Raw genomic sequence first — 60,976 nt, 5'->3', positions numbered from 1 at the left:
GCTTTGTTAGAGGTTCCATTATTATAATTTTATGGGCAAAATAATCGATAATGATTCAGACCAAAAGCTGTATTATTATTAAGAACTAGAAAGATACTAGATACATCCATCACAACAACCAAATCCCCATTTGTCGACTCTTCACAAAATCATTGGATTTTGTTTTGAAAATATTGAGTGAGGTACGACGACAAGCAACAATAAAATTGCATGATTAAGGACTAAAATATCTTAGTTTATCAACCTTAACAACCAAATCTTTTCCCTTGTTTCTGTCAATATAGTACACTATTATCCAAGTCCAACGCCGTACAATGATTATGAAGTTTAGTACAATGCACGAGGGAGGCGGGGGGGGGGGGGGGGGGAGAGAAGATGGGTTTGATGTGAAATTAAAGAAGGTAGAAGGGAAGTTCGTGAGAGGGGGATGTGTTAGGTTTGCCATCCAGATCAACCATTTATAGCTCTCTCTAATTTTAGGTCCTCTTTTTCCCTTTTGATTCAATTTCAATTTCAATTTCAATGCATAACAAGAAAACCTTTCAAAAATTGCTAGGCCAATTGTCATTAGGGGACCTCTCCTTCCATTCGTCTAACATACACTATCTATCCCTTTCACTTTCCCTTTCTGTGTAGGTCAGTTGGGGTGGGGGGGCTCTCCCTCTCCCTCCCACGCCCCTTTCTGTCAATAACTTGGAAGGAGCTGATAGAGTGATCCCAGAGTCTCACCTTCACCTTCAAGTTGCTTTTATGGACCAATGGCATGGCATAGGCATTTGCTCCCACAATTGCGCCAAGCCTAAGACCGATGTATTTCATGCTGTCCCTTGATCCCCATTTTGATGTTGCCACGTCTGCACATGATAAGCTGTTATTCCTTTCTTTTTCTTTCTTTCGGCATTCATATTGACAAAACATCTTGCAAAGGGGCCATTGGGCGCTTGGTTTGGTAGTCTATAATATTAGGCCCAGGCCCAACAGAATTGAAGTTCCAACTTCCAACTGCACGTACAAGCACAATTACAGCGCCGATTTTTAATCATATATGCTTTGCTACCTCAGCACCCACCTCAATCAGCTTTTACAAAGCATTAAAGCCACATAGAGAATGCATGAATGAATCATCCAAGAAAAAAAAGAGAGATTTGCTTTAATTAAAATTTTTGGGGTTTTTCCTTTATGATTTCTTAAATCCATAGAATAGAACAGTTTTGCTAAAACTAGCATCTACCTTCTAGCCACTTCTAGCAAACCGAATTTCTTTTCACCGAAACTTTCTAATAGACATACAAAATTCAAATAATTAAATCCAACAAAAATAAATTGTCTATATCAAATACCCTTTCAATGCAGTGGACTGAGCAGTAAGAAAATTTCGACATAGTAGCAACGCTGGGGAAAACCTGATTGAATGAACCCTCCTTGACAGTGCTCAAACCGCGAAACACAACTCTCAACATGCAAACATGACTGACATGACTCAGGGTTTGACCAAACCTCGACAAACACTCAAACCTAAGGACACAACGGACCTCGACCCTTCCAGACCCTTCTAGTATCATCCGCAGGAATATGCAAGACATAGGTTGGGAGGTGAGATCAGGTGACTAATCTCATCATATTCGCCAAAAGCATATGGCATGGAAAACAAACCCAACCCCTTTTTAAGTTGAAGAAGCTGGCTCCTCATCTTTCTTCTCTGTATCGTTCTTTGTTTCCTTTGCTGCAACAGCCTCATCCTCTCCAGCTTTATCCTCAGTTTTCTTTTCCTCAACACTCAACTTCTCAAGTTGAGTGGCAGTAGCAGATGCATCTTTATTTTCCTCTTTTGGTTTTTGTGATTCAGCAACTTCTTGGAAAATTTCCATAAAGGTTTTGCAATCTAAATTTAAGAGAGAAAAATCAGTAAAAACAGAAGGCTTTGTTCCCCTATTGTCGTCAACAAAAGAAATCATAAAGGCACAAAAAAACTTCAATGAAACATTCACATTTATCACTGCATATCAAGATCTCAGAAAAAGTTAATAAATTAAAGAGCCCAAATCACACAAGTAACTATTTCTATTACATCTGTCTAAAAAAATTATAAATTCAGCTCAAAGATACAATTACACATGATTCCACCAAGTATTGAGGAATTAAAAAATAAAACATTCAATAATTCAAAGCATATTGCTAGTACACTAGCAGCAACACAATTTTTAATTCTCAATAAAAAAACTCTAGTGTACCTATCTTATTTAAATGACATTTTGTCATCAATATGAAATTACATTTAAGATTTAACCTTATTCCATCTTATTAGTTTTCCAAGAAAAGAAATATCAAACCCAAGGAAAACACTAGTGTTAACAGCAAAGATATTTCAAATTGCCATCATAGAAATGCCTAAAGCTTAGGTATTAAAGTTATTCTTACTAATGTTTCTTATTTCTTTACATATTCTGCAATTTGCAGTATTTTCACTAACCACTAAAGGAGGAGAATGGCCCATAAAGAAACAAAAGGTAGATTTCGATAAACCATCGCAGACATATATAACCACACAAAAAAAAAAAATCTACAATAACTATTCTCCTAACATAGGCAGTTTGCAGTTAATCCAATCTGTCATCTTTAGGATTCAGAATTTTTGGAGTAGAACTTGTCTTGCCTCAGTGTTATAAATAAGGTTACACAGCTTTGTGCAGCTTAGCTTTGTGATGCTTTCTCTAGGAAGAGCAATAGGAGTAATGCAAAAGGGGAACAGTTGAGTTGGCAGACAAATTTCCATCCCAAGTCTGATGGCTCACCTGGAATCAAGGATGCATTCTTCAAAACCTCTGGATGGTGTTCACAAAGGCTGGTTCTGTTTGGGTGGCATGGATTCAGGCTTATGTACATAAAAGGTAGGAGTTGTGATGCAAATTCCTACAATCCAAAGGAATTGGAAAAAGGTTTTTTAACTTGAGAGCATTAGCTCTTCTCTTTATACAGAAAAATGGAGAGAGACTTGGTGAACACTTGGGGCAACATACAAGGCTGCTTATGTTTGGGATGAAATTAAACACAGATAGGAAAAGGTGGGTTGGAATAAAATGGTATGGTTTCAGTTTCATGTTCCTAGACATGCCATTATTTCTAGGACGGCAATTCAGGATAGACTGCTAACTAAAAGCAGAATGAGTTCTTGGGCGACCAGTGCAGTCATTGGGCCGATTTTTGTAACGATGAAATTAAGACAAAGTATTGTATATTCTTTACTTGTGTTTACTACAAGAAGATATAAGCACGCGATCTTAATGATTGTGGCATACATAGGGCTGCAGGAGATTGGCATGCTGAGTTGCCATGTGCAAGGAAGAAACTTAGTGGGAAAGCTCTGATATTAGTTATTTTCAGACTAGCATGTAATGTGCATATATCTACCATCTTTGGAAGGAAAGAAACTGTAGGCACCATGGAGGGATGAGTTCCAAGCAACAAATATTTTGTTCCAATGTGAATCTTGTGAGATTTAGACTTGCGGGTTTTCATAACATTGCTAGTGAAACTGTCAATTTGGAACTTCGTTCTGTTTGGGGCCAGCCTGCTTCCATGTTTGATTAGTGTTTTGTGCTGCTGTTTGCAGCTTGCTTTGCATTGTAGCAACTAATGCTGCTTCTTCGTATAAATGAACGTTATCCCAAAAAATTGGAACGCTAGTCACTATCTACTTAAAGGAAATTTCAACGCTCAACTTTCTGACATTCTGTTGACTTACTATACCCTAATTTGTAGCTCCTGATCTTAGTCTAAATACAGAATAGAAACAACACTGATTCAATTTTATTTAGCAAAGAAGCAAAGTGACATAAGATAATATACTTACTTTCCACTGACGCAAAACGAATGCAGAAAAGTTCATCTTTCAATTCACCGTCTGCAAAGTCAGAAGCATGCCATAGGCACGATTTATCATTCCCTGCGTGCTCCTGCACTGTCATCGTCGGCAACACTGCACAAATATTTTGTACAAAATTATGAAATATTAAAAACTAAGAATAAATGGAATTTAGGAAGAGGAAAAGAAAGAAGAGAACGAACCGAGATGATTGGCGCAGATCTTGAGAGTCTTAGATTGCCTCATAACAAGGCGAACTTTTCCAGTCTCTTTGTGCTTCAACAGCTTCACAGTACCAGCGCCTCTCTCTTTCCATTGATTCCCGTTTTTATCAAATCGGTACAGCTTCGACTTCCTAATAAATAAAATTATATATATAAATTCAGATTATTCGAATATCTAGATAAAGCGAAGAACTTTTGAATCAGAAATATAAACAAGAATACAGACAGATCGAGTATCGGATCTTCATTTTCCTCGCCGGTGCTGACAGCGACTTCCTCGAGCTTGACGATAGGTGCGACTTGAGCTCCAGTGTCTTCATCCTCGGCGGCGGGGGCCTCTTCGTCTTCTCTGTGCTCGTGTACGGGCTCTTTGCTTGCCATAATTGCTTTTCTAGAGTGAGGCGTTTAGGGCTATTTTGATAGATGAAAAATATTTGGGATTTACGGTTTTTATAAAAAGAGGGTATGGAAGTTAGAGCGAGAGGACGAAATGTTGGTTTTTGACTGTTCTAAGGAGGTGAAAGGAGGCGTGAGTTTTACGCAGACTGTAGAAGTGAGGGTTTTTCAACAATGACAAGAGAGGGAGGGTATTTGAGTAGTGGGCCGGGCTTTACTCCAATTGGGAGTAGCGGTTCGCAGACCGAGGAGCTGTTTGGATTATTTCTTGTTCATTGTTACTAGATTTATTTTACACGTTAAACCGGTATTGAATCAAAATCTTTACCCACTTCACATTAATGTTTTTATGGCAAATATATACACAGGCAGCTAGGGCGTTTTCAACTCTACACCACCTCTCAAACATAATTCGTTCTCTACCCGTACGAATGAATGTAACAAAAAAATAGAAATCAGAATGCATATCACAAAAAGCAGTGTCTGAACCGAACCAACTTACAATAAAAATTTTTAAAAGTCCAGAAAAGAATAAGGACTAGAAAAATTCATCTGCGAAAAGAAAGAGGAAAAAATTGGTGAAATTAGAACTATGAAGAATACTCTGTTATACACCGGGGGAGAAAGATGGGTAAGTACAAAATTGAGTCCTAAAACAAAGCAACTACACATCCTAGCAATTAAGAAAACTGAAAAATTTTTACCGGTTGATTAAAGCTAGAATAACCTATACATGTGGCACTTGCCACAATTCCACCGAATTTTTTCGGTCACCACTAAGCTGCATAAAATTTTGTCAAAAACCTTACTGCTAACGTCATCGGGCAGTAAATAACCACAACCCAATATCGGATGCATTACCAAAGAAAGCAAGCTACCACCTCAATATTTTTTTACAACCACTGAAAAGATCAATTTCACATTCAAATGTAAACAGGAAATTGTGGGCACTTAGAGACTCAACCTTGTGGAAGCTGACACATTTCCTGGTTTCATCAGATATCAATAGGAGCCCATTGGTGGCATGCCATATAGGGCCATTGGAGGCATCCCCATCCCACTCATTGGAGGTGGTGGCGGTGGAGCAAAACCTCCACCCATCACTCCACCTCCCATTCCAGGCATTGGTGGCGCAGGTAAAGCAAGAGGCAGCAACTGAGCATACATATTCTGCAGGTGACAGGAAAACAAAGGCACTAGTTCTTAGGAAAGAAGATTAGCATCCAGTAGAGACATCTAATAGCACTCGAGCGATCACACTGATCTGATTTGCTAAATTCTTTACAGGACAGGAAAATAACAAAAGTTTCTTGCCCATTTGCAGCGATGACTAATGAAAGCCTCTTTATTTTTTTTTGCCCTTGCCGAGGGAGGAAAGTCTCATATCAAGGTGGTTTTCACCGTAAGGTGGTTTAATTTAATTTCTAAGACATGATGGATAGCTTCTGTGCGATCAAGCACACGACAATGACAATAGTTAATTAGTTCTTGACCACCAATAAAAGTGAGCAGTGAGAACTAAAAGCACCCAAGGCAAGAGTTGTGTAGTTCTTTCAAAATCTCCTACTTTGTAACATGAAGAAAAGTTATAACTGTTCCACAAGGAGGAAACACGCCACTCTGCTCTACTGCCAACTTTCTCCCAGAAAGAAAAAAAGGTAGGCTAGAAATCAAAGAGATTTTGCAAATATCCGTACCTGCTGAGCAACCATGTCTTTCTCCTCCTCCTGTTTGGCCTTCACCTCATTCATAGCTGCAATTTTATCCTTCATAAGTTCATCCACTTTGCCTGTGTACTCCCGTATAAACTTTATTTGGGAGACAAAAAAAAGCCAGAAAAAGAACCAAACAGAAAGTTTGAGGATAAGAAAATCAAATTTTAACACATAATTGAGAACAAATGGCAGAAGGGGTAAATCACCTGCAACAGATATGGAAAGACAAAATCAATCAAATTATTGATCCAGGCAAGCTCAAGAGCAACGTCTGGCCTGATTACGTCATAACAAACAAAGAGGCATGCTGAAAAACACTCTTTCTTTCCCTACATTAGACGAGATGAAATTTAGATTAGTAAGTGAACCCTAAAATTAGTGATTTCCTAAAAAAAAGCCCACCTAGCACACACCTCCATTAAATAAAACAAAAGAAGAAATACATGCTCAATGAAATAGACAAGCAATTCCTCCACAAGTTCCCGATCACCAGACAGTGAACATGTTTCCATCGCATCTCCGTAATGATTGTCCTTCTTTGACAAGGCGATGGAGTGCTTCCACCTCCCTGATCACCAGACAGTGAACATGTTTCCATCGCATCTCCGTAATGATTGTCCTTCTTTGACAAGGCGATGGAGTGCTTCCACCTCCCTGCCTTCTTATATATATAAGCAGCAACACGCCTCATCTCAAGAAGTTCATGTTTCTCAATCTGCTTATACAAACCATTCCCAATCGTAAAACAATCTCTCTCTTGATAGTTTAAAAAACTGAAGTTTAACACAACACACAAACTAACTAAAGTAGAACCTCTCACCTTCTGAGCAAGGCCTATCTGATCAAAGTTGTCATGGAGATCTATAGATTCACGAAGCCTGTCATAGTCCTCTTCCTCTACATAAATCTCATTCAGAGCTTCATTCACGGCAGCCACATTGTTTCTCTGAACTGCAACCATGTATGGCTTAACAACACGTAAGTGACCAGCCTGAAACTCAATGAATTGCAAGTGTAAATAAAACATAGTAGGCAGAATCCTTTGCTTGCATTATATTTCTCTACAATGAAGAGAAGGGGATTAAAGATGAACAAAGAACAACACGGGGCAACCCCTATGACTCCTAAGAGATGATTATACCTTCCTTATTATATCCACAACACGTGCATGGTCAACACGCAGGGCAAGCACATTAAGAACATCATTGATAAGATCAGGGTGTTCTTGCAAGTAGAAATGCACAGCCTTGTAATAGAGTTCAACATTTGCAACTTTGGCTATAATATCTTTAAATTGCATGTGATCTCATGCTTCTGGAGAGTGGTTCATTATGGTGGTCGCCGCATTGTCAAACTCATCATACTGAACATACAAATAAGTTAGTTCCTTCCAGTGCTGCTGTTCATCACAAGCTCGAATAAGCTTTGGAATGTTGAGACGAGTTGAGAAAAGTTTGATATGCTCCATAAGCTTCTCTGGACGGTATCTTGCATACAGAACTCCCAATTCAGTAAAAATGCCCATATGTGCACATTCCAAACCTAGTCCACTCTCCATTAGAGATATAACCTCATTGAAGCATCCACAGTTCTGATAGTACTCACTAACCTCCTCTAAGTCATCAACCTAGAAAACGAAAGACTTATGCACTTTTAAAGTAAAAACTACGTATGTTTTATTTTGAACCAACAAAAAATATAAAACTAACACTGCCTTATGGAAAAGCATAGCCAAGAAATTGATGACATATAAATGCATGTCACAGTTAACCTAATTATCTAACTTCCATTATTAACTGCTTGAGAACAGACTTAGACACAATTTTACAATGCTTGTCCATCCCCAAGCAGAATAACAAGAGTGTAAATTAAGATAGGGAGCAAGAAAGCCACCTGAATGATGATATTGAGACCACATATCTGAGCCAAGCGAAATTCTTCAGCATCAACACAAGCGACGCAAACCTCCTTCCATGTTTTTGAACTGTTTGCTTTCCAAGCAGCATCGACGGCACCTTGGAACGGCTGTAGCTTAACAAGTGTGATAGCCAGCTTAGCCCAGTTAGAAATAAATGCAAATATGATTTTCGCTGCCTCATAAAGGGCTTCATCATACAAGCGGTCTCCCACATTTTGCAGATTAGCAACATTTGGCATGAGAATGAACTCTTCTATCTCACCCAGCCGATCAATCTTGGCATAAGCATAGATAAGTTCACTGTCCACTTTCGGCTCCTTGGTTTTCTGCCGCACCATTAATAGGTATCTCACCAAGTCTTGGTATACATCTGCATCCTCTGCAGCCTCTATGACATCTAAGAAATCAGTACCATCATCAGCATGAATAAAGGACTCAATTGCTTTACTCACATCCCCTACACGAAGTTGGGCCTTAGCCACTTGACTCCAGACAGCATCTTCTTCAACGCGGAATGCAAACTCCACAGCTCAATCAATGCTATTGAGGTTATCCAACAGAACATTTACGACCTGAACATTCAAATTAAACTTCTTGAATGGCAAATGCTTCTTCATACAATTGAGCTTCTATAGCTACCTTCCCAACTGCAGGTCCATCAAAGTTGTCCAATCTATTAATGTAATCCATAACTCTTGATGGATCAGCCTTGATAGCTATCAATATCAGCAGATTTTGCAAATTGAAGTTCCCACTGAAGGCAGAATTTTGCAGCACTATCTTTTCAAGAAGCTCAATCAGTTCATGAGGGAGATCAGCAGTCATAAAAGCTTTTACAGCTGATGACACTTGCTCAGGACTCTTGCTTTCAGGCAAAGCAGTTGACACAACCTGATCAATAAGTTGCCTTCTATACTCGTTATCAGGATTAAGAACTTTCTCCCAAAGGTCTTCATCCATCCTTTCCACCACATATCTTAAAAAAAAGTAATAGGTCATTAAAGCTGATGTACAAAACAAAAGCATCAGGATTCATGATTACATGTTATTTAAGAATGACAATGTCCATACCTAGCTTGCAACTTAAATAAGGAGTTCTTGTTTGTGACATTGATCAGTTCATCATCACACTGTCCTCTACGATAAGCAACAACAGCAAGTGTTGGATCTCGATTTTCATAATATTTACCCACAACACGTGAATCATAATATGGGTTGGTAGTGAGAAAATGCTCTGGGTTGTTATTACTATCTATAATAATTTTACCCAAAGCATTATGAACATGCACATCTTGACTGCCCTCACTCACTAGATGCTCTAAAAACTGAGTCAGCAACCGGAGACGATTCCTGCAAACAAAAAGTCGAGTGAGGACAAGAAAGAAGAGAAAAAAAGATGCAAGGGACCACGATACAACACACCTCTTCTCACATTCATCCACAAGGGGTTCGACAGGAAGAAGAGAACAAACTGAAAGAATGAGACCCATGATGAAATCCTCAGGGCATTCATCATCTAACAGCTGCCCAACGACTAAAGGTGCATTCCCTGGATTTACCTATAATGCAAGAAATGGAAAACTATAACATGATATTTCCATTTAATTAACCAGGCTGGGAGGGTGAAGAAGCCATCTACATTTTGCTAATGGTATTGATACCATAATTAACTTTACCTTTTGAACATAACCCTCAATATATCGGAGCATGTTGTTTGCATATAGATAATGAGTGAGATCTGGAACAAAACCAAAACAATCACAAACATTAATCAAAGGGCATGCATCTGGAAGCTTAGCTTCCATTAGAAAGTTCTTGGTCTTTTCAGCATCATAAAAATTTTATTCCCGAGTCACACGCTCTACTTCTTTTATTTGTCTGGTTTTTGCTGCTGCTTCAATGTATTTGAAGTGGATATCAGGATCCTCACTAACCCAAAAGGAAAAATAAATTAGAAAGTTATTACAAAGCAGATATATAATGCTAAAATCGTATCTTCTTTTCTATATATATTCAAAAGAAGAAAGAACCTGGAGCTCAAGTATGAACCCAAGAAAAAATATAATCCTTCATAGGACTTGAACTGCTCAAAGAGTTTTGTACATGCATCAACTCCCAGCTGCTCACAGTATTCCTTTGCAGTCTACAAAACAATGTGTCCAACATCATCCAAGGGACAAAATTACCAATGACTGCTGTAACAAACTGATGCTTTACCTGTACAACAATCTGAAGATTTCCCCTAAGATTGACCATTAGAAGATCTTTCATACACTCAAGAGCCCATTCTCTAGAAAGGGTTCCAAAAAACTCAACAAGGGCCTGGGGATCGATGGCATGTGTATTCACAATGACATGTTTGATATCAGGCAACTCTGTATAATGCTGCAAAGAAAATAATTGCCTTTATAGAAAAAGAAATTGATCAACCATGTTAACAAGATAGTAGGCATATGATTGGGAAGGCATTTTACTGGCTCGTATGTGCAGACCAGCTTTTTCACAGAGTTGGCCAATATGTGGACGATCATAATGACTAAACATACCATTTGCTAATATTGCATCAGCAACATTTGGAAAAGTCACTAGATTGATTTCCAAAACCTGAATACAGTAGATAAAAAACTGATAGGGTAAAGACATCAAAGATAACTATAAAAATTACGGCAAGAGAGAGAGGAGAAAGCTCACCTTTGTTTGAAGGAATCCATGTTCTGGTAAATTTGGCTTTAGCACATCCAACAAAAAAGCAGTTGCCTCACGGATCAAGTTCCTCTGAAATTAAAGATATATCTTTCATTTTCCCTTCTAAGAAATTTGAAGATGCTGAGAAGAAAACACTGAAGGTGAAGACTGTCACTCTAGTTTAAAAGCCAGAATTATTTTCATGATTGTGCTTGCTTTAAACCACATACATATACACACTCAAAGTGTAATGCAAGACCAACCAAACCTGAAGGAATAGATCTGTTATTGTGTTATAATCAACTGGGCAACCACCTTCCATTTGAGACATCATCAAAGCAAAATTAACAGCACCCTGGCATCGTAAAAAAGTTACTCAAGCACCAACTTGAACATACAGTTTCTAATAGTATAAAAGGTCACCCACATAAGAAGACCTGAAACATATGAGCAAAAAAGCACACCATTGCCAAAAAATTGTAAATGCAAATGAATTGGCACACCTGTGGATCCGTACTCAAAATTGTTTGCAGAAGGAATAAATAGTCAGGGGTGTATCCAACCTGCATCAATGTCAATGACACAATTAGTAGTGGCAGAAGCTTTTACTTTATAATGATTGATTGTAGAATTGCAAAGTACATACCTGCTTTGAGTAGATTAGAATCTTGTCGAATTCCCTCCTCTCAGCAAAAGCCGCAATAACTTTAGGAGTTGCTCTTGCTTTGATGTATATTTTAAGCACAAGATCATTATCTACTGTCTACAAAAACAAAAGAAATTGACACCTCAGTAAGTGGAAGGCCAAAAGACTTAAAAAAGCCATTGTCCATCCATGTGCTAATGCACACTGACCCACCACCACCCAAGTTAATGCACAAAAAAATCCCCAATAAGTCTTGACACCCTGACCTCTCACTGTACTTTCCTACAATAACATAAAACTACCTAGGAAGAAATATTTTATATAAACCAATAGAAGAATCAAAGCATCAGAAAAAGATCAAAGAGCTTTAAAATAAAACCTTCACAAGATCTCCAAGCTCCTCGCTACACTCAAGCTTGTCCTCTGCCAACCAATTCTCTAAAAGATTCTTTTTATTCTGGTTGACGACAAGGCGTGATAATTCCAATGACTCAAAAGCATTGAGCTTTCCTCTAGTCAACAAGGTTCCAAAATACTGCAATAACGGAGGAGTTTGCCCCAGCTTGAACAGGAACACTCTGCAAAATGTGAACAATATAAGCACAACAGGACCATCACCATCCAAGCTTTAAAAATAAGAATCAGAAAAAATTTGAACTTTTGGAAAGAGCACTCTGCATGAAGATTGAAATGGAAAACTGTCAAGGATTTCCTCAATTGGAAGAACAAAAACTAATCGCAAGAAAATAGAACTTCAACAAAGTACAAAATTCAAAAAATACATTCATCCATGCATACATACCTGGAAGTTGGCAACAGTGTCCGGAGAATTCCCTGAGGTGATTCAGCAGCAAGTTCAGCAGCCTCTTTGTATTTGGTCTGTGAAAACAATTCTTGGAACCGCTGGACCACCTAAGCACAAAGATGCCAAAAATCTTAAATAGATTGTAAAGATACATCATACATGATATGCACAAACAGGTAGCAAGAACTTCATTGTTTAATGATTTGGTTGAGAATCAGACACAAACCCAAAGACATATCATCAAAAAACAAAGGTAACTTATGTAGAATTGAAAAGACACTACCGAATTATATCAAGTTCAAATTTTCCTTTTAAAAGCAACCAGCAGTCAATTTAGTCACCTGCAGTGCTGGATTGCTGGTTGACACAATTAAAAAGATCTCAAAATATGCATTTATGATGGGAAAAATCAATGTCAAGCGGCCTACTTCAGAAAAAGAATTACTGAAGAATTACTAAGTGTGAAAGAAAAGCCAAAACCAACATTCAATTACCAGGTTTTCTGCACCAGGAAGATTCCCCCTTTTGGCAAGATTTACGGCAAGTTCTAGATTGTTCAACTGCAAAACCCCAAATAAAAATTTAATACAGAACTAGCGAACCACACAACAGTTCACATGCAACCACAAAGAAAAACATTTTCCATAGCTACAAATATGTGATTCTCATACCTGACCACTAATAAATGGTATAATTGTAGCTTCATTTACAGTGGCAAGCAAAACCTGGCTTCACCTGTTTATTGCATAAAAGCCACCAATGGATGAAGCCTCTGTTGCCAGGAAAATAGGATCAGGACTGATCCGATTTCTGTAAACTGCAGTAGCTGTTCCCAGGTCATACACAAAAAGAAGGCCTTGCTTTGTTATCACATATATAAGACCATTCTTTTGAGATATCTGCCAGAAAAACCATTAAGCCCCTTTATTTTAGAGAAATAATTGAAGTTGTATATAATTGACTGATCAATAGAAACTCAAAACCAAACCTGCATTGACATGGGAAAGTCATCCGCAAAATCTGGAGGAAAGAATAAATCTGCTTGTTTCTTTGTGAATGAAGGTTTGCCTGATTTGAAGTTCCAAGATCAATACCCAAAAAATGTTCAGCAAAAGCACTGTGGAATAACATAATAGCATAGTTTGATTTATAAAGCATGACATACATGCATCTAACCATGCAATAACCAAATAAAGATAAGCAACAAATTCTATAGGTGCATGTGTCAGCTTATACAGTAAAGAAGATGCCAGTATGGAAAAAAGTGACCTGGCTGAGCACCGAGTTCAATGACATGTAACTTAGATGCTATTTGTCCAGCATTGAATGGCTTTGTTGCAAAGGAGATAAGAGTTGAAGGGTTTTCATTCCCAGGTACCTGTTTAAAAATTGAATTTTAAAAGAATATAGATTTTTAGAAAAAGACAATGAAAGAGAAAATATACTTGGAGGGCAAAACCGCACTTTAAATGTGGCAAATGATGCAGCATGTGCTTCAAGAGCTTGACTACGCTGCTGTTCCACAGAGAATAACTGCATATTCCCTTTGACCAATTGTGGCCGCTGCAACAAAAAATTGGAATTTTAAAAAAAATATCAATGATCACAAATAGCACAACATATTCGTGGCATGAAAATTTGTCATTATCTGGAAAAATAAGAAAAGAAAAAGGAAAAAAATACCACATATCAAGTGAATCTGATTCTTGCTACATTCACCACTAAAAAATATGTAACACACAAGCAAACATAATTCAACAGGCTTAGCAACTATCATAAATAAGAAAACTGAGGCAGGCACTTCAAAACTACATTATATTTTAGTATCCGATACCATTTTTAACAAAGAAAAAGCATTCTAATCCAATCAATAAGACCAAATTTCATAAAAGAAAAAGAGAATAAGAAAGCCATTGCATACCTCAGGCAAACCAGGGGCAATTCCATTCAAGACTAACCACTTTTCATTGGAATCACATTTATAGTTAATGATTTGATTATTTGCTAGATTAGCCGTTCGATCAAACATTTTGACAGGTTGAGATTCACCTGCATGTGAGATGAAACAAAAGGAAATGAAGAATATCACAAATTAGTTGTGGACTCAAATAATAAACATAATGCTAAATTCAAGACAAAATGCATATTTAGCAGAAGAAAGGAAAAAACATACAAAGATAACTTGCCTTCGATGGACCAATGATATGCTGCAGTTTGTGTGACCAGAGCTAGCTTCTGCGGGGAAATCCACTTCCAAAATACAACCTATCCACAGCGTAAAATAGCAAATAACAAAAATCAACGCAATTAATTAAAATCAAAAGCCTCTCAAAAAAATTTTAAGGTTCCTAAAAGAAAAACAATAACCTGCTCAGGCATCTGATACGATTTCACTTTTGCTTTCATTTCAATGTTAAATATCTGCAAATGATCCTGAGTTGTTCCTGGAAGTTGAGCTTCACATTTATAACGGTACAACTAATTAGCTATTGATGTAAAATTCAACCGCTAATAAAGAAAATTCGCGAAAATTAGCGAGACTGATTCATTAAAGAAACAAACATTATCACCAATTAAGAGGCTTATTAAATGTACCTTTTAAAGCGAGAATTTTAGTGTTCGGATTCATCAGAGCGGAATCGGCAGTGATCGGACGTCTCAGAGGTTGCATAGGCATGTTCATGTCGATTATAACGACGTTATTTTGCGAAGCCGTTTCCCTAACGCAAATATACTTATCCGACTCCATAGTTACATGCGTAAAGTTATGAACTACGGATTTATGCCGATACTCGGCAACTGCGAAGAAATTTTTTAAAAAGTACAAAAAGAAAAACAAATTCTGGAAAATGAAAATATAAAAAATATATAGCAGATCAAAGAATGAAATGAAAGAGAGTGAGTGGAGAATATTGATTGTAGTGTTTACCGTTACGGTTTCTTTCATGGTGATGGGAGCGTTGGCAGCCGCCATGGCTGCGGCCTAGATTGGGGTTTCAAGATTTGAAACCCGATCAGTGGAGGAAAACCTGAGAGATGAAATCAAAAACAATGGAAGAGAGAAAAAAAATTAAAGAGTGTAGAACTAAAAGGGGGAAGAAGGGTCTTTCCTTCTCGTCGACGAGTTATTCAATTTTGTTGATTTCGATTTGTAACAAAGCGGGACCGTTATGAGACTTGTACCTTGGTGTACAAAAATCGAATGCGGTTGATATTAGTTCTAGGAATTTGGGCTCAAGAAAATAAGGCCTAACCCTAAAGCAGAAACTGATTTCTACCCAGAAGAACGAGCTTGGGTATCGACTCTGAAGCTGCTTGTGAAGCCTAGATCTGGAGCTTGTATGGACTCTGCCTAGATTTCTAGCCAGACGGACGAGATTGGGCTTCTTATAAGGAGTCAGAATTGCTAAGATGGGTTTGGAGAAAAAGGCTTTTCCAACATTATAGGCGCCAAAGGCTATGCAACCGGCACAATATTATATTAACGGTACTATGAATTTGGCCTGATTAAATATATTGAAAGCTATTCATCAAATTTTATTTGCCATAACACTAAAATAAACATTCAAACTTCCTTGAAAAATAGAAATGAGTACTTGAGTTTTTATTGCATAAAATTATATTATGACTTTTATTTTATTGTAATTAAAATCATGATAATATAGAATATTTGCTTTGTAAATTGTTTAACTAAATGTTTTAATTTTTATAAAGAGATTTACTTAAATTATTTGAATGAGTATTTTTTTTTGTTTACCAATCAAAAGAATTCGCTCAGTTCAATTAACAATAATTATAATGTTTTTCCATCCCGAAACCGAATTTATTTAGATGAATTAAATCACAAATAAGAAATATTATTTTAACAGTTGTATCAATTAAACATTATTCATCTATTTTTAAGATTTAATTGGTATAATAAAATTTTATAACCTTAGGTCAAGTTTAGTACACAAGATTATAATAAGATAAAATAAAATGATATTATAAATAGAATTAAATTAAATAATATCATCTTATTTTGTATTTAATATATATAAGAATTAAATAAGATAATTTATTTATTTATCAAAATTATCTTTTTTTCAAATTTTATATAATTTAAATTATTGATGTAATTTTCAAATATATAATTAAACATGTAAATTTAATCCTATAGATTAAAAATAATCTTCTTCACTTGAGATGATTGAATAATCCTATACCCATAAGAGATTAATTATCCTTATAATCCCCATATTTTTTTTAAATATAAATTAAATACGATATAAGATGATTATTATCTTATCTTATCAAGAATCTTATACATTAAACATGATCTTAATTTTATATAACAAAATAATGAAAGTTTGTTTGAATTTTTTAATAAAGTTTTGCTTAAATGGTAAGCCAATGTTGTTTTAAGAATAAAGTAGACTAAAAGACTAAATATTACATTAGAAAACCAAGGAATTAAAATATTCACATTAAGAACAAATAAATAAAACCTACTAATATGATTCAACCTAGAATTCAACCTGGTAAAGGTCAAGTTGAAGGTAGAGACATTCCAAGAAATAATAATAGTAATTAAATTTATTTCATTTTCAATGTAAATGTGACAAGATATTTCCTTATGATCCTTCGTTAGGTCAAATGTTCATACACTATATATTCCACTTTCCGCGTATTCCTTTTTCTTTTAATTTTTATTTTAAAACAGCATGGAAAACAGTTGTAAATACTTATATCTTTACTTCAGTTTCCAGAGAGTATGCTTCCTTTTTATGAACACGTTGAACCTTCCCAAACTGGACCACGCGGCCAAACAAAAATAATAACACTATTAAATTTCATCCATGTAAGGAACAGAGCAAATTCGCGGGAAGTTTCATATGCCAATGAGAATCCAAACCAACAAAGGAATCTAACATCGTACGATAATCGAGATGAACGAGTAGTTGGCATTTCATATTTGAAATTTTCCATGTTGTTTGTTGACAAAGCATGATAATCCTCCAGGAGAGACGGATGTTTTGAGAGGAAACATCCAAACTTCCAGAAAGTGTTCAAAGACTTGGTAGCGACCATGAACCTGGTTTGGAAAGACTAGGGAATAAGTCTCCCAATCAAATTTCGGTCATGATTTTGTTTGGTTTTTGTTAATCCCTCGTTAGAATTGTTTCCCGTCTACCAAGCATATCTTAAAGGATAAGAATAAGTAAATTGGCAAATTATATTTTAGCAAATTGTGAACTTAAAATAATGGAGTTTGTGCACTTGATGTTGATGATGTGCGTTGAACTGATCCAATGTTGTGTGTGCCTTCTCGATTACCAAACAAGCCGTCAATGAAACAGTACCCCTAATAGCTAATACTAGGAGACATGAGAGATACGATTTTGATGCCCCCTTTCGGTCCATAAGATTTGTTGTCTCCCTCCTCATCCAAATATCCTCAAATTGCTTTATCTTATATTTTTATCTAAAAATCTCTTTAAAGAATTCAAACTTAAGATAATTATATATATATATATATATGATACAATTATTTTTAAAAGATAAAATTAATAAATTTTAATTTTAATTTTAACGTCTATAATATATTTTTAATTATTTTAAATTTTTTTTGTAAAAGAAAATATCACTATAAACCAAAAATATAAAAATGTTGAAATAATAAGTTTATTGAGCTTAAATTACGTTGATATTGACTTTCCAAACATATAATAATTGGAACCAAAATTCCAATGAAAGTGAATAAATCCAAGCCATGCTTTTTGCACGCCCCATTAAACCAACTTGAAAAATTAGCTAGCCACAACCTTTAAATTGTTCAAAAGAAGTGTGCCATTACTGAGATTAGTGGCCTATGACAAAGCCTTAAATTTTGTCTAGTGCCTTTTTTTTCCAGAATGTTTTGGGATAAAAGAAGTGTCATTAAGAAGCGGAGTATATTCTTGTGATGACTGGGAAAGTCTAGAATTACTTTTTCTTCAGGTTTGAACTTGAAAATGAAATGGTCGAATCGCATGACCATTAAATTAGGCTGAGAACCAAAGGTGAAGAATATAGTAACAAAGGAGTAACTAAAAAACACCATTAAAATAGATTTGAATATTCTTAAATCAAACAAAAATAGTTGTAATAAATTACAAAATATGTAGAATCTCAACTCTCCCTTCGCCACCGCTAACTCCACCTTTTGTGACCCATACCGGCAGCTCGAACCCGAGCACTCGCACCGTAGCCCACCACTCAACGACTTTAACCCTCTCACACCCTTGTAATTACTGCACTGCCACTCTATTGAATTACCGCTATCAAAATAATCGTAAAATTCGGAATTCGTCATTTCAATTCCTTGCCTGATTCCCATCGAACTCCAATATACCGAACTTGTCCCCTCCGTTTCCTGCTCTGTCCTCATCAATTCCACATATTCCGCACTTGTCCCTTCGTCACAATTCACACCTGATTCACGAGCGTAACTCCTCACCACCAGCCATCCATCCGATTCCCAAATAACCCCGCCTTCCGTCGCTAAATTACCAATCCTCTCCCTCGCCGAAGCTTCACAATTCTCCGTATTTTCGTCTTCTTCGAAATCGGAGTTGGCGAAATCGAGCACGCAACGTGGAGAAGATTCCCCAGTCATATTCGGAGCTGAAGCCGACGCTACAAATGGATGCTGTAGCAGCTGATCGCAGCTCCACCTTTGGCTCCGATCCCTTCTCAAACACTTCTCCACGAAATCCTTACCAAGTTCAGATAGTTGAGTCGGTAGCTCGGGCAATTCCCCCGAGTTAGCAATTCGACATAGCGAGTTGAAACCTTGATCCTCCCAACCTGGCTTACCGGTGACCATCTCGATGACGGTGCAGCCTAAGGACCAAACATCACTCTCCGGTCCTTGGTACTCACCTCGAATCACCTCCGGCGCCATCCAGAGAGGGGTTCCACGTGGCGTAATTAGGGACCTACAACTGTCACCCGCGCTGACCTTTTTAATCTCAATCGCTGAGCCGAAATCCGCGAGCTTTACGGAGGTGAAATCAGGGCCCACCAAAACATTTTTCCCTTTCACATCACAGTGTACAATGCCTTCGCCGTGCACGTACTCCAAAGCCGAAACTAAGCAACGCGTGTGCCACCGTAAAATCCTGTCGTCCATGTCAGCCAACCGGCGTTTCATAATCTCCTCGTCAGTAGCGGTGCCACCTGGCAAGTACTCCATGTGAAGATTCCGATTAGACGTCGTAGGAGACTCATACCTTGTCACATCATCGCCGAGATACTCAACGACGTAAGGAGAGGAAAGCGAACGGAGGATCCTAATTTCGTTCTCCAAAGACTCCAACTGCTTCGGAAGACACGTCGCTAAATCGACAGACTTAACTGCAAAAACGGCACCGTCTGATTCTTTGATTGCCAAGCTGACAGTACCGAAGGAGCCTTTGCCTAAACACTTCCCTCTGGTCCAAGAAAGTTTCTGGGTATAACTCTGTTTCTCCATCTCTGAAACTCAAAAACTTTTTCTTTCCTTTCTTTTTAGCGTGTGTTTTTCAGGGCCCAAATGGGTATTTAAATACGTGTAAGCTAAACATTTTAATAAATATATTGAGTCTTACGTGGAATTTATAAATGGATTATTCAGAAAACCGTTTGATTATGTCACGAGTGTTTGTTTTGAACTTGGAACAGGGCTTCTGTTTTGACGTAAAAGGGTGAGTGGGTAGAGTGAAGGATGATTCCGGGTTTTATCCTTATCCTGGGGCCATGTGGGGTTGATCTAAGCTGTTGATTTGGTTGCGAAGTTGGGTTTTTTACTTGCAAGATTTGTTCTTGCCATTGATTGGTTGTCATGGTCATAGCTTACACGGTTCGTGGAAAGCAAAATTTATAGAATATTTCCAAAACCAAAATCACTCTTCTAAAACGTGTCCCAAGTATTTCTGTCCCTCCGATTTGTTTACTTCTATAAAATGGAACGAAATGAGAACGTCAATGTTAACTTATAAATTGATGAATATGAATTTACAAAATTTTCATAAGAAACTCTTGATTTGTCTAAAAAACATTGTACACTACTAACGTTGATGATCTCCACCTATGTTGAGTGGTTATGCTAAAAAAACTTGTAGACGATGGATGAAGTTACACGTGGCTCTGAAGTAGGGGATTAGAAGAGAGTGAAATATTTAGAGGTGCCAACTTGGTTGGCCAAAAGGCAAGTCGACTAGGTGCGGTGGGGTCAAAGGGACAGAGTTTTCGGTTCTGAGTCTTGTTTGAAACCAAATAAATGTGGGAGGCATCACTGTCAGCTTACATGGCAGAAAGTGGTAGGTACACGTTGCAACAACAAAAAACTTGGAGGCTGTTGGTTAAGAGAGAGAGAGAAAACCCAGATGTCTAAATCTCCCCCACGATGCTTGTATCTGGTTTTTGCAGTTAGAGTTTGAGTAGAAGTCTACTGACGTGCGCCACCAGCCTCCATCAAATAAATTTAATGTTAAAATAATTTTAAAATTTTTTTATTAATAAAAATTAAAATATAGTTGAAAATTGTTTGTATGACAACTCAATCTCCCAAGGTAAATCCCATTCGAATCTTTTGAAAGATCAATATCTTCGGATTAAGTATGGGAATTCAATCCGATCTCGGTGGGTTTCGACACGATCCGATTTTATAAAGTTGAATTTTTTTTTTTGAATTTTGGATTTTGGATCGAGTCGGATCGAGATCGGGTTTTAGGCATATACGATTTTACCCGACCCGATATTTATTTAAAAACTTATTATTTAATTAATTATTTAATTAATTATTTATATATATATATATATATATTTATATAACAATATTTTTAAATATTTATATTTAAAAAATAATATTTTTATTAATTTCAGTTCGAATCGGGTCGAATCGGGTACGAATTATATAATATCGGATTCGGATCGGATCGGATATGAAAAAAATAAAAAAATTTCGGATTGAGAGTCAGATTTATTGATGATAAAATCGGGTCGGGTTCGGGGCGAGCAAAACCCGCCCCGAACCCAACCCCATGCCAACCTTACTTCGGACAACCTCCATGTACTCAAGAGTACCAATACTTGACAGTCACAAACTTTCTTCAAACCAATTTGGGGCATTGTCAAAAGGGTCCCCAGCTATTGGATGAATTAGGGGTCAAATTGAATAGGATAAGATTTTATGACCAAAGAAACGATACCCTTTGAGGCCTTGCCAATAAGTTTCAAGTATTTGTATTAATATTGCCGAAATTCAGGTCATTTCAAGTAGATAATCACGCTCAGAATTGCGGATACGCGTTGTCTTAGGACTTTATATAGTTTTGTTTTGCCTTCCAGATTGTATTTCCATGCTAATCTGAAAACCATGCATGTGTTGATTTAGCAGGGGAGTTGCTTTTATTTATTTATTTATTCTTTTGATTGGTTTGTCAAAGTCATGGGCCTCACGAAATGCCATGTCTCCCGCTGCTTGTTAAATTAACAGCTTATCTGTCATCAGTCATTACGTACAAAGGGTAGCATAGCAATATTCCACTATAATATGGTTATAACAAGGCCTGAATATTGGATAAGCTAGAACGATTGCCTTACTCAAAGGGAAAGGAAAGGGGAAAGAGAGAAATTGTTGTCCACGTAAACTTGAATGGGCACAAACAAAGGAAATGGAAGAAAGGGTAGCCCTCAATTATCCATCCAATGCTTTAAAAAGAAAAAGAAAAGAACGTTTCCAACTGCGTTTGGTCAATTGAACCTTTTTTTCAAAAGCCACTTGGCTCGTAAATAATAGAGCCTTTGTTGTTCAATATTGGGGGAATCGCCGAATGAGTTTATTCTGTTGTTGTCGTGTTTGCATTGGAAAGCTCCATAAATACTCATAATTAATGAACGAAAGGCAATGTCAAAAGGAATATTATATGGTTCTCATCAGGTAAAAGGACTTTGTTCACTGGATCCAATCTATATCTTGGAAGTTTTGAAATTACATTTCTCTTAGAATGGAAAAGTTAAAATCTCATAAATCTTCCTAAGCTATGACGCTATTCATGTCTATCCATTATCATCCATATGTGATACTTACCAAATCTGATTTCCATTATTACCAAATCCAAATATTTAGAATGAGTATTAACTCAAATAGCATGCGTTCCGATTAAATTATTAAAAATTACAGATTTAAAAGGACTTAAACGCGTTTGGACCACAAATTTTGGTTTTTACCGTTTGTAAGAAGTAAATTAGAACACTTCAAAGCCTGCAGTGTTCTTATAAATCTATAAAAAGAAGTTGAATTTAAAACATTTGGGTAAATTTTACTTCTTATATTAAGGTTAGGGTTAAACCCTTTTCTTTTACCAAACTATATCGTGAGAATCAGGATGGAACAATAGACGAACCTAATTTCAAATTCAATTAATGAAAACCTGTAGTAAGTGCAGCATTACTTCTGAAACAAATAGCCGACTAAGTTTGTTAGGAAGGCAGAAAAACAGCGGGGTTTGTTCCAAGGCTGCCAACCTTTGTCGTAAGACAGCAAGACAAAGAAGAAGCACATTAATCGACTGGTCGACAGTCTAACGTGCATGAACAACAAACCCTTCCATTTTGTGCGGTTGACATGCAAACCTCATTCCCCCCAATTTGATACCCTCTGTTTTCTTGAGATTCATGCACAACCAAAAACAAATAAAATCGCCAGTTGTTACAAAATCACATAAAATTGATTCTTCATTCAAGTTCATATGCTTTCAGTCCAACTCCCTGTAAATTGTATCACGCAATTCCGGAAGTTTGGTTAATTTATGCTGGGTACTGTTGTTCATGTGAGCTTGTTTCTACCTTGTGAATGATTCAAAGTCAAAACAATGATAATGGATTTTGCTGTCCTTTGATCTTCAGAATCCTTTAGATTTTGTTACTTTGCTGGATCATGAGCAGGGTTCTCGGAAGTTTGAAGACAAGAAGAAAAATGTATCAGAACTTGTCATACACATTGCATTTGTTTTGGGCCTTTTGGCTTAGACAGACATTAACAAGTTTGAACACTTAAAACATATAACATGAAACATGATGCAAGCCAACAAACCCATTTTGCTCATTCCACAAAACACTGCGGTATTTTCTAGGAACATGTGATGTAGGATAATAATAAAAACAAAAAACAAAAGCAACTGGACATTTGGTCGTTCTCATGTACTATTTGTGGGTCAAATTTAGTGAAAGGGTAGAGGCCTGAAGGGGTCCTAATTAGACAGCTGATCACTATACATGAAGATATGATTCTTTCTCCGATCCAAGTGCGGGAAATAATTTGCATTCTTTCTGGAATCAGGATATTTTCTTTTCTTTTCTTTTTCCTCGTGAAAAAAGATTTGGTCAATGTGTATTGGTTTTAATGGCATCTTAAGTTTTCTGCTGTTTCATCATTGCCTTATGAATCCACCACATAAAACATACCAAAAGCTGGTTGACACCGTCAATGCGGTCGACGATCATTACCTTGAGCTGACCGACAAAACAATAATTTCAATTCGCATGTTGTATTCCTGGTCAAAAATTGTGTCAAATTCGCTCTCTTATATCAGCATGGTTACATGCATGATGTTAGGCTTAAGATGGTAGGAAAATATCAGAAGAGAAAAGAGTAACGAATTATTCTTACAACCTAACCAAAAATTGGGCATCCACAGTTCCTGAAACTCTTTGAAACAGAAGTAAAGATTATCCAATCTCAATATGCATATATTCCCACAGCATACATATAAATAACATGAAAATACCAGAAAGAGCAGAAAGTAAACGATGGTTCAAACTAGAATGAATATGATGTTTACACACCGTCCACAACTTGGACGTTCGCAAAAGCCTGAAACTCTTCGAAATGATCAAATTCATCGTCAGAGGTGAGACAAAGAGGGAAGTTATAAAAAACTTTAGGTAAAAAGGCATGATCGCAATAAGTTTTTATTCAATGGGTAAAAATTTTGCCGCATAAATAAGGGCGAGAAAAACCATGAAAAACACGAAGTTATTATTTCATACGACAGCCTTTAGAAGTTTCATCAACAGGATCAATTAATCTGTAACTGTAAGATAATATGTAAGACAGTTGAGAACAATGTATACAAAAAAGAATCGCGCCATTGAAAAGAATTATTCAAAAATTGTTTATATAAAGAATATCCTGATGTACAACTCTTAGGTTAGTGAATGTCAAATATAGAAACAAGTTTACAACTGAGTCTCTGTGATCTCTTCTTCAGCCGTGGGTATAAAAATCCCCACAAAGAAATGGTCAATAAAAAGACTAAATCATGGTGCCCGACCAAAATAACCCAACTTCCACCTCTACAGCACCTGTTAACACATCTGAGTCTCAAAACACCTCCAGCAACTAGCTCTAAATGAATCATACTTGTACTGAGATTCTGTCTGTCTTCTCCTCCCATCATAACAGCAATCAGGAAAATATCAGACAGACTCAATCCTATGAGTTAATTGGTTGCCTACATTTTAGAAATTAGACAATCAAATATGGTTCTCCAGCTGAATAAGCATCACGCTAATATCATCAAATGAGCCTCGTGAAACAGAAAGGTCGACAAGCTTTTTACAGGCACCCAATAGATTTGGCTTATTGATGCCAACACATGAAGGACGGGCAATGTCAACTGCTTCCTGATTGCTAACCTGAAAAAAAAAAAAGAATCTATTTAGGTTAATATGAAAAATCATCTATTTTAAAGATAGTAAAGATATGAAGTATTTTAAAGGGAGAAAAAAAAAAAAAAAACTCAACACCCTACCTTATCCCATAAGCCGTCAGAGGCTAATATTAAGAACTCGCATTCGGGTTTGATACTAATGATCTTAGTGTCCGGCTCAGCTATTACCCATTGTTTAAGGTGCTGGTCTCCAATTCCTCTGGAGACAGCTAGAGTACCCTGAATTCTCCAAACACCATTGCATAAGTCCACATAGCCACCCTGCAAAAACAAATTTCACAGTGCATCAGTCTGAGTTCAGATCAAGTTTGTGCCGGATAATCATCATGAATGCAAGTTGTAAAGAAAGCAAAGGTCACAATGATTTATTGAGAATCCACTTACCAAATTCTCAATTCTGTTCCTTTCATCCTCCCTTGAAGGTCGGTGATCAGAGGTGAGAGCTTCAGCAGCACCACCTCTGCTCAAAACAGCACGACAATCACCAACATTAGATACAACAAGGTTTCCATTTTGGATCAAAGCTGTCACACAACATGTTCCACCAGTGACGTCTTCCTTACGAAACTCAGCATCTGTTTTCAAATAACCTTCTTTAACAGCTTTCTTTACCTTAGTCATGTCTCTTCTTCTAACAACTTCATCTACAATGTTCTTCTCCAATTTCTGAGCTGCGAACTCTGCCGCTTTAGGACCTCCATGTCCATCAAACACACCAAAAAATGACTGCAATTATCATATAGAACCATATGAGTCCCTTTCCAAATCAAAATTTTGATGCCAAAGCCTGGACTTATTACAAAATCAATTACACTATCTATCTTTTCATTTTTTCCCATTCTTTCAACATCGTTTTATACTAATGGAACATAAATACTAATTGAGAAGAATTAACAAACATGACAAATTTATTCCTTCCTATAATTCTAATAAATCCATCCAAAGACTAAGCCTTTATGCAAAATTTCTGAATTCTCCCAAAGCCCTTTTTCCCCCCATTTATCATAACTTCAAACAGCTCTAGGATCCTAAATTCCTTAAAATCAATCGAGCAGAACATGATATCAAAAATATAATAAAGAAAAAAAAAACCAGAAACCATAAAATACCTGTTTAGAATCTCCTTGGAGTTTTACAGAAGCTGAGAACCTATCCTCCATAGCCTCCCTCCTCCCTCTTTTACAATAAACAGAATATCCATCTCCCTCACTCTCAACCTCTCTCCTCACTTCACACGGCGTCGCTGGAACCCCAAAACACATAGCCGTCGTTGCCACTGGTATATCCAGCCTCGCCGGCCTCTTCCTCTTCAATATCGTTGACACCGAACCCGGTCCTAAACCTGCAGTTGAATCCGAACCCGAAGAAGAAGTTGACTTTGAGGCAGAAAAAGAAGACGACAACAAAGACCCAGAGGGCGTTTTTTGAAGCCGAAGCCTAAAAGGCGACGAAGGCGAAGAAGGAGACGGAGAAGCAGGAGAAGACGAAGGTTTTAGGTGAGTCAGCGTTAAATTCAAAGCTTCAGATGACGGAGAGATGATCGAAGTTTTGTTACAGAAAAGAGACGACGACGGAGAAAACACAGGAGAGTTTGATACAGCAACCGAACACGACATCGCGTTTTTTCTTTTCAGTTTTCCCTTGTTCTTTTTTTTTTTTTTTAACAACGTTCGAATTTAGGATTTAGATTTTTTTGTTCTTTTTTTTCCCCTGGTTGCGTCAGAGAGAGGGTATATATACAGGGCGGTGGAGGGGGTTTTGGCTTTGCGTGTTAAAGACGGAGTTTTTTTTATGGTTTAGGGATTTTGACCAATGACTTTGATTTGGGCACTCCTTTTATTTTGTGGAAAGTCTTGGTTACCCCTATATCGTTATCTCCCAGGGAAAATTAGAGAATTTTTTTAGATTCTCACTCAAATTTTAGATCCTAAAAGTTTTTGCCAATTTTTTAGCGGTTTGGAATATTCATAAGATTTTTTTAAATTAAATTTAGAATTAGTTTCCATTCATCAAACTAAGACAATCAACTTGCATTTGAATATTTAATTTAATAATTAAAGCATGATTTTTAATTTAATAATAAGATTTATTTTTTTAAATTAAAAAATTTAACTCTTTAAATAATAAGAACGAAAATAAAATACTCAATTTTTATTAATTAATAGATGAATATCAACTATTGTATAAACAAACACAAAATAAAGCTTGTGAATGTAGTTTTTTAACAAACATTAAGAAGATAATAAGAAGGTAGTTAGAAAACGGAGCAATGCTTTAAATTATCTTATTGTTATTTTATTTTTTGTTGTTATATTATGTTTTAATTAAAAAATATACCATATAATTATTGGATTTTATATAAAAGAAAATGGTAATCAATGTCTAGTGCATTGGTTAAAATGAAATTGAAGGATAATAAGTACAATTAATAAATTATTTTTTATTTAATAAAATAGTGTATTAAGAAAATGATTTTCTCAAAATAATAAATTAAATAATTCTTAATAATTGTTTATAGACACTAATTGACTCTGATATGAAATACTAAGAAATTTTATTAAATTTATTAATAATTGAAAGGAAGGTTGGCTTATTTAAATAGAAATAGAAAATTAGAAATCAAGATGGAGGGAGGGTGGGGGTAAAAAAGTAATTGAATATAAGCAAAAAAAAAAAAGAGTGGCCAATTTACAACGGTAGCCGTCCAAAGAGGTGCCCCAATGAAGTAATAATAGGTCAAAGCAAAGACGTTATAGAACGGGTGCGTTTTAAAGAGTGTGTGTGTGTGTGTTGACTTGGCAAGTGAACTCAAAACTTTGAACACTTCATCTCGTTCTTCTCCTTCTTCAAAATTCTTAGGAGAGAAGAATCACGTGGGTCCCACAACCATACAGGTGTCTCTCTCTGCAGTTTCGTTGAAGTTACCGTTGCCAAGACGCATTCCCATCTACGAGCGTTGTGGCGCTGAATGCCTAGTGCTGATGTCAAGAGAAGTCATCCATTTAAAATGACTTGGTTTTATTTTATTTTTCTTTTAGAGCAGTCACAATTAGAAAGGAATAGTTCGATGATGTTTCTATTGATGCTTTTGTTGATCAGCTTTTCTTTCATTTTTTTTAAAAAATAACTTCTCTTACTATTTCATTGAAATTAAATAATTTTTTCCATTATTCAAACTTCAAAGTTTCTTAGGATTATTGTTTGTCATTAATTAAAGTTAGTTTAATATTACTGTTATAGTTAAAAAAATTTTGAATTAAAAAATATGTTTAAAAATGTGATTAAAAATTTTAAAAATTTAGTATTATTATAAAAAGTATTACTAATAATTAAAATACAGAAAATAATATAATGATTTCTTATAAAAGCATTTTATACAGCAAAAGCATCTCTTCAATTATTTCTTGTTTGAATTTTAAATTGAAATTTTGTTATTTTTTTATTGCTTAATAGTCAAATTGATTCAAAAATAATTTTTAAATATAAAAATAATTTTTAACAGTAAGCCAATATTATGATCTGGAAATGTTGAAAGATTGCCAGGGATATCAATTAACAAACTTGAGGATGGCGATTTTTCTTTCCCTTGCTCTCTTTCCGCTTAGGTCAGTTTAGGTACAGTGCCCAACTCTGATCGCTCTATTCGATAAACAAGGCTAAAATTTCTCATCTAGTCCACGCTTTTATTTTCGAACGGCACTGCCAACCCCACGCTTACCCCAATCTTTGGGTTCCACCAGAATTCAACTTAGATCAAAACCCATTGGGCTTGAGATTGCTCAATTTAGATCAAAACCCATTGGGCTTCAGATTGAGGCTAATGCTCGGGCCTAAAAAAATTTTCGGCTCAGTTTTAGTAGATTTCATGAACCAATCCAATATACCTTCGGTTTGTTTTCTCTTTTTATTTTTTTGGTTAATCATTTAAATTCTCTCTAAAAGAAAAATTTTGAATCTTTTTGCTAACAAGAAATTTTTACAATTATACCAAAAAAACATGTATAAAATCAAAAGTTTCAATTAATTTTGAAAAAAAAAAAAAAAACAAAAGCCAACTAAATACAAAAGGTTTTAATATAGTTCTCCGACGTCCAAATGCCACAAAATTGAGGTACTGGATAGCGAGGAGAACAATCTGTTTAGGCTCCCTTTATCACAAAAACTCAAATTTTATAATCATTAAAATTAAGTTTCAGATTGATAAAAAGAAGCCATCGATTTAAATCCCCCAAAAATTAAAAAATTTGAATAAAAAAAGGAAATTTGGAGAGTTTATCAGAATAGAACTCAGTCCCTTAGATGTTCATAAAGATCTGCGATCATATTCGCAACTCATTACAGGTCTGTCATATAACTCATCACCGTTCTAATGACAACACTCCACAAAACTAAACCTTTCGTCTCAAACAAAACAAATATTGAGTCTTTAAACCTTTGAAAATCTAGTTGCCCAAGTGTTCTCCCAAAAACAGAGAGAAAAGATTTGAGGGAGAGATTAGAAAATTAGCAACACAATCAATTTCGCTTCAAGGGAACGAGTCATATGGGAATGGATTGAATCCTCACTGACCAGATAGTGAAGCTTCAAATTTTAAACAAACGATTTACTGAAAAGATATGATTTTGAGCAAATCAGAAACCCTAACTTCAAAATCAACAAACAGGGGAGGAAGAAAGTTAGAAACCCTAGGCTGTGAAGCAGCGGAGGTCGGAGGAGTCAATTATATAGAGGAAACGTTGGAAAGATTCGACGGTTGATATAAGTCTTTCATGGGATGGACGGCTCCTATTTGATGCCTTGTGTTACCCTAATTTCGTCTCGGGCTCGCCCGCTGAGATTACGAAACTAACCTAAAATTTCTAACTTTCTTATCTATTGGGTTTGAGTCCTCGCGATTACTACATTACTTCTTTTGGGCCTCTAGTTTAGATTTATGCCTAAATGGGCCCTTAGTGTTTCAAAATGAACCCACAATCTCTCTCCTAAAGGTATACAAGCCTTGCCTTCATTAAAGTAGATAGATATAAATATATATTTTTTTACAAAGATAAACCTTTGATTATTTGTGGATTTCACAATATCTCACTTTCCCACTCCCAACCCTTCTTTTCCTTTTCTTTCTGGTTTATGTGGTCCAAGCCACTTGCAAGTTTTATCACTTTCTGTATCTTAAACCACATGTGGTGGCACCTCTCCCAACAATCATAAAAAAGTGCCTTTGGAACTCCTGCAACCCTATAAGCGGCTAACAATCCGAGGTGTAATAGATTAAATTTAAATTGATATAATATTAAATTTAATATTAAATTTAATTTAAAATTTAATTTTTAATTTAAATTTGATCAAATTTTTTTAATTAAATTTTAATTTGAGATAAAAATTAAATTATTTAAATTCGTTTTGTTAATATATAAAAATAAGTTTTATTATTATATTTTATAAAAACTTAATTATTTATATTAAAATTTACATTCAAATTCAAAATATTTTATTAATTAAAATAAATAAAATATATTAAAATATAAAACTTAATTAAGCTTATAATATATTCAAATCAAAAATAAAAATATTCAAACTAAATTTAATCAATAAATTAAACTATTAAAATTTAAACTTAATTTAATAATAATTAAATTAAAATTTAATTTTATTCAAATCAAACTTAAATAACTTACAATTATTAATATATAATTTATACCTTTTATCTCAATTTATCTCGATATGTTACCGCTCTTTTATCTCCAGCCATAACCACCCGCACTGAGAAACATCGACCAATCACGAGCTAACCAGCAGGGCCGGCCATTAACAGAAAATAAAGAAAAGAATTTTATGGTCCCAAGCCTAGTCAGCTAAACCTCAGATAGCAATATCCTAATGCTATTTGTCAGTGCATGTCTTTAGCTTACCACGGTTCAAAGAAAGTCCATGTTTTCTAACAAAATCTGATGGCACAATTGTAAGATACCCGATCTAATCACTTTTCACGCGTTGCAATTGGCGTGGTTTTCAGGTTATCTTTCATTTTCCATTTTTTTTCCAGCTCATTATTTGCTTCTATTTAATAGATTTATCCGGAATGGACCAATGGTTCGGTCTCCACAGCATTTCCATGTCGATTCAAAAATTAAAATAAAAAGTAAATATTTGATTATTTTCATGTAAATGTCTTTATGATTTTTTTAAGGAGTTGTTTAATATATTCTAAATATATAATTACCATTTATTTTATACTTTTATTATGAAAAATTAAGTTGAGAAACAAAATTAATTTTAATCTATCAAATTCTTTCCTTAATTATTTAGTGATTAAAAAGATTTTATAAAAATATAAAAATTTTAATTTCAAATTAAGATTTTTTCTTTTTAAGGGTTATGCTCCTTTTTTAATATATATATATTTAATATTTTATTAGTATATAATTATTATATACTATGATAAATTATATATTAATATTTTATAAAAAATTAATAGTTTTAATTACGAATTTTGAAGCAGCGTGTATGATACTATTTGCCAATTGCCATTGGGCTTGAGATGCAAAACCTTCTTTCAAGAAAAGCTTCATCCCAAAAGTGCCCATAAAAGGAATCTCTAATTTGTGGGAGAACTCCAAAAGTCAAGTACATACATGGTAATTTTGCTATGTAGCCTTTCCGCCGTTGTTTTCCCGCCTTCTGTCCTCCCGATCTATAAAAAAGCCATGGGACTGGAAACTCCTCATAACTCAGAGTCTCGAACCACCCAACTCACTCTGTTTGTCAACCGGTTAGCTTACTGATTCAAAGCAAAAGCTTCTCTGAGTTTTTGTGTTATCCTATTATAAGAACACAACTTTAAAGTGCGTTAATACCGGGTAAGTTGTTAAGAAAAATTTCCAGAGAGAAGACAGTTTCTAATTATAGTGGTTAATGACTAAATGCACTGTAATATCTGATTTAGCTGTCTGACTGATTGTCTGAGATGCCACGCTCTTCCCTGTTGCTGATTCAGCTCGTTTTAAAATTCACTCACATTAATACCGATTCGTTTACCTTCTCTTTCTGTAACCAAAGCTATGATTTTTGCTAAACATTTTTCTTGAAGGAAACATTCGATTTTGGGTTATGTTTTTTTCTTTTGATTTTTTTTATGAGTTGTTTTTCTTGTTTGATTTTTGCTAGTTTTGTTAACTTTGGGTTTTGGGGGTTCAGTTCAGACTGAAGAGAATGGAAGGTGTATCTGAGATAAAGTTATGTACTAATGGATTGGAATCTGTTGAATGTGGAAACCAAAATGCTCCTTTGATGGAGATTGGATTAGGGAATTATGGGTATGTCTCATTTTCTTTGCTTTTCAATTTGAACTTCTGGTTTTGCCTTTCACGAAGTTTTTCTGAAATTTTGATAATTTGTTTGGGATTTTTTTTTCTAATTGGTGTATATGATTAGGTGCTCGCATTACAGAAGGAGATGTAAGATCAGAGCACCATGTTGCAATGAGATCTTTGATTGTAGACATTGTCATAACGAAGCTAAAGTATAGTTGGATATGTTTTCTTTCTGTCTTTCTCTTTTTGCTTAAGAAAAAGTTATGATATGGGTTAATATTAGCTCAGCTGAGCCTGGTTTTTCTGATCTTCAAAATCTATGAACAGAATTCCTTGGAATCTAATCCTCTTCAGCGACATGATATTCCACGCCATGAAGTTGAAAAGGTTTGTCTATTATTATTATTATTATTATTATTTGGTATAGTGTCAATTTTCCGATATTCAATGGAATAATTTAGACCCCCAAAATGATAAGTTTAGCTTCCTTTTCCTTTAATCTGACTGTTTTTCCTGGAAAAATGGCTCATTTCCTTGAAGTTATGTCCCATATTTTGCATGATCAATGTGGAATGGTTAGCTGTAACAAGGTAAATGGGGTCACTTTGATTTTGACAATTGATTTGGATACTTCCTTCTGTTTACATATCTAGATCCTGAAAATAAAAAACAAAAAATAAGAAGAGAGAGAGGGAGAGAAATAAGACAACAAATATTATGTGGTTGTCAAATTGAATCTCTACCTTTTTGCTACTTTTTTCACACCTTTTTGTGTGAAAAAGCAAGTGGATTTTGTGATCCGCGGTCTCATACATTATCCATAAACTTTCGGCAAAAGACAGCAGACAAGCACGTGAATAAAACAGACTAGATAGAGTGTGCACCAGTTTTGCAAATGAATGACCACAAAGAGTAAGCCGAAAAAGAGAATATCTTGTGATAAGGTAGCTGTCTGAATCTCTGGCATCAGTTCGTTTTACCCTTAGTAATATTCATAACTAGAGTGGCAGTTATTCTGTGGATACTGTTTGGTTTTCTCTTTTAGCTGCTAATGTAAAAATTGGGGGATTTTTTAGGCAGTTACTACAAGTTCGTTCTTTGCACTGTTGACTTGTAACGCATTCTCCCTTCTTTGGATTAATGAAATACCCTTTACCCAAAAAACATGAAGCAATCTAGAATTGCTTAGCAGGCCCAAAATATATTTCTTCAGATTCTGATATGATTTGTCTAATCTTATCTTTTGACAACTTCAGATCATTTGCTCCCTATGTGACACAGAACAAGATGTGAGTTTCCCAAATATTGAGACTAAAACAATTTTATTTCTTAAAAGTTGAAACTAAATCACAGTTTTTATAATCTTGTATCCTTTCAGGTACAACAGTGTTGCATCAATTGCGGAGTCTGTATGGGGAAGTACTTCTGTTCTAAATGCAAATTATTTGACGATGATGTAAGTCTTTTGTTGTTATTTGGTAACTTGTAATCTTACAAGTCTTGGCTTGCAAATCTTTAAACGATTGCTGATGTGATAAACTGTTACATTGTTTAGGTTTCCAAAAACCAATACCACTGTGATGAATGTGGCATATGCAGGTAAGATTTTCATGTTTATGCTCAAACCTTTAATCTCTACCAAAGGTCCAAAACCATCTTCTTGATAAGGATCACTTTACTGTTCGATAATTTCATGCCATATCTCATTATCTCTGCTGTGACTGCTTTGCAGAACTGGAGGTGAGGAGAACTTCTTTCACTGCGACAAATGTGGTAAGTGAAAGTAGATAGCTTTTAGTTCATCAAATGCTGAGGATTTTAGCCAGTCATCAAACTGATATACCGAGGATTTGAAATTGCCGCTACAGGATGTTGCTATGCAAAATTAATGAGGGATGCACATCGTTGTGTGGAGAGAGCAATGCACTGCAATTGCCCTGTTTGCTTTGAGGTAAACAAAAGCATCATTGCAACTTTCATATGATATTAAGCAAATTTTGGGAAAAGGGTCGTTCTTAGTGGGATGACATTTTTTGCAGTTTCTTTTTGACACAATGAAAGATGTTACTGTCTTACCTTGCGGACATACAATGCATTTGGAATGTTTGCGAGAGATGGAGCAACATTATCGGTAAGCACTATTAATACCCTGCTCACTTTTTGCATCTCTGAGTCATGCATTTATAGGAAGTGAAAAAGTCTTAGAAATGCATTGCTACTTTATTGAGAGAATCAGCAATGATATTTTCTAATTGGTTTCATCCTAGTTTCCCTCCTGCTTGATTTTTTGTGAATTTCAACCACTGAGTTCTAATTTGTTTCTCAATACTGCAGGTACTCTTGTCCGGTCTGCTCGAAATCTATCTGTGATATGTCCAATTGGTGGAGAAAGCTCGATCAAGAGGTACTTAACAAGCTTGTGGCGTGGTTGTTTCTTTTCCAAATGATAGTGTGCTTATGCTTGTGTAACTCATGCTCTGGGGTCCTGACAATGTTCTCTTAAATTTTAATGTAGATTGCCTCAACCCCTATGCCTGCAATATACCAAAATAAGATGGTAAGTTTTGAGCAATGAGCAGGAGCATGGCTTTATTTAGCACAATGGCAACCGGTCTCTAACTCGAGTTTTGTATTGACAAATAGGTATGGATTCTCTGCAACGATTGTGGAGCCACCTCCCATGTCCAGTTCCATATTGTGGCACGTAAATGCCTGAATTGCAAGTCCTACAATACAAGACAGACACAGGGAGGCCGTGATGCTTCATGCTCATCAGGGATGTCTGAGATGGTGAGCTGACCACAGCTTTGACAAAAGGTATTCAGACCGACGAACGACTTTGCCACTATGATTCTTAACAACATGATAAAAGAGCTAGTGGCAAAAGAACACGAAGTGAGAAGTCTTTCTCCACTATCGTCTCTCAATAACATCAGTCTTTGTAATACATTGTGATTAGAGTCTTTTGCAGATAGGACAGATCTTGCATGAATTCAAAAACAAATGTTGTTGTCAACTCCAGTCATTCATTTTATTCTTCCTTTTTTTTTTTCATTTTTTTGAGTGCTATTTTCCCATTGAGCATCACATTTAACAGCCTAGGGTTGATTGGCATCACACAATGAACTGACTATAGTTATTCCAACATATTTTGTCATGGAATGGGCTAAAACAGGAAGCTTCATGGACAAAAAAAGCTAGATAGAACAGATCCTGGAACAGCTTTCCCTTCCTAGTTGTTTTACCAATCTAGCAAGGCTGGACCTTGATCCCTCAAACAAAATGTATGACATTTTGAAATAGGAATTTGGCATTGGCACAACCCTTAAAGACAATAAGACCGTGGAACAATGGTAAGGACAATACGATCAATGGTCGGTCGTCACTCGTCACTGACTTGCTTGGACGAATAGGAAGCAAGGATGTCATTTCTAAAGGCGAACAAATCAAGACCAGCAAATGGAACAAGTCATATTATTATCAAACAAGTGCCTAAAAGACCATGTAAAGCCCAATGAACAAGGGCCCGTCTCACATAACATAGTCTAAAATTCGAAGTGTTATGTTAGATAAAGCCTGTGGGAATCGAACGGTTGTTAAAGTAAGTATTGAGTTAGCCATTCTGTTATGGGCTTTGAAGTTGCCTTAGTTCGGCTAACAATACCCAAAATTTACCTTCCACCAATTTGAATGGTTTTTTTTTTTTTTTCTGGTAAGATTTACATGGGTTTTTACTCAACAGGAATTGAGGTAAATAATCTATGAATACATTCCGATATTTCTGAAATCATTCATCCATCGGCGCTTCAGTCAAAAGAAAAGGACAGAGATTTTTAATTCTAGCAAACAACTTTACATGGACACTTCCAAACCGAGCATGTTTTTATAATGCTTGACCTTTCTTGAACGCATCACGGCATTAATGTCTGTTGTCCCTATTTCTTACTGAAACCTGTAATGAACAGAACCCTAGGCACCCCTCAGCTCAACTCAGTTGCAACTCATTAAACAAAACAAAACAAAACAGAGGTATGAAATAGAGTCTGAATTTTGCTGTAGAATATAACAAACATGTCTGTAGTCTGAACCTTTATATATGCAACTGACATGCAATTCTCTTATACATCATTCAACCATTAAACAACAAACTGCCAACTGCTTTGATTAGAGAAATTGTATGTTTTCAGCACACAGATCATCAACATTGAACAACATAACAATAAGAAAAGTGCTTTGTCTTCTCGGATGGAGATTTTTTTTCCTACTAGGGATTCATTATCTTCTTATTGTTTACTCTGTTAGATGTTTTCCAACAAACACTAATGATTTCTTGTGCCATGAGGAGAAACTTTAATTTATACCCAATGGCCACATGCTACTGTTAATGATTAAAAATTCATTGAACAGCATGGTGGAAAGATCGCACTATGATATCATAAAATTAAATTGCGAAACGATAAAAAGAGTTTCGTTACACAGTCAAATAAACCTTAAATTTTTTCTTTCTTTTTTTTTTGAACAATTTATTTATGAAATATAAAATAATAGAATTATTACCTTTAATTTTTTAGCAAATGAAATGGTTAATAAATGTCAGTAGTATGATTAAAATGCCAGGTTTGAATGGAGGTTCGTGTAAATAATTCTAGTCCAAAACCTATTTTGCAGCTCGTACAATAATTGGATTATTATTATTTTTAGCATACCCAATAATGATATATGATATGACGATTATAAAAACTTTGTACAAACAGCAAAGTCTACGGAATGTGTTTGTCTTTTGGGTTGAGTAAACCATAAGAATAAGATTTGTATTGCATTATTATATAACCAAAAGAGGTGATAGTCTCAGTCCCCAAAGCTTTCTTCCCTCAGTCCTATCAAAAGCAAAAGAGAAAAAAGTAGCCACAGCATCCTAGAAAGCACAAGGAGGAAAAGAAAAGCTAGCATTTTAGACAACTCATTAATGGCAGCCCATCTTCTTTTCCGTCTGCCTCTCACTATGAGGTTAAACTTCGTGAACCACATTAAATTTTGTCTTGGCACGTGAATTTAGCTTTTAGGCAGCCCATGCACCATTGCCTCCAGTCACTTTGTTCTAAACCGAATCCAATTTGTCGGATTTTTAAAAAAAATTAAAATTTAACAAAATGGCTGATTTTTGCGAGTGCCTTTGTTCATTCGACAAATTTTGAACATTGTATGACGTTGCCCTCATCGTCCCCCAACTCCCATAAGCCATCTCACATGAGTGGAATATTTTGGTCAAATAATGTTGCTCAAAGAATTTTTGCTATTGGATCATCGTGTACCCTACAATGTCTAAGACAAAAGCCTCAAAACACTTTTTGTTACCAATAAATACTAACTAATTAAAAATTTAATGGTCCCACTAATCCTGGCATTGCCAATTGTAGAGTCTTCGGTCAATCTACTGATATCAATAGGTAGACAAAGTGGCAATGCCGCTCGAGGCTCAACACCGAAGCTGTTGGAGGTTGGCAACGTACTTTTTTCTGTGACCTTTTTTGAGTAAAAAAGGCTTTTTAATGACCTTCAGGGTCAACCTGAAGTGAACCACATAGGATTCCAAGTTCCCAATCTTACGCTTCATTTTCAAACGAAGCCTAGCTTAAAGGTAAAAAGGTAACAGTAGTTGTATAATTTTGATCATTACAATCGCATCGAAGGAAGCAAAACTGCGTCACATTCAAGAAAATTTTACCTCCAATGTTGGATTTACGCTATACGCCCAGAGCAGAATATCCGGAGACATCAACGTAATCAGTGCACTTTTTGTATCATTTGCAGCAGCAGCAAGAAGGAAAAATGTTATTGGGGGTGAAAATAAAAGAAGGAATGCAAAAGGATGATGAAATTGCAACTGCAGTTACATAAAAGCAAAATCTCATATAAGAAAGCTGAACCAAAAATTTACTCCAGCATCAGGAGTGATATCTACCTTTCTCTTTTATGCTTTTTTTAGCTTTTCCCGATTTACAGAATCATCACATTGGACCCCCCAATATATCTAAACATCATTTGAAATTCAAACCAAATTGGAAAAAACAAGTAGCTTTATGTTGAACAAGCTTTTCCAAAAGGATCCGAGAAGGTATCCATTTGCCTGACCTGACCTTTAACATGCTCCCCTCAGACTTAGGAGCAACCAACAATTGTATCACAAGGAGCCTTGGATTGGATTATAACCCGAGCTCCTGAAGCAAGCCTGTTGAGGGAAATCAAACCAATTCGTCAGCCAATAAGAAACAAGAAATATTATACATAACAATAGTTTTTTAACATCTATCTAGAAAGTGCAGGGAGGAGTCTACACTTAACTTTCTTCAATTTTGATCACCTTCTCTTCTCTGAATGAATCCAACCTTTTTGATTGTTTTTTACCGGGAATGGGCTCTGTGATTCTTTTACTACCACCATTCGATATGCTACTCAGTACAGAGCGTGAGTTATCGATTCCATCAGAGGAGTTTCTTGGTTTTTCAGAAACAGGAGATCTCATAGACTCACTTCTTGGTTGCTTGCTTAGTGAAGCCTTGATAGAGCGTGGGATGCATTTTGTACGTCCTGAATTCAAATCTTCTTTGTCTTCAGCTGGATCTAGCTCCTTACAATCCCTGCAATTCCACTTAGTTTCATACGTTTAGCTGAAGCTACAAAAGAATGCATCTGAAGCTACATTAAACTGTTCAATATGACAAAAAAAATAACAATAAGAGATGCCTTCAGTGTCAAACAATACGCAAGTATTACCTAGAAGATTCATTATGCTTTCAAATACCACATAGATGATTACATAAATAAAAGATCTTTATATATGAGGTATCCTATAGAGAATAGAAACAAGCATCTTGTTGCCTTGAGAAATATCTCCATATAACTAAAAGCACAAAACAATAAATGTAATTCATGGGCTTTGCCACATTCACAGGCATTCTAGACTCTCTGATGTAAAAGATCTAATCTGAAGCAATTGGGTTGAATTTGATTGTGCCAAGATCATAGATATTTGAACTATGTTCCCATTCCTACTCTAGGAATGGTGTGGTCACAAGTGTAACCGATTATGAGCACATTTCAGAATTCTTTGCTATAAAACTAATTGTAAAGAGAGTGATCTGCACATTTGACCATTAAAATTCTTTGCCATATAGCATCAAGACAGTTCATTTGTTTAATGCCAAGAGTATATGAATAATCAAACAGAAAAAGATTCAAAAACAAACTTACCTATCAGCATTGTATGAAGAAGAACGTTTCAGAGTGGTCTGTTCATCTCCTTCTTCTTTGACCATTTTTGCCTCAATCAAGCTGCCACTGAAATATTCTTTGTCTTCCAATCTCAGGCCCATCAGCCTTGGATTCTCTGATAAGCAATCAAGCTCTCCTAACATGATTGAAGTAGAGAATAATGGTGATGAACATTTTGAATGTGAAAACCTAGGTCTGTAGGTTGGAACAAGGCCAAAACTATTATCTTTCACAGATATGGACCCGCATGAGATCAACTGCATCAACATGCTTGTTGCCTTGAGCCTTGCATTGGTTGGCATTCGAATTTCTTCCTCTTCAAGAATCCTAAAACTATTGATTTTACTTGCATCAGCTCGGATTAAAGATTCTAACGTTTCAGTTTTCCCTCCTGAAGACGATGCACTAGAAGTGGATGGAGGAGAACCTGAATTCCTGCATATCTCATTGCTATCTTTTGCACAAGGGTTAGGGACCTGGTTTTGGAAATTTGCATTGCATTCGGGTTCTAATAACCCATCATCAGTTGAAACACCCCTTGTACAAGTTTCCCGTGTCTTAGGTCTGATCGTGTTTTCCTCAGTCTGTGTAGAAGCATCTGATAACCCATCACTCTTATAAACCTTATACTCAGTCAAGCTAAGCGAACAACCCCAGGAAGAATTCTTTCCGTATCTAGACTCCGGTGACGCACCAGAGGAGCCAGGAGTTGGACGATTAACTGGAGAAGAGAATTCATCATCCTGAGAATGCTTTGTTCTCTTTCCGTTCATACTGGAAGACGTCGAAGAATCATCTTGACTTCTAGAAGATGGCAGTTCAGGTAATTGCTTAAGATTTTGCAATCTAATGCTATTCCCAACAGGACTAAAACGATCTGAACAAAAAAATTTACTAGCATTAAAGCCTTGGCCTTAGTATTTCCTGTTTCTCCCCCAATGAAATCAACTAAAAATTATATAAAATGATATTAACCTGAGCTAGATTCTTCGAATAATTCGGAGCCTTTGAGAATGTATTCATTTCCATGGGCAGGAAGAATTAAATCATCTTCAGAAAGATCATGCCACACAAATCCATTCCTATAGCTTCTGCAATAATTAAAACTCCAAAAACTAAGGAACCAAAAAGCAGAAAAATAAAAGAAAAGCCTCTCTGTTTGGTTCCTTTTTTTTTTCTTATTCTATATTAATTTCCTGCGCTTTCTCAGCAACCAAACAACGCTAAATTTAAAAAAAAAAAAAAGAAGAAAAAATAAAGTTTTTTTTTACCTCTTGCAAGACCAAGAATACAAAGATGCCATTCCTCTGCCTCTAAGATTGTTAAGCCTCTCAATCACATCTACACAACACAATTTTTTAAAATAATCAATTAAGAAATATTTAAAAAAAAAAGGTTAATGAAGAAAATTTGAAAGTTTAATTAATAATTACCTCTCAAATAGAGGCCGTCAGGAGAAGAGAGAGGAACTTCAATGAAATGAGGATGTTCAAGCTGACGATTTCTACAGAGATAATAAACAACAGGAACTTTACGGTTATGTTGATAGTACTTCGGCGATTTCTCAGTCCAAACTTTGGCTCTTTCTGGACTCACTTGTCTATATTTCTTCATTCTAGTCTCCATTTCCGATCCAAGCATCGCTTCAAAACCCTAACCAAACAGCTTTAAAATCTCTAAATCAATTGAAATTCTTGGACTCCTGTTTTTTCTTTGAAGTAAATCAGATCTGAAACTAAAACTTCCATAGGAAGAAAACAAACAAACAGTTTAACTGAAAACGGATAAAGAGAGAAAGGAGAGTTGGTTTCGTAAAAATGAGGGACAAAGGGAAACTGTTTTTCTTTTCTTTTTTACGGAGGGAAAACGACGGAAGGGAGAGCTGGAAATTAACGCCAAACTTTGTTGTTTGGTTGATAGTGATTGGGGGGAGAGAATGGAATGGAAAAGGAAAGAAAAGAAAAGGAAAAGGAAATGGAGCTCGGGGGGGTAGGGGGGAAGTGAGAGTTTCTTTGCACTATTTTATGGGTGCCTTGGAGTGTTTTGGTCGATTCGACGGGACTCCTCGACTCACAAGAGACCCTTCACTTCTCTTTTGTTTTTTCTCTTATCTTTTGGCTTGGCCTGGATTTTGGCTTGTGCTTAGGCGGGGTTTTTTATATTGTTTTTGTTCCTTTCGTAGTTCGAGTTTCACTGCTGGACAGAAAAAAAAGAAGAAAAGAAGATATGACTAGACGTTAGACCGGTGATTTGATCATCCGTTTGGTCAAATTAAAAATGTTGGTTTAGGATAATTAATTAATAATAAACACCCAAGTTTCACTTTATTGACTTTGTGGTGCATAATGATAATTTATATTTTTTTTTAAATAAAATAAAAATTATATTTCAATAGAATTGAATCTTGATTTCAAATTTGAATTCCAAAAAAATGAAAAAACTAGGTAATGTTTGGTTTTGAAACGTAAAATTATTTTTTTATTTTTTAAAAAATAAAAAAATGAGTAAAAAAGTATTAAATAATTAAAAATTAAAAAAATAAATTAAAATATGAAAATAAAAAAAATTATTTTCATTTGAGAAAAAAAGAAATGTATAATTTTTTTGGTAAGTTACCGTATTTGAACACTTTTTAATGTTATTAAGTAATAAATATATATTATATTTGTAATTAGATGTCATTAATAATAATATCATTTAATATTTTATTTATTTTCATATTTTTTATTTTAAAAAATAATTTTTATTTTTATTTACCAAATATATTTTTTAAAAAATAAAAATAAAAAAATATTTTTTCAAACTAAACAGAGCCTTATATTCCTCTTTTTCATATTATTTACCATGTATTGATTTTTATGAAATTTAAAAAAAAATTAATGATTGTAATATATTTAATATTAATTTTTAATTTTTTATAAAATTAAAATTTCATTATTTTTAATATCAAATAATAAAAAAATCATAAAAAATAATTTTAAAATATAAAAAATAAAAATTTTAAAAGTTTTAAAAAATAAAACATAACTTTGAAACATTGTAAAAAATAAATAAATAAAAAAAATGGGATAGAAGGTATAATTGTTAATATTTAACTTCAAATTTGAAGCACTCTCATCTTAAAAATGAAATAGGATCAATTGAACCAACTTCAAGATCTTATCAATTAAATACTTTAATTAGTTAAAAAAGCCTGTTAGTACTAATTATTATGGGGCAATCATTTTGAACGTGAAATATCTATAATGAATTATTCATGTTTGAGTCTGATGAATTTGTTATTGATTAAACATTGATTTTTCTGTTTATACTAGTACCAGTGGAGTATTAGTATAATAGTATTATTAGGACATGACCGCTAGCAGGGACAGGTTGGCCACTTGGAGGCTTAAATGCAAGATGAGGACGTGACATTATCAATTGCTTCTTACCAAGGGTACTTAACTGCTCTATTTGTGGAATTAGTAGTGTGTGATATCATGGCATGGGTCATTTTATTTGTCTTTAGAATAAAGTCGATAACTAATGGATTCATGGCAACCAACCTAAGCGCATGTGAGTTGGTATAAAACAAGAATGAGTTGGAGAGCTAAACATAATTCTTAAGAACAGAAGAAGGACAAGAGGTTTTCCAACGGCAAGCATTTAAAAAAAAAAAGAATTATCATATAAATATATGGACTAACAACTTGGTTTTGACATTTTCTTAGTTCCTTAATTTAAAATTGATTGTTCATAAAATTTTCTTTGTGCTATGTTTTCCGGCTTTATCCCACCTCGGATAAGGTTTAAAATACCTGTGCAGTGCTTGTCTCAGCCTTCTGCCATGTTTGGATGAGTTCATTCATGTGGGAAGGAATGCAATTACTATATAGAAATACCATGTTCGATCATTATCTTATCTCTACTTTTAAGACATTGGCGTCTGTTTGGTAAGGTTCATAAATAAACGTATTCTCCACTTTGACAAAAACATACGCTGACACTGCTACTAAGATAGTGACATGATATGTATTGTTCAAGTTTTGAAGTTTTAACTTTTAATTGTCTTGGCTGATACTCTTACAAATTTTTAAAATAAAATATAAAAAATAATTTCATATTAGAAAAAAATAAAGATATATAGTTAAATTTGTTCAAAATAAAAAAACTAAGTATATTCAAAATGAATAGTTTTAACTATTCAAAAATAGATAGTTTTTGTTTATTTAAAATAGACAGTCATATCTGTAAAAAAAGACATTTATCTATTTATAAAAACTCTTTTGGTTTTTTAAAAATACATAGAAATAATTTTTAGAATTCTTTCTCTTTCTTCAAACTTCATATTTTTTTATCAAAGTTTTGTTGTAAAATTTTTTTATAGAAATTTAGTGATATTGTGATATGCCATTGATTGCTCGAATGACTGATTTCGTCAATGCAAAATACGATCAGTCACTGAACTTCATTGTATCCTTAAGGTTTATTACCTGCAACCTTTTTGCATACTTACTAAGTAAATAATACGGTGGGGGCAAATAAAACCTTAAGAAAAATGGTACCATTTTACGCATTGGAGCCTTTCATCAAAATTTCAGTTTAGTAGAAGCAGCAATTCCAATTTTTCAGTGTTGCTCTAATAATCTTAAGATTTTATTCATTTCAATAATGGCTACCGAAACAACGCTCAGGAAATTGACTTTTAATTTTGTTAAATTAGATCATTTTGATGGTGGCAATTTTCAAATATAGTAGAAGAAAATGCATTTCCTACTTTCAATCTTAAAGGTTGTATATGTTTTGACTACTCTAAGGCCAAAAGAAAATGAAATAAAAGAATCTGTTGTTGCAACAAGAGAGAGGCAAAAATAAAATAATACAAGCTACATGTGTAAAGGCCATATTTTGAATGGTTTGTCTGACAGTCTATTTGATACCTACCGAAATGAATCTACTGCAAATGAGTTATAGGACAAATTGGAGACCAGGTGTATGACCAAAGATGCAACAAGTAAAAACTTTTTCGTTATTTATTTCAATAATTATCATATGGTTGATAGATGTTCTGTGATTGAACAACTGTATAAAATTAAAAGAATGTTTAATCAGTTTAAATAATATAATATGAGTATGGATGAAATAATTATTGTGTCTTTTGTAATAGATAAACTTCCTCTATCATGGAAAGACTTTAAAAGAAGTCTGAAACATAAAAGAAGAAATCACTCTTAAGGCTTTGGCTAATCATCTTTGAATTGAAGAGGAATACAAAAAGTAAAGATAAAATTTTGATTTTGGTGATGCCTAAGTTTATGTTTTGAAGGAAAGACAGATTAAAAAGCTTGACAAAAAGAAGTTCAAGTTCAAGCAGATTGCTAATGGGCTTAAATTCAAAAAGAATAAAAAATGCTTATGTTACCATTGTGGTAAGACAGGACATTTCAAGAAAGAATATTGGTTGCTACAAAAAAAAAAAAATTTTTCAAAAAAGGATACTTCTAAAAAATTTGTTGCTATGATTTTTGAGATCAATATACTTGAAAATGATGAATCTTGGTGGGTTGATTTTGGGGCAACAGTACATGTGTGCAAAGACAAAAGCATGTTCGCAACATTCAAACCAAGTGAATATGACAGTGTCTTCTACATGAGAAATTCTTTTACAGTAATAATCAAAGGCAAAATGATTGTTGACCTTAAATTCACTTTTGAAAAAACTCTTGACTTTAAATGATATTTATTATATACTAAAAGTTAGGAAGAACTTTGGAAGTCTGTTGAAAAAGTTTGATTAACTTGTATTTGAGACAGATAAATTTATTCTGTCTAAAAGAAAAATTTTTGTTGGGAAAGGGTATATGCATGAAAGAATGTTCAAACTCATAAAAAAAAGAATGTTGTTTCTATTTGCATAGTTGAATTTTCATATTTATGGTATTATAGATTGGTCATTTAAATTATAGAAAATTGCATGATATGAGTAAGCTTTTGTTAATTCTTGAATTTAGTCAAGATATTAATAAATGTAATATATGCATGTTGACTAAGATTACCAAAATTTTTTTTCTAAAGTTAAAAGAAATACAAAGTTAAGTTAATTCATAGTGATATTTGTGATATGCATAACATTCCTACGTTGTCTAGAAAGAAACATTTTGTCTCATTTATAAAAGATTGTACTAGATATTATTATGTTTATTTGGTATACTCTAAAAGTGAAGTACTTGATAAGTTTAAAATAGATAAATCTGAAGTTGAACTTCAATGTGAATCCTTTATCAGGTGCTTGAGGTCGATAGGGATAGAGAATATTATAGTCCAAGTTACTTTGAATCTATCAAAATAATCCATCCAGTTATTACTCTTTATACACCGCAACAGAATGGTGTAACTAAAAGGAAGAATAGAGTCTTAATAAAAATAGTAAATGCAATGTTATTATATTCTGGTCTATGAATAAGGATTTTAGAGTGAAACTTTATTAACAGCATGTTATATACTAAATAGAATTCCTAATATGAGTAATGGAAGAAAAGAAAACCAAATCTTAATTATTTAAAGGTTTAGGGATGCAAAGCTGTAGTTAAAATTTTAAAACCCAAAAGGAAAAAGTTGGGTGAAAGAGGAATATAATGCATATTTATAAGATATGCACAAAATAGTAAAGCATATAGGTTCATGGTTATTGAACCAAATGATTCAATTTAAGTTAACACTATTATTGAATCAAGAGATGCAATTTTGATGAAAATATATTTAAATATATTTTGAGATAACTACAAGTAATTCATCCTACAAGTGGAAAAAAATTTCAAATCCATTAAAACAAACTGAAATTAGTGATGAATCTTGTTAAAAAATAAAGACAAGCAAAAGAGTTAGAAAGACAAAAAATTTTGGACCAGATGTCTTTATATTTCTTGTGGAAGGGATTGGTGAAAGCATAAATAATAAAATTTTTTATTGTTTTAATGCGAAGTCTGATTCTATTACATATTGTATACACCTCAATTTGTTTAGGGTTATAATTGTTTGTTTTTTTTAAATGTTAAAAAAATGAAAAAATTAGGAAAGTTAAGGGTGGTTGGTTGAGTTTATTTGGGTTTACTTTTTTAGGATTATAAAGTTAGAGTTGAAATCAAAGTTTGAAATTTAAACTAAAAAGAAGTTGAAACTCTTTTTGGTTTAAGGATCTCATAGTTTAAATCATATAAATACCTTATCAGATTTAGCATAAAGGAAAATAAAAAAAGGATTAGAGATATACATAACAAAAAAATAGAGAGAAAGAGTAAAAAAAATAATTTTTTTTTTGTGTTTTGGGTTTAGATAATTAAGATTTTCTTTTGAGAGTTCTGTGTTGAAGAAAGAAATTGAGAAGAAATACAAAAAGGAGACATTCAACAAAAAATTTTGGCAGCAAAATTTTCGAAGGTTTAGGAGAAATAAGCAAAAAAACAAGGTAATTTCTATTTTTTTCTTTTTTATTTGTATATTTATTTATGTTACTTAGTTGTTTCTCTTTCTTCTTTATTTAAAATAAATTTTTATAATAAATTTTCAATCCTACCAAATAATTGAAGGATTCTTTTTTTTTTAATTATGAATTTTACTAAACGATTAGAGAGTTTCATAATGGATTTTAAGAAAAAATAAAATAAAATTTTAATACTACCAAACAATTGGAAGATTCAGATTTTTGTTAAATCTTACCAAATTATTGGAGGATTTAATAACCTTTATTTTTTTTTAATTTTTCATAAAAAGATTTTCAACAAAAAATCTTACCAAACGATTGGGGGATATGTATTGATATAAAATCTTACCAAATAATTGAAGGATTTTATTGATTGATTTCAAAAAAATGATTTCTTAGAAAATATGTTAATGAATCCAATGATAGAGCATTTTCAGAGTGAGACACTAGTATTTATGAATACTCTTGAGGTGAAAAAATTGTCTTAAATCACTACTAAACGATTTGAGTAATTTTAAGATCAATTTCCAATAAGCAAATTTACATGGTAAAAATTCAAAAACATTTTGAGTCTTAGATAACATGAAATCAAACTGGTATCATCATTTGATAGACGTTTTGAAGGTGCTATAACTTTTTTTACTTGTAATCGTATTCCTGGATCTAATCTTGGTTTCATAGACATAAAATCTACATTTTAAAGATATCTAAGTTAAACTTGAGATTTTTTTTTAAAAAGAAATAAATTCACTTAAGTGGCTAATCGCACCTGAAAAAAAGATTGGTAGTGACTCATTTTCTAGCGATAGGTCTATAGGATCTATACGTTATTATAGTTTAGTGATTCTACTAGGGACAAGAAGAGTCAGGCAAGCAAATGACTTTAAATTATCCAAGCTTACTTTAATTTTTTCCTTTGTGTTTTGTTTTCATGTTATATGTTGTCATTCATGTACGCGTGCATAGTATAAGCTCTATACCCGAGTTTTATCTTTTATGAGAGAGTAAAGTACTTACGCTTTCATAAGATTTCATATATCCACATGAGCTAGCAAAATACTTTCACTCAAATTAAATTTTTTCTATTTATAACTTATAATCGGCGAGGATTAGGGTGCCCTACTAGTTTGTGATAGACAATGATGTAAGGAACAATTTGAGAACTTTTAGAATTAACCAAAAACACATATAGTTAACCTTATTAGCTTAACCTATAGATATAGCCACGTCTCTCTTACCTTTTAGAATTGACTCAAAGTTTAGGATTATATTTGTACTATCATATTATTATGTTCTGTGGTAACAAGTTTTTTCTTATATTACGTTAACTAACAAGTTTCTTTCTTTATTTTTCTTCTTGCATATTCATAAAATATACATATAAACTGCATAACATATTTGCCTTGAAGATATTTCCAATGAAAAGCCTTCATGGAACCTACAAAATGTCTAGTTTGTGCTTCATCCATATTTGTCAAATGCAAGTTACCTAATTAGTTCAAGATTGAATTAAAGAATATCTAATAGAAGGAATGAGATTTTCTACCACTTGGCTATGTTTCTACATTGCCTAAATAAGTTCGATTGCTTCTTAGACAAAATTATTTGCAAGATTTAATAGCTATATGAAAAAACATGAGCTCGCTAAGACAATAAGCCTTTTGTTAGGAATTTAGCCATATTGCACACCTCTTGTTAATGAAAATGGAAAGTTCACTTATAAAGGCAATGATGTAGTTTTGAGACCCTTTCTATTGTTGTTTTATCTTTAATGAAGTAGATATAGTACCAACTATAGAAGAGTATTTGATTTTGATAGGTATGTATCTCCAACATCTAGATAAAATTTATGTGACAAAATAAAAGCTTGGGTATCGTAAGAAGTTAGCTTATATCTTAGGAGTCAACAAAATGGTTATAAATTCATATATCAAAGAAAAAAGAGAACATAAAAGCATTCTTTAGGACTTTCTTTGTGACTTCATTACAAAACATCCAGATAATGACTATGGATTGAATGTATTTACCCTAGCCATATATGGTATTGTGATATTTCCTAAAGTTTTGGGGCATGTTGAGATAGAAGTGATAGATTTATTTGAGCAAATTAAAAAATGATGCAATCTTTCACCAATAATTTTGGTAGAAACTATTAGGTCATTGAATCATTGTCGACAAAATGATAAAGGGTGATTTATGGGTTACACACCATTATTGTACCAATGGATGAAGAGTAATTTCGAATGCAAAAAAAGTGTTTTCTCTAAATTCTATTATTGCAATTAAAATCTTATTAGAAAATTATGTGAAAACAAATAGCTATAAATAAAGACAAACAAAAATGTGAATGTTTTCTACAAAGGCTCATAAGTAGTCAAGTGCAGTAGTTAGTCACATGAATGAGTCGATAACCTATGTTGTATCATTGTGAAAATGAAACTAAGGTCCTGCTTTTAAGATTGTGGAGATCAACAAGTTATGCATATCTCATAGTATGAAAGCAATATGGAGCTGAACAGTTTGCCCCTATGATGCACAAGCTAAATCAATTAGACTATTTATATGGTGAGCCTAAAACTTTTCGAAGGATTAAAAACATAATTAAGGCATGAAAAAAGTCTAAGAGGGTGAGTCTTTGGTCTTTCATTGATAGGATCAGTTTAGAATATGTGGTATAAAGGTAAAAAAAAGGTAAAAAAATTGTATTCATTTTTTAAGATTCTTGTCAGTCAGTGGAATAGCATATGAAAGAGTTAGCTTTAGAGCTGAAGCTTACAAAAAAAGAGTTTGAGTTTGAGAGAGACAAATTAAAGCAAAAAATTCAAAAGCTCCAAGAAAAAAAAGAGAAAATAAAGGAAGAAGCAAGAACTAAGAGGTCAAGATGAAAAAAAAATCATTAAAGAACGAGACACAGCCATTAATGATTTGTCAAGGTTACATAAAAAATGTAAAAAGATGACTATTGAGGCAAAAAGACAAATGGCAAGGGCCCAAAAGATGGCTAGAGAACGTGACACTGCCCTTAATAAGTTGATGGAATCATATCAAGAACATAAAAGGTTACACATCCAAGTTGAAGCCAAAGAGATAAATATTGCCAATTTGGGTTGTAAAAATGAAAAATTGAAGAGAGAATATTCTCAGATAGAAGATGAATGTGCTTAGGCTAAAAAAAAATTGAAGCACTTAAAGAATATATTCAAGTTTTGAAATAGAGATTGAATGAATAAGAGAATCACATTACCATACTTATAAGAGAGCATAATGAGTTATCATATCAAGTTTGGTCTAGCAAAAAGGAAAACTTAGAATGGTAGAGGTAAATAGAGCCTTTTGTGACCTAGATTAGCAAGGCAATAATCAAGACAGGAGATATGGTTGAAGAGGTTGAAGCTCTTAGAAAAGTAATCACCCCAACAGGAAAGCATGCACAACGTTTATTGAACTTCATTAAGGAGGCCAAAGACCAATATAAACAAGTCAAACATTTTTTCAAATTAAGAATAATAGATTCTATGTAAACAAACTTTTGTGGAATAAATGAAAGTTTATGTTTGTTGAAAATTCTTCAAAGGGTAAACATCATCTCTTATGCATCATATTTCATGCATTGCATTCATAATTAGTTTTTATTTTCTACACTAAGTCATAAACAAGTTCACTAATTAATAATTATGGTACTTAAAGTTCAAAGATAGCTTCACTATTTAAAAAGCCCATTCGCCATCAATACAACACCAAAGCTTGATCTAGACAGATGAATCAAGAAAACTCCAATCATTTTGACAAGATTGAAAAGGCCTAAAAAGAGATCGGGGGAAGTTGAAAAAATCTTGAAAGCCCTTAATAAATTGAATAAAAAAAAGGTGTGAAAAAAGGTCCAAATCAACTAAAGTATTTTGTGTAGGATGTAATTGATCTTTTTTACCCTCCAAGATTCAGCCTTTATCAAGGTTAACTTTTTCAAGGGGCACAAGTAAATTTTCTCAGGGCCTATTCATACACTAACTCAAAAATGTAATCTACTGCTACCTAAGGTCAATTTCAAAGTTATGTTATCCAATCTTTGGGGAAAAGGCCTTAGAATCAATCTAGGTCCCTGATTTGAATGATCCAAAGAAAAAAGAAAAGTTAAGGTTAAAAGTGGTTGAGTTATTAGAGGATTTAAAAATTGACTAAAAGATGAACAAGCTCAAGGAAAGGTTATGAGTAGTGGAGAAAATTAGTTTCTATGGTTAATGGATACTGTTAGGCTCTGTTTAGTCTCAGATATTGTTATTCCTCTAAAATTTAAAGTTTCAAAGTTTAAAAAGTATGATAGTACAAAGTGTCCGATAACTCATGTTACGATATAGTATTGAAAAATGACTACCTATAGTAGTGATAAAAAACTCTTGATGCATGTATTTTAAGACAATCTTATTAATTTTATGACAAGACGGTATGTCTAGCTTGATCGATCCTGCATTCACTTCTGGTAAGAGCTAGCTTACAACTTTATCAATTAATACCGACACATAGTAAATCCAGCTTTTGATCATTTTTTTTTTTTATAAAATATGGATAAGAATGCGATTGAGTCAATTAAAAAGTATGCCTAAAGGTGGAGGGACATGGTTGCTCAAGTTCAACCATATTTGACTGAGAAATAGACTATGATGCTTTTTATAAATACTTTGTAATCACTTTATTATGAAAAAATGATAGAGAATGTAACAAAGAATTGCACCAACATAGTGATCTCAAGTAAAATAATTGAGAATGCCATCAAGAATGGCAAGTTGAAAGGAGGAGAATTGTCCATTAAAAAAACAACTAAAAAGAAAGAGACTGATGCTTAGGCTGTGAGCTTTGAAAGGTAACAGTTTAGGAACTACCAATATCTACCACCAGTTTACCCCATCTATTACCCCGCATAAATAACATATCTTACCTATACCAGTTAACTTCATAACTATCCTACCTATCCACATATTAATCATCTTTTAGACTATAAACTCATACGCATGGTTTTAACCCCCAACCTCCTATCAGACACCCAATCCATCATACTAATCCAACAAGAGGTTTGTGATACCATGAAATATTTAAGAAAAGCTTTCATTTAACTTTATCTCTATGACCTATACAGAGTTGTATCAAAAACTCTATAATAACTACCTAATCGTCTCTATCCATTTGGAACCACTCAAGCTCTCTTATCCTAAGTAGTACAATCTTACGACTTATTGTGATTACCACTATAGGAATGTTGGCAATTTTATTGAGAATTACATTACCCTAAAGCATAAGGTGCAATGTCTGATTAAAAATGAAATGATCAACTTTGATATAACTGGAGTAACAACACCTAATGTTAGTGGTAATCCATTACCTAATCACAATATCAATGCTCTACGTAAGGATCACAAGTGTCATGGGAAGAAAAAAGTGAAAAAAATCAAAACCCCTCTTAGTCAATTGTTTGATGTTTTATATGAAGCTGACATGATACAATTGATGGATCCATGTACTTATTGTGGAATATTTATGCCAAATAAGAAATGCAAATACCATAGTAAGGCTTACGATCACTTTACTAAAACTTATGAATAATTTTATCAGGAGATATAAAAGCTCATGGATTCTTACCAGATTAAGCTTTATGAAGAGAAAAAAATTTCAAGAAATACCAATGACCAACAAACCATTAAAGTTGGTTCTAAAACCAATAACAATTTATTGTGGGAAAAAACTGAAGTTGATCGTAGATAAGCTTTTACCTAAATCGATAACTTTTAAGGTCCCTACTCCGTTTTCATACAAAGATAACAAAGTTGTATCATGAAGATATGGTTATGATGTAATAGTTCAATGGTAAAATGAGACTGCACCCAAGAACGATGTTGCCAAACATAATTGGTGTGGGTGGTATAACTCGAAGTGAAAGATGCTAGACTTCAAAGATGCTAAAAAAAGTAAAAAAAAAGGTAAAGGTTGTAAAAAATAGAATGAACCAAAGTTGGTGCCTAAAAAAGAGTGTCTAAAGCCAGTATCAGAGAAAAACGCTTGTGAGTTTTTAAAGCTAGTGAAGCATAATGAGTATTCTGTGGTTTTGTATATCACTGTTAAGTGTAATAGCCATATCATAGCCAAGGTCCTTATCGACAATGGCTTTGCTATTAATGTCATGCCTACATCAATTTTGATAAGGCTACCAATTGAGTTATCATATATGAAGAGTAGCTATATGGTTGTATGTACTTTTGGTAGGACTAAGTGTGATGTCTTAAGAGATATTGAAATGCTCTTATAGATTTAGCCATGTATATTTAACGTAAAATTTTAAGTAATGGATATCTCTCAATCTTATAGCTGCTTATTGAAAAGACCATGGAACATATGGTAGGTGTTATCCCATCTACCTTACACCAAAAAGTTAAATTCAATATAAAAGGGCCAGCTGATTATTATGTTTGGAGAAAAGGATATGTTGGTAACCTAGCTTATAAATGCCCTATATGTAGAGGCTGTTGAAGAGGTATTAGAATGCTCCTACCAATCTTTCGAGCTTGTCAATGCTATGGATGAAGGATTTAAAATAAACCAACCTTGTTTCATAAACATAGTGGTGGATCAAATCATCAATAAAGGTTGGTATCCTGGACTGGAGCTAGGGAAAAATTTGTAAAGAATAAGAAAGCCTCCGATGATAGTTGACAATAGTGAGAGGCTAGATTTGGGCTATGAAGCAGAAAGTTGAGAAATGAAAAAGAGATAAATGAATAGAAAAAAAAGTAAAATGGTGAAACTCAGAGTTATGAACCAAAAACTATGTTGATCGTCATTCCACACCTTTATGATACCTTCAGGCTTGAAAGATTCATGTATCCGGAGTTGGGTAAAGATTTTAAAGAGGAGCCAAAATTGAACATGAAAAATGTATTTGCTGAATTGTCCATATATGAAATTAAAGATGAAAAAGGGGTATGAACATGAAGTATGGGTTAGTCCTTGTTTACCAGGCTATGAGTTAAACAATTGAAGCGTTATTAAAATGCTTGCTATTTTTGAAACTTTTCCAATACAATTGTACATCCAATAGCTTATGCCCAAATGCATTGGGATGATTTTTTATATATATTTATTATTATTTCAATAAAGATTAAAAATTATACATTTTCATTCATTTTTTCTATTGTTCTCATTTTTAAAAATTTTTCCAATACATCTTGACAACATTTCCAATTTTATTCAATTTAAGGTCCTTAAATAAACATGAGAGTAATTATGATAATGACTAAGGGGTTAATTTTAAAAATTTGATTAATGTGGATGAACTTGATAACGAAGATGATTATGAGGAATATACATTGTCTCTAGACCTGATGAGATTAATTGAGCCTCATTAAGAGATAACTGAATTAGTGAACTTAAGAAATGAGGAGAATAAGAAAGAAGTTAAGGTTGGTACATCACTTTCATCGACAAATAGGTAAAGATTAGAAGATCTACTCTGAAAGCTAGTAGATATATTTGCTTGATCTTATTCGGATATGTCTGGGCTTAGCACATAAATAGTGAAACATAAATTACCCCTAAAGCCAGAATGTAGACCATTCAAATAGAAACTGAGGTGAATGAAACTTGAGATGCTTTTAAAAATTAAAAAAGAGGTGAAAAGGTAATTTGATGCAAGTTTTCTACAAGTGGCCAAGTATCTAGTGTGAGTAGCCAACGTAGTACTTGTTCCTAAGAAAGATAAAAATGTACAAATATGTGTAAATTATTGTGACTTGAATAGGGCTAGCCTAAAAGATAACTTTTTTTTACCTCATATTAAAACATTGATGGATAATACAACCAAACATTTTATGTTTTCTTTCATGGATGGGTTCTCGAGATATAACCAGATAAAAATGACTTAAAATGATAGAAAAAAGATCACTTTTGTGATAATATGAAGTGCATTTTGTTACAAAGTTATACCTTTTAGTTTAAAGAATGCTACGATAACATATCAAAGAGCCCAGTTGAAGCTCTTTCATGATATGATACATAAAAAGATTAAGATTTATGTAGATGATATGATTGTAAAATCTCATAAAAAAGAAGATCATGTCACCAACCTTATAAAGTTGTTTAAAAGGTTGAGCAAATTTTAACTGCACTTGAACCTAGCCAAATGTACATTCAAGGCTAAGTTAGGAAAATTACAAGGCTTCGTGGTCAGTGAAACAGGGATTGAAGTTGATCCAGATAAAATAAAAGCTATTCAAAATTTGTCATCTCCTAGTATGCTGAAAAAAGTTTGGGTTTTTATGGGTAAGTTAAACTACATTTTTAGTTCATTTATCAACTTACTTATAAGTGTGATCCCATTTTTAAGCTTATTTACAAAATAACCTTAGTGAATAGAACAAGAAATCCCAATAGGCTTTTGATAAAATAAAATAATATTTATTTAATCCTCTAATATTAGTGTCACTTGTTCTAGGAAGATCTTTAATTTTATATCTGATTGTGTGTGAGAAGTCGATAGGATGTGTGCTACAACAATAAGATGAGTCTAGCTAAAAAGAGAAAGTTATATACTATTTGAGTAAGAAGTTCACAGAATATGAGTTTAAGTATTCTTTTTTAGAGAAGATGTGTTGTGCATTAGCTTAGATTGCCAAAAGACTTAGATAGTATATGCTCTATCATACCACCTGACTTATAGCAAAATTAGATCCAATCAAATATATTTTTGAAAAGCCTTTGTTGTCTAGAAGAATTACGACATAGCAAGTAATGCTCTTAAAATATGACATCATATATGTGAGCCAAAAGGTAATAAAAAAATGATATAGTCGAGTTTATCGCAAATCATGTTCTTAAAAATTATATGCCAATGAGATTCGAGTTTTTAGATGAATATTTGATGGCTGTTTTCTAACTTAAAAACAAAAGATATGATAAAAAGCTTTGGCGAATGTACTTTGATGGAGCTGTCAATGTCTTGGGGTACGAAATTGGGGTAATATTTTATTTCTCTTGAAGAATGTTATTATCCTATAATAGGGAGATTGAATTTCAATTGCACTAATAACATCGTTGAATATCAAGCATGTTTATTAGGCTTACAAGCTGTTATAGATAGAAATATTAAAGTGTTAAAAGTGTTTGGGGACTCAACTCTAATCATATATCAATTGACATAGGAATGAGATATAAGAGATTCGAAACTTATCTTATATTATAAGTATATTTTAAAGTTGATCAAGTAGTTTGAAGGTATTCACTTTGAGCATTTACCTCGTGAAGAGAATTTGATTACTGATGCATTGACTATTCTGACTACAATAATTCAAATTGATGGTAACACTAATATTTAGCCCATCAAACTAGATGTTAAAGATACGTCAGTTTGTTGTTCTAATGTAGAAGAAAAAGAAAATAAGAAACCATGGTATTGTGATCTTGCAGTACACTAAGAATCAGCAATACCCAGACTAAGTAACTGAGAATGATAAAAGAGTTATCGGGATATTAGCTATGAGTTTCTTCTTAGATGGTGATGTTCTATATAAAAAAAGTCAGGATCCAGTGCTATTAAGGTGTGTAAATACGATTGAGACAAAAAAAATTATTGAAAAAGTGCATGATAGAATATGTGGAGCACATATAAATAAACATATGATGGCAACATAGATCATGAGAGTTGGGTACTATTAGTTGACAATAAAGAGTGATTGCATTGATTGTGCTTGAAAATATCACAAGTGCCAGATCTATGTTGATAAAATTCATGTTTTACCTATTGTTTTACATGTGTTGGCACCACTCTAGCCATTTTTTATGTGGGATATGGATGTTATTAGTCCTATTACTTCTTAGTCCTTCAATGGGCATAAATTCATTTTTGTGATGATAGATGATTTCAAAAAATAGGTAAAAGTAGCTTTATTTGAAAGTGTGACATGATATGTGATCTACAAGTTCATAAAGAGAAATCATTTATAGATATGGACTTCCAAAAATAGTCATTTTAGATAATACTAAGAATTTAAATAATAAAATGATGAAAAAAAATATATGCTAAGTACAAGATCAAATATCATAATTTGATGCCATATTGTTTGAAGATGAATGGGGTAATTGAAGCGACAAACAACAATATAAAAAAAATTCTTGAGAAGATGATGAAACCTATAAAGATTGACATGAAAAGTTATTATTTGCTCTGCATACTTATCGAACATTAGTGTGTACCTTTACTGGGATAACCTTATTTTCTTTGGTTTATGAGATGAAAGTTGTATTGCCGACAAAAGTGAAAATCTCAACCTTAAGAGTTGTAAAGAAAGTTGGATTGAAAAAGGCTGAATGGATTTGAGAGTACTATAAGCAGTTAAATTTCACTGAAGAGAAGAGATTAACAGTACTGTGCCATGATTAGCTATATTAGGGAAGTGTAGACACCTATTTTGGTACGAGCCCAATTAGGCCCATTTTGGTGTGAGCCCAATTAAGCTCATTTTGATCCAAGCCCAACTAGACCCATTTCGATCAGGCCCATTACGACCCATTTTGGTCAAATTAGATGCTTTTGCTATTATTATTATTTTTTATTTTTCTTGGCTATTTTCCTTTTCGATTCAATATGCACATGGATTAGATAATCAGGGTTAGAATATTGAGTCAAAGCTTTGATTGTAAATCGCGTTAATGACTAGAATTTTGGACTCAAAAATTTCACTGGATAGAATGCAATCACAAGATTGAAGCCTGAGATTGATTTTGTCCATTTCCTAAAATTGCTCTTAGGACCACCTATAAATTGGATTGATTCTAACATAGAAACACATGGAGAAAAATAGAGAGAAAATCACTGAAAGAAGGTTTGGGAAATTTCGAGCAGAAAGGGTTCTGGAATTTTATCTTGGGATTTTAGAGTTAGTTTGTGGTTCTAAGACGTAATTTGGGTTTCTGGATGGGAGTTTAAGGTTGTAGAAGGCTCGGGGAATGCTTAAGACTATATGGGAATTTTTTTATATATTTTTTAGAATTTTTTGAATTTTTTTGGGTGTTTTTGGGTTTTTTGAAAAATTTTGAATTTTTCAGCGAAGGTTGAATTTTCTGTGAGATTTCTAGAATCCGACAGATTTTCCAGAAATTGGTGGGTTTTTCAATTTTCGATTGAAATTTTTGGTGAAGTTTTTAGAAATTGATGGGATTTTCAATTTTCGATTGAACTTTTTGGTGGCTTTTCTAGGGATAGGTCAGAGGTTTTTGGGGTTAGAGAGAGAAAAACTCTAGGATTTCTGAGAAAAATGCTGAAGGGTGCCTTATATACCGTTTTTACAGGATGTCGTTTTGGTAAGCCAAGATATGCACGTAAACCTGAAGACCCACGCGCTGATCCACGTCCTGACCTGACCCGATCGCAGATTTTTTTTCTATTTTATTTTATTTTTTATTTTGATTTATTTTATTTTATTTTAACCTTTTTTTGTAATTTTTTGGTTTTTTTTTTAAAGAAAAGTTATTTTTGCCATTTCTTTTATTTATTTCTAAAGAAAAAGGGTAAAGGAAAAATAATGATGAAGTAAAATTTATTTTTTCTAATAACAAAAAAATCAATAACTCATTATTAAATTATTTGGTAAATTATAAAAATGAGCAAGGCTTGGATAATTCGAAATCAAATTGGTACCATTCGTTGGATGGGCATTTTGAGGGTGTTACAACCTTCTTCATGCGCAATCGACTTTCGAACCTAACCTCTATTTTGTAAATCAGCTTCAATCAGGTTACCAATCATGCATAACAAAAAAGATTGGTGGTGACTCTTTTTCCTTTCTAAGTCTAACGGTTGATCTACAAATCTTAACGTCATGACAGCTTGGCGACTCCGCTAGAGAGATTATAAAGAGTCAAGCCAGTAAAAGATTTCTTATTATCCAGACCTTGTCTAACAAATTTGAAATTACCTCTTTTCACTGCTTGTATCTGTTTTATTATTGTTTATTTTTTTACCCTATTATTCATTACTTATATATTTGCTTATTATATATGTCATTCATTTGCATGTGTATAACATAAGCCCTCCACCCGAGCTTTACTTTTAAGAGAGAGTGAAGTATCTATGCTCTCATGAAATTTCATGTCTCCGTATGGGCCTGTGAAATACTCCCACTCATATTGAACCCTTTTCGCTTAAAGCCTATGATTGGTGAGGATTTAGGTGCCTTACTAGTCTGTAATAGCTCATGATGTAAGGAACAATTTGAAAACCTTTTAGAGATGGCATAAACCACATATAGTAGACCTTAAAAGCCCAACCATAGATAGAGCCTTATTTCTCACCCTCTGTAGATAACTAAAATTCTAGATCATGTTATTATCTTAACTATTATGTTTTCCCTATGTTTCATTGAAATGACTAACTAATTTCTTTGTTTCTTTTTTTTTTTTTGCATACATTCATGAACATGTTTATAGATTGCATAGTACTCTTGCCTCAAAACGATTTAAACAAAAGTCCTCATGAATTCCACAGAATGTCAGGTTTGCCCCTCATCTATGTTGTCTGAAGATAACTCTCCCATAGAAGTGAAAATGGAATCAGAAAAGAGATAACTGAAAGAATGATACTGGTTGCCACTTGGTCATGTCCCTATACTATGAAGAGAAGTCCGTTTACTCCTTAAACATAATGACTTGAAAAGCCTATCAGACATATGGAATGGTATGACCCCTTCAAGATAGGAGGCTTTTTGTGAGAAGTGTAAACGTATTACATATCTCTTGTTAGTGGAGGTTAACTACTCACTTATCAGGGAAATGGTACAATTTTAGGATCCTTCTTACCAGTGTTTCATCTTTAATAAGGTTGATCTAGTACCAATAATTAAGTACTTAACTCTAGTAGGTATGTATCTGTTATATCGGGATAGAATACACATGAAGAAACACAAATCAAGAAGTCGTATGAAGCTGGGTCAGATGTTAAAAGTGGGAAAAGAGACTGTAGATTCATACATTTAAGAGAAAAGAGATCACAAGGGTATTCCATGAGAGGTTCTCTGGGATTTTATTATCAAGCATCCAGATGATGATCAAGGAATGAATGCATTTGCTCTAACCATTTATAGGTTGGTCATTTTCTCCAAAGTTTTAGGACACATTGAGATAGAAGTTGTGGATCTAATATTGAAAGAGGTTGTAATCCTTCACCAATTATCTTAGTTGAAATTGTCAGATCTCTGAATTTTTATAGGTAGATGGATAAAGCACGTTCATGGGTTACTTACCCTTATTATATGTATGGATGAAAAGCCATTTTGAATGCAAGAAAAGTGCTTTTACCAAACTTTATTTCCACACTCAGAATCTGATTAGAGAATTTCTATCAGAATACTTGGCCAGAGGCAAGAACTAAAAAAAAAATGGAAATGTCTGTTACAAGGGCTTATAGCTAGTCAGGTAAAATAGTTAGCTTCTTGGATGGACAAAGAACCTATGTTGTATCAATGTGGAGATGAGATAGGGGTCCCACTTCTAGGCCTATGTGGGTTAACAAGTTATGCTTAATGGTAAGAAAATAGTATGGAGCTGAATACTTTACTCTTATAACCTGCAAGCTCGACCAATTCAATTGCTCATATGAGGAGCATGAAACTTTCCAAAAGATTGATAACATGACTAAAACCTAAAAGAAACCCAAAAGAGTAAGCATAAGGTCGTTCACTGATTGAGTTACTCAGAGATATTTGGTTTGGAAAAATAAGAGAGGTCAGAAGATTGCATTGGTGTATCAGGTTCATCACTTAGCAATGGGTCAGAAATCTGATAAAAAGCTTTCAGAATTAAAGCATGAGGTGGAGAAGGAGAAACTAAGACAATAGGTTTTGAAGCTGCAGGAAGAAAGAGACCAGTGACAGAATAAAGCAAAAAAATTAGAGATCCAAGTCTACAAGATT

At 33.9% G+C, this 60,976-nt stretch overlaps 7 protein-coding genes and 2 non-coding genes across 23 annotated transcripts; 1 reads left to right on the top strand and 8 right to left on the bottom strand.

The window, feature by feature from the left end:
• Window positions 1-1,242: 1,242 nt before the first annotated feature.
• Window positions 1,243-4,511, bottom strand: LOC111284731 (ran-binding protein 1 homolog a-like). The gene is made up of 4 exons (XM_022873614.2): window positions 4,313-4,511; window positions 4,066-4,217; window positions 3,851-3,976; window positions 1,243-1,882 (listed from the first exon to the last, which is right to left on the bottom strand). Exons 1-4 carry the CDS (start codon window positions 4,465-4,467, stop codon window positions 1,665-1,667), a joined length of 651 nt encoding a protein of 216 aa, XP_022729349.1. The 5' UTR covers window positions 4,468-4,511; the 3' UTR covers window positions 1,243-1,664.
• Window positions 4,512-5,044: 533 nt separating this feature from the next.
• LOC111284730 (clathrin heavy chain 1-like) lies at window positions 5,045-15,437 on the bottom strand. 11 transcript variants are annotated; one of them, XM_089761876.1, is made up of 30 exons: window positions 15,181-15,437; window positions 14,847-15,050; window positions 14,619-14,707; window positions 14,438-14,516; window positions 14,173-14,300; window positions 13,716-13,814; window positions 13,521-13,629; window positions 13,240-13,319; window positions 12,923-13,150; window positions 12,746-12,811; window positions 12,249-12,358; window positions 11,826-12,024; window positions 11,447-11,563; window positions 11,304-11,363; window positions 11,069-11,155; window positions 10,807-10,890; window positions 10,604-10,719; window positions 10,333-10,519; window positions 10,146-10,258; window positions 9,792-10,044; window positions 9,538-9,674; window positions 9,187-9,465; window positions 8,091-9,091; window positions 7,339-7,824; window positions 7,018-7,188; window positions 6,848-6,912; window positions 6,641-6,761; window positions 6,404-6,526; window positions 6,180-6,290; window positions 5,045-5,652 (listed from the first exon to the last, which is right to left on the bottom strand). In XM_089761876.1, exons 24-30 carry the CDS (start codon window positions 7,495-7,497, stop codon window positions 5,485-5,487), a joined length of 918 nt encoding a protein of 305 aa, XP_089618002.1. In that variant the 5' UTR covers window positions 7,498-7,824; window positions 8,091-9,091; window positions 9,187-9,465; window positions 9,538-9,674; window positions 9,792-10,044; window positions 10,146-10,258; window positions 10,333-10,519; window positions 10,604-10,719; window positions 10,807-10,890; window positions 11,069-11,155; window positions 11,304-11,363; window positions 11,447-11,563; window positions 11,826-12,024; window positions 12,249-12,358; window positions 12,746-12,811; window positions 12,923-13,150; window positions 13,240-13,319; window positions 13,521-13,629; window positions 13,716-13,814; window positions 14,173-14,300; window positions 14,438-14,516; window positions 14,619-14,707; window positions 14,847-15,050; window positions 15,181-15,437; the 3' UTR covers window positions 5,045-5,484. The 11 variants fall into 11 exon arrangements, 7 of the variants coding, with proteins under 7 accessions (XP_089618002.1, XP_089617996.1, XP_089618000.1 ...); XM_089761870.1 differs by having other exon boundaries at window positions 10,333-10,719; XR_016342704.1 differs by lacking the exons at window positions 5,045-5,652; window positions 6,180-6,290; window positions 6,404-6,526; ... (7 more) ...; window positions 9,792-10,044; window positions 10,146-10,258 and having other exon boundaries at window positions 10,395-10,500; window positions 10,590-10,719; window positions 10,807-10,941; window positions 14,847-15,093.
• Window positions 9,957-12,443, bottom strand: LOC149518362 (clathrin heavy chain 1-like). The gene is made up of 11 exons (XM_089761548.1): window positions 12,411-12,443; window positions 12,249-12,358; window positions 11,826-12,024; window positions 11,447-11,563; window positions 11,304-11,363; window positions 11,024-11,155; window positions 10,807-10,890; window positions 10,546-10,719; window positions 10,333-10,500; window positions 10,146-10,258; window positions 9,957-10,044 (listed from the first exon to the last, which is right to left on the bottom strand). The coding sequence occupies exons 1-11, from the start codon at window positions 12,441-12,443 to the stop codon at window positions 9,957-9,959; spliced, it is 1,278 nt and encodes a 425-aa protein (XP_089617674.1).
• A 2,463-nt stretch (window positions 15,438-17,900) lies between the features above and the next one.
• On the bottom strand, window positions 17,901-20,843 carry LOC111285643 (mitogen-activated protein kinase kinase kinase 18-like). Its single transcript, XM_022875192.2, has one exon. It carries the CDS (start codon window positions 19,744-19,746, stop codon window positions 18,067-18,069), a length of 1,680 nt encoding a protein of 559 aa, XP_022730927.2. The 5' UTR covers window positions 19,747-20,843; the 3' UTR covers window positions 17,901-18,066.
• A 3,563-nt stretch (window positions 20,844-24,406) lies between these two features.
• LOC111285644 (putative protein phosphatase 2C 25) lies at window positions 24,407-26,699 on the bottom strand. The gene is made up of 4 exons (XM_022875193.2): window positions 26,098-26,699; window positions 25,373-25,714; window positions 25,070-25,249; window positions 24,407-24,953 (listed from the first exon to the last, which is right to left on the bottom strand). The coding sequence occupies exons 1-4, from the start codon at window positions 26,602-26,604 to the stop codon at window positions 24,792-24,794; spliced, it is 1,191 nt and encodes a 396-aa protein (XP_022730928.2). The 5' UTR covers window positions 26,605-26,699; the 3' UTR covers window positions 24,407-24,791.
• Window positions 26,700-29,060: 2,361 nt separating this feature from the next.
• LOC149518361 (small nucleolar RNA snoR136) lies at window positions 29,061-29,203 on the bottom strand. The gene has a single exon (XR_016343373.1). It is a non-coding gene; the product is annotated as a small nucleolar RNA snoR136 (small nucleolar RNA).
• A 66-nt stretch (window positions 29,204-29,269) lies between these two features.
• On the bottom strand, window positions 29,270-29,357 carry LOC149518360 (small nucleolar RNA SNORD25). Its single transcript, XR_016343374.1, has one exon. It is a non-coding gene; the product is annotated as a small nucleolar RNA SNORD25 (small nucleolar RNA).
• Window positions 29,358-31,524: 2,167 nt separating this feature from the next.
• On the top strand, window positions 31,525-35,443 carry LOC111285094 (E3 ubiquitin-protein ligase RZFP34-like). 4 transcript variants are annotated; one of them, XM_022874337.2, is made up of 13 exons: window positions 31,525-31,846; window positions 32,189-32,302; window positions 32,421-32,508; window positions 32,627-32,686; window positions 33,556-33,588; window positions 33,678-33,755; window positions 33,855-33,898; window positions 34,032-34,072; window positions 34,168-34,250; window positions 34,339-34,430; window positions 34,634-34,703; window positions 34,815-34,856; window positions 34,943-35,443. In XM_022874337.2, exons 2-13 carry the CDS (start codon window positions 32,199-32,201, stop codon window positions 35,096-35,098), a joined length of 891 nt encoding a protein of 296 aa, XP_022730072.2. In that variant the 5' UTR covers window positions 31,525-31,846; window positions 32,189-32,198; the 3' UTR covers window positions 35,099-35,443. The 4 variants fall into 4 exon arrangements, with proteins under 4 accessions (XP_022730072.2, XP_089617995.1, XP_022730073.2 ...); XM_022874338.2 differs by having other exon boundaries at window positions 31,612-31,758; window positions 32,184-32,302; XM_022874335.2 differs by having other exon boundaries at window positions 31,706-31,846; window positions 32,184-32,302.
• A 2,729-nt stretch (window positions 35,444-38,172) lies between these two features.
• Window positions 38,173-41,773, bottom strand: LOC111286130 (protein SOSEKI 3-like). Of its 2 annotated transcripts, none has more exons than XM_089761868.1 (6): window positions 41,005-41,773; window positions 40,843-40,912; window positions 40,547-40,662; window positions 39,551-40,448; window positions 38,637-38,937; window positions 38,173-38,528 (listed from the first exon to the last, which is right to left on the bottom strand). In XM_089761868.1, the coding sequence occupies exons 1-5, from the start codon at window positions 41,210-41,212 to the stop codon at window positions 38,637-38,639; spliced, it is 1,593 nt and encodes a 530-aa protein (XP_089617994.1). In that variant the 5' UTR covers window positions 41,213-41,773; the 3' UTR covers window positions 38,173-38,528. The 2 variants fall into 2 exon arrangements, with proteins under 2 accessions (XP_089617994.1, XP_089617993.1); XM_089761867.1 differs by having other exon boundaries at window positions 38,642-38,937; window positions 41,005-41,562.
• Window positions 41,774-60,976: the final 19,203 nt, after the last annotated feature.

This window comes from Durio zibethinus, chromosome 6 (genome assembly GCF_047325235.1).
Source record: "Durio zibethinus cultivar Kanyao isolate XHJ-2024 chromosome 6, ASM4732523v1, whole genome shotgun sequence".
NCBI lineage: Eukaryota > Viridiplantae > Streptophyta > Magnoliopsida > Malvales > Malvaceae > Durio > Durio zibethinus.
The sequence above is the reverse complement of the archived record's forward strand: the minus strand, read 5'-3'. Positions and strand labels throughout refer to the sequence as shown.

Coding starts and splice junctions, on each gene's coding strand:
- LOC111284731 (XM_022873614.2), bottom strand. CDS start 4,467: ATGGCAAGCAAAGAGCCCGTACACGAGCACAGAGAAGACGAAGAGGCC. Junction 4,218..4,312: donor GAAGATCCGATACTCGATCT/GTCTGTATTCTT, acceptor TTTATTTATTAG/GAAGTCGAAGCTGTACCGAT. Junction 1,883..3,850: donor TCGTTTTGCGTCAGTGGAAA/GTAAGTATATTA, acceptor TCTTAAATTTAG/ATTGCAAAACCTTTATGGAA.
- LOC111284730 (XM_089761871.1), bottom strand. CDS start 8,453: ATGGTGCGGCAGAAAACCAAGGAGCCGAAAGTGGACAGTGAACTTATC. Junction 7,189..8,090: donor GTCTCAATATCATCATTCAG/GTGGCTTTCTTG, acceptor ATTGAGTTTCAG/GCTGGTCACTTACGTGTTGT. Junction 6,913..7,017: donor AGATAGGCCTTGCTCAGAAG/GTGAGAGGTTCT, acceptor TTGTATAAGCAG/ATTGAGAAACATGAACTTCT.
- LOC149518362 (XM_089761548.1), bottom strand. CDS start 12,443: ATGAAGTTCTTGCTACCTGTTTGTGCATATCAT. Junction 12,359..12,410: donor TACCTGTTTGTGCATATCAT/GTATGATGTATC, acceptor CTTTGTGCTTAG/GTGGTCCAGCGGTTCCAAGA. Junction 11,564..11,825: donor AGCTTGGAGATCTTGTGAAG/GTTTTATTTTAA, acceptor TTGTTTTTGTAG/ACAGTAGATAATGATCTTGT.
- LOC111285643 (XM_022875192.2), bottom strand. CDS start 19,746: ATGGAGAAACAGAGTTATACCCAGAAACTTTCTTGGACCAGAGGGAAG.
- LOC111285644 (XM_022875193.2), bottom strand. CDS start 26,604: ATGTCGTGTTCGGTTGCTGTATCAAACTCTCCTGTGTTTTCTCCGTCG. Junction 25,250..25,372: donor GGAACAGAATTGAGAATTTG/GTAAGTGGATTC, acceptor TTGTTTTTGCAG/GGTGGCTATGTGGACTTATG. Junction 24,954..25,069: donor CTGACGGCTTATGGGATAAG/GTAGGGTGTTGA, acceptor TTTTTTTTTCAG/GTTAGCAATCAGGAAGCAGT.
- LOC111285094 (XM_022874337.2), top strand. CDS start 32,199: ATGGAAGGTGTATCTGAGATAAAGTTATGTACTAATGGATTGGAATCT. Junction 32,687..33,555: donor CACGCCATGAAGTTGAAAAG/GTTTGTCTATTA, acceptor TGACAACTTCAG/ATCATTTGCTCCCTATGTGA. Junction 34,073..34,167: donor CTTTCACTGCGACAAATGTG/GTAAGTGAAAGT, acceptor TTGCCGCTACAG/GATGTTGCTATGCAAAATTA.
- LOC111286130 (XM_089761867.1), bottom strand. CDS start 41,212: ATGCTTGGATCGGAAATGGAGACTAGAATGAAGAAATATAGACAAGTG. Junction 40,913..41,004: donor TGACGGCCTCTATTTGAGAG/GTAATTATTAAT, acceptor TGTGTTGTGTAG/ATGTGATTGAGAGGCTTAAC. Junction 38,529..38,641: donor GGTGATCAAAATTGAAGAAA/GTTAAGTGTAGA, acceptor TTCCCTCAACAG/GCTTGCTTCAGGAGCTCGGG.